At 37.3% G+C, this 61,249-nt stretch overlaps 3 protein-coding genes and 3 pseudogenes across 5 annotated transcripts in view; 1 reads left to right on the plus strand and 5 right to left on the minus strand.

The window, feature by feature from the left end:
- LOC119985847 (protein transport protein Sec61 subunit alpha-like) overlaps positions 1-2,346 on the minus strand; it is a 5,185-nt gene extending 2,839 nt beyond the window's left edge. Inside the window, exons 1-4 of the mRNA XM_038830284.1 lie at positions 2,193-2,346; positions 1,239-1,608; positions 537-764; positions 14-368 (exon numbers count right to left, since the gene is read on the minus strand). Coding sequence (XP_038686212.1) covers positions 14-368; positions 537-764; positions 1,239-1,582 — 927 coding nt within the window. The 5' untranslated portion in view covers positions 1,583-1,608; positions 2,193-2,346. The remainder of the gene's footprint in view (positions 1-13; positions 369-536; positions 765-1,238; positions 1,609-2,192) is intronic.
- Positions 2,347-8,893: 6,547 nt separating this feature from the next.
- LOC119985473 lies at positions 8,894-17,154 on the minus strand (annotated as a pseudogene).
- Positions 17,155-20,825: 3,671 nt separating this feature from the next.
- Positions 20,826-25,096, minus strand: LOC119985474 (annotated as a pseudogene).
- Positions 25,097-29,113: 4,017 nt separating this feature from the next.
- LOC119985475 lies at positions 29,114-33,382 on the minus strand (annotated as a pseudogene).
- A 6,388-nt stretch (positions 33,383-39,770) lies between these two features.
- Positions 39,771-43,465, plus strand: LOC119985071 (cell division control protein 48 homolog C-like). Of its 3 annotated transcripts, none has more exons than XR_005465041.1 (4): positions 39,771-40,029; positions 42,029-42,260; positions 42,616-42,770; positions 42,847-43,465. XR_005465041.1 is itself a non-coding variant. In XM_038829240.1 (3 exons), the coding sequence occupies exons 1-3, from the start codon at positions 39,936-39,938 to the stop codon at positions 42,647-42,649; spliced, it is 360 nt and encodes a 119-aa protein (XP_038685168.1). In that variant the 5' UTR covers positions 39,771-39,935; the 3' UTR covers positions 42,650-43,465. The 3 variants fall into 3 exon arrangements, 1 of the variants encoding a protein (XP_038685168.1); XR_005465040.1 differs by having other exon boundaries at positions 42,852-43,465; XM_038829240.1 differs by having other exon boundaries at positions 42,616-43,465.
- Positions 43,466-43,704: 239 nt separating this feature from the next.
- LOC119985070 lies at positions 43,705-45,430 on the minus strand. Its single transcript, XM_038829238.1, has one exon. It carries the CDS (start codon positions 45,398-45,400, stop codon positions 43,871-43,873), a length of 1,530 nt encoding a protein of 509 aa, XP_038685166.1. The 5' UTR covers positions 45,401-45,430; the 3' UTR covers positions 43,705-43,870.
- Positions 45,431-61,249: the final 15,819 nt, after the last annotated feature.

Here is a 61,249-nt window from a genome sequence, read left to right on the forward strand (position 1 = left end):
GACATTCTAGTACCTGAGAGATGAAGTAAAGGTTGGAGACAAGTGCAGACTGCAAAATGATGGGCATGTTAGAAGTGTAGAACAGCTTGATTGGATAAGAACCCTGCTGCCCACGAGCATTTTTTGACCTTACAGGCAGAACCACACGAAACCCTTGGAAGTAGATAACAATTAGGAAAATCAAGACTGTAGCAAGCAGATTTGTCACATTCGGTAGATTCTGACGATAAAAGGCCTCTCGTAAGGCACGAACCTTGTCTGTTCGAGTTATCAATAGATGGAATAAAGCAATAACAGCACCTTCAAATTCAGCTCCTCGGCCACTGTTTATGGTGGTTGGGCTGAATGCTTTCCAGATAATGTTTTCACTGCAAATTAAAAAAGGGCCAAAACTATTAGATATCGGATCCGGTAATAGAATCCAAGAAAACACAATGGGCTCATTATGATATTTATTTTTTATTAAAAAAATTCAGTAATCGATTTCGAGGAAAATGATCAATAGTGGATTGTGAGAAAATAACTATTTAACTCACCAGATATTGGTGGCTATAAAAAGGGAAATTCCAGAGCCAAGGCCATATCCTTTCTGAAGAAGCTCGTCCAAACAAATCACAATTATACCAGCAAAGCATAGCTGAATGATAATAATAATGGCATTCCCAACACCAAGTTGGCCAACACTGCCATACATTCCCGAAAGAACATATGCAACAGCTTCGCCAATAGCTATAAGAATACCCAACAGCTTTTGTGCACCATTCCTGAAAGAAAAAGAAATCCACGTGGAAAATTTTAAATACAGGAAGCACAAGCATGTGCTACTTGAACAAATAACGAGCAAAAGCTCAAATGAGATTATGAACCTAATTCATAACCAAAATACACAACGCAAACAGATAGTTTAACACAACAATGATACATTAATTAAGAAAAAGAAAAAGAAAATAAAACCAAACAAGTAAAATAATAAAAAACTTGGATACTTCATATGTGAATGACTGTAAATGTCAAGTTATAACTCAAGAACTCTTGCAGCTCTCTCTGTAAAGAGTTTACCAAAAACAATAAAAGAAGAATTTGAAGAAAGCACAAAAAATGTCCTTTGGTACTGAAATATCAACTCATGTCTATATGCTTCAATAAAAAGCCAACAGAAATGGTTCAAAAAAGGTAAAAGAAGCATCCAACATCTAATTAGGAAACCCATAAAAACATATGGTCCAAATACTACTTACAGCAGGGCACGATCTTCGCGTACATTATTGTCCACTTCAATGATCTTTGACCCAGCAAGAAGTTGCATTACCAACCCAGATGTCACAATTGGTGTGATTCCAAGCTCCATGACAGTTCCTCTGTTTGAAGCTAGAATAACACGCATCCAATAGAATGGATCGGCCCCAGTTGTAGAGTGTATGCCATACAGTGGCAGTTGACTGCATACCAAGAAAATGAAAAGAGAGATCACAGTGTAAATGACCTTCTCCCTAAATGGAACCTTCCTGTCAGCACTCTGAACTTCTGGTAGAAATGCCAGAAAGGGCCTAACGAGATGAAGCACTCTAAATCCACCTCCCATTTTATTTCCTCCAAACTAAATCTAACCTGCACCATCAGTGATTATCCAATGAAATCATCAAACTTAATTGTGCAAAAAAGCCATCCAATAATAAAAGATTTGCATTGCTTTTATGGCTAAATATGTCGCAATAGAAGCCAAAGTCATGTGATTTATGCAGCTTGTAAAAAGCTGAAAAAATTAACAAATTAACAGAAAAACATTCAGCTTTGCCCGAAATCCATATTTAAGAAAAGGAAAGGAAAACAATTCATTACTAATCCCGATTGCTGATTGATCAGCATCAAGAAAACAAACATTCAAACACACAACAGGAAAACAAGAATGGGATTTCCGTCAAACACTTGTGTGCATGTGTCAATGTTTCTACGTCTGTGCATCCACTTCATACACAAAATTTCACTATAAGAGGTAGATCTGACGCCAATCCATCTAAGAACTCAAAAACTTCTGTTTCACCACCAAAAATTAGAAAGAGAAATTAATTCTCAGATCTACAATTATAAACCATAACAACAATCCACAAACTAATCCGATACACTAAACGATCAAAACTAAAATTTCACAATCTCGCTAACAACATCAGATCTTCAAATCAAGAGCTACTAACCTGCCCAAATCGAGGAAAACGGACGTCAAGGAAAATGGATCTCAAGGAAATTTCTCTCTCGCGATGCTTTTATTATAAGGTGCTGTGGCGTTAGAGTCGACGATGTCTGACCAATAAAAAGTTGACAGATAGGATTGGGTGATTGACGTGGCTTAAGAGTTGACCAGATGTGTATTTTGTGGGTTTGGAGTTTGGACGGCAAGTTTGACCGGATTCATATTTTGTTTGTACAGAGATTTTTTGCATTTGGGGCCAATTTTTTGGGATTGGAATTAGTATATGTTGGTGCCACAGATTTAGAATTTAGTGTGAGGGAGACAACATCCGTTTTAATTGATTATATTAATAAAATTCGCAATCAATTTTCGACTAATTCAAAGTTTAGAGTTTAGTTCTAATACACTCCCTATCCCCTGCTTTGAAGAATACATCAACAAATTCATCTCTAACAGTTTCACTATCCTTACTTCATGATCTATTTGAATCTCTATATGCGATTTTACTCCTCGGGGTGAGGGAGTCAAAGACCGGTCCTTATGCATGCTAAATTACATTTCACACCCTTATTAAAGTGAAAACGCCAGCTTAGTAAGGAGGAAAGGAATGCAACGCTCATTTGCGACATCTTGACACTCTTCTTCCCTAAAGCTTCTTCACCGATGAGCTTCTTCTCCAAAGTTTCATTTGTGACATTACAAATTATTTAATTTGAAGGTATTTTGTAGAAAATAAAATCTACAGTTCAAATTTCGATCTTCATTATTTGTTTGATTTTGACCTTTGTTTGTTTCGAAATTTTGAGCTTTGTTTGTTTCATTTGAGCTTTGCTTATCTCAATTTTCGATCTTCAAATTTCGATTTTCATTAAAATATTTCTTATCTATCAACGGATGTTTTGCTATTATGGGTGAAATGAATGTTGGAGAATGGTTAAAATTGTGGATTAAATTGAGTGATGTGTTGTCCACAGATGCTACATAGTATGATCGTGTTAAACCTGTATATCATGATTGTCTGCAAATAACTAATAACTTGTGTTGTCCGTTCCATGGTTGGGTTTATGTTCACAAATATGATTAGTATTCTCTGGTCACTTTTTTTTTGGTGAAAATATGATTAGCCTTCAACATTTTTCTCTTTGCTTGGAAGGTACATCAATATGGAATCTCAAATTAATGATGAAAGCATGGACAAGCTAAAAATACGAAAGACAAAAAAAAATTATATTGTAGTGGAAGACCTCATTATAATCGCGACATGGGAGCATACTAGTGAGGATGTGGTGATTATAACTGACTAAGCAAAAGAATAGTATTGGACTAGAGTGTGGAGAGAGTACTTGTCGAATATAAACAGCTATCCATATCGACCAGAGAAATCAAGGTTAATCACTACAACAAATTTGTTTCATAGTCTCATTTGTTGTGCTCTTTGCAAGTTGAATATATTCATCCACCATATCGTCAGAAACTCCATAACACAACATTCTGAGTGCTACAGTGACTTTCTATAATGAAGATAAGTCCTCTATGCGTGCAACATTTTGAGATCGCACAAAGTATTAATCATAAGACACAACAACATCATGAATGCAGAGGAATAATTTATGACTTATGCGAAATCATCTTTCAAAATAGCTTGTGAGGAAGTATCGGGGTTGGAGAGAAGTAATCACGCACCATGTGATCGAAGTAAACACGATTGAGAACAGAACCTCGATGTGTCTTCGCTTTGCCTTTTCTCTCTGAACTTTTTCCTTCAACGGTTAAACAATTTTCATGCATAACCTCTTGTTCAGCAAAGTAAAGTAAGAGATGTTGATGTCTTCTTTGAAAAAATTGTAACATTGTAATATTAGAAGTAGAAGAAGAATGTTAGATGGAATGAAGGATGGATGAAATTTATGGAACACAACATCATATTGGTCGGGTTTGGCAGCACGGTTATAGGGCCACGTTTGTGTTACGATTGGACGTAACGGGCCTAATCTGTTTGTTGCAGCCCATCACGCATTTCGGCCAGCCCACGTTCATTGGATGACGTTCCAACCCACGTGAATTTCTCGTTCCAGCCCATAATACACACACAAGTACACGTTTCTTCATCTCTGTCATCACGATCTTGCTGAATCCATCCACAACTGAGCTCATCTCCCACCTCACGACATCCACGGTGACTCCGCTGCATATACACTCAGCTACAACGACGAGATTCGCGACGAGCTCAACTCAAATCAGGTATGTGCTCGATTTGGCCATTCAATTTCTTTTTCGTTGTTGTTGTTCGCGATGTGAGGGTTAGGGATTTCTGCCAAACCATGTCTGCCTTTAGGGTTTATGTTTTGCTAGATTCTCACTTCTCTTATAATGTATGAGCTAGATCGACACTTCTCTTATTGCTCGTTTCTCAATATGTCCAGTTGATATATTTCTTGTTACCCCTGTACTAGATCCATCCATTGTTTGTTGTCCCTCTTCCTAGCTCTAAAGATGAAGACTGAAAACCCCATGCTACAAAAGCTATAAATTCGAAATGTACATGTCCCTGGCATATATTCTACCTCTGCTAATCCCCTGTTGTTTGCACTGTCCAATGACAAAGATTCTGCAGTTCTACTATCTATTAGTGTTAAAATTCTCTAAGGCATTTCACACAACAGAGGATTATAGGTAGGTAGTAGGGTATAAGATTTATTGCTTTAACATGTTCTATAAGATTTATTCCAAATGTTCTACTGTCTATATGTAAGTTGGATTCAAAAAACTTTCATATGTGCTATGAGATTTATTACTTTAACATGTATATTCAGTTCTTTTCATTAACTTAATTAATCTGATTCATCTACAGTTAGTATGTATTGCCTTAATTTTCATGTTGTCTTGAGAATATTATACACATTTTCTGAATATTGGATTATTGTTGATGATTAAGTAAACAAATGTAAGGCGTCAGTGTTTGCATTGTCTTCACAGCATGTGCATGATGTTTGGTTTATCTTTAATAATAATATTTGGTTTAGCAAATTGAGTTTGCATTTGTGTGGTGATTAGTATAATTTGTGTGGCAATAGAATTAGGGTGTATATTTTCATTTATTATACGGCTGTCTGCCTTAGCATATATATTTGTGGATAAGTTATAAACATCGCCCTTGTAATGTAGTATGAGTAATACAACCACACCTCCTGCACCATCAACCCAAGCTGCAGACAAGGCCAATTGGGACTCTTCCCAAACCAAATTGTTTGTTGATCTTTGTGTCGAACAAGTAAATGAAGGACGTAGGCCTGGTTCACACTTCACCAAAGAAGGTTGGCAGAAGATAGTTATTGGCTTTTTTGAGAAAACAGGGAAGCGATATGATCAACCACAATTTAAAAATAAATGAGACAATCTGAAGAAGGATTACAAATTATGGAAGAAACTGCGTATTCATGACATAGGGACTGGATGGAACAGTGTTCGTAACACTATTCTTGCTGACAATGACTGGTGGGAGAGAAGAATTCAGGTAAATCTGTTGAGAATTTAAGAAATTTTTTTGAATAAACAATTATTCTATGTTGAGAATTGTTTATGTTTTAAATTTTGGACTTCTTTAGATCAGTAGATGTTGACAATTATTTTCCATTTCAATAATTGTAGTTGTTATGTTTATTGTGATTGAATTTCAATTGTTAAATGCTTGGACTTACTTATAATGGTATTGGCAATCTTGTTACATAATCTTAATATCGATTTGTCTAGTTTTTAACGATAAGTTAATTCCATTTGCTTTGACAGGATATGGATATATATTCCAATGTAACTGAGCAGTTTATTATTGAAGAACTAGCGACTATTATGGGGGTGGCACTTGTTGCGGCCGGTGAGGCTATGTTTTATAATCAACGTACACCTTGTTGGACTTCATGGTACATAGGCCATATGTACATGACGGACTTGCTATGTGGTAATAGAAAAAAATGTTTGTTTGTGTTGAGGATGGATAGAAGGGTGTTCAGGGACTTGTGCAGTGAATTGAGCACGAGGTATGGCCTCGCACGATCTCGTGAACTAAGTGTAAATGAGATAGTCGGGATGTTTGTTTACACAGTAGGAAATGGTGTCGGCAATTGTACTGTGCAGGATAGATTCCAGCATTCTGGGGAAACAATCCATCACCAGTTTCATAATGTATTGAGTAGTTTGATTTGGATGTCAGACGATATTATCAGACCAAGGGATCCAACATATTCGACAGTCTCGAAGTACATAGAAGAAGACGATAAATATTTTCCATACTTTAGGGATTGCATCGGGGCAATTGATGGTACGCATATTCATGCGTCAATCCCGAATGATGATAGGACAAAATTCATTGGGCGAAAAGGCGTGACCACGCAGAATGTGATGGCGGCATGTGACTTCGATATGTTATTCACGTATTTGTGTGCGGGTTGGGAGGGATCGGCACATGATTCTCAAATTTTTAGTGCAGTTCTCTCTAATGCAAACTCAAAGTTTCCCCACCCTCCCCTGGTAACGCATATGAACATATTTAATTCAAATTTATTATAAACTAGTATTTTAATTCAAATTTCGTTAGTAAGTAACATTAATTTTCCAATATGTTACAGGAAAATATTACTTGGTTGATTCAGGATATCCGAATCAAAGTGGATATCTAGCACCGTATAGGGGACAGAGATACCATTTAGAGGTATTCTGAAATGGTACTGATGTATCGACACCACGGGAAGCCTTCAATCATGCACACTCATCTCTCCGTTCGGTTATTGAGCACACATTTGGTGTGCTAAAAAATAAGTGGCACATTTTTTCAACAATGCCCCCTTACTCATTTCGCACTCAAGTGAAGATCGTGGTCGCCTGCGCAGTTTTACATAATTTCATACGATTGCGCGCATTAGATGACCCGGACTTCACTGCATATAGTGATGATGACCACACTATTCATGTCTCAGGTATGGAAGCCAGTACCAGCGGAGTTGGAGTGAGCACTTCGTAGGACCAACCATTCATTGGTGAGAACCTAGAGATGACAGCTCTCCGCGATATGATTGCGGTTGAAGTGTTTGCATCGTACTAGACTACTTTTTTATTTTTTTAATTTACCAACGTCATCAAATGATGTAAACTACTTTATTTTAAACTATTATGCAATGTAAACATTTTGTTAATTTTTATTAATATTATTAATTTATATTAATATTATTAATTATTTTTATACTTAAAATGCGAAATTGCTGTTGACAGCACCGCATCACAGTTTTAAAAGTGATGCGCCAAACAACTTTTTACGTTCTAACACACCACACAGCACCACAGTTTTATAACTCACAGCACCGTACCACACCTCACAACAGTTGACAGCACTCCCAAACAAGCCCATTATATAGATATAATAGATGATGTTGCCTAGGGCTGTGCACGGTCCGGTTAACCGGACCGTGGAGGCCAAACCGTCACCAATCCGAAAATTACGGATTTGTATTTTCTGAAACCAAAACCAATCCAAAACCATCAAAACCCGTTACTACGGTTAACCGACTAACCGGTTCGGTTTCGGTCCGGTTATGGTTTTTCGTAAAATATCTATTTTGTAAGCAAATCTTAAAGGATTGATAAAAATGTTTCAAAAAAAATCTCAAGGAATGATATATATTATATTAATATTTCATAGTTAATCACTTAATGTCTTAATCTAATGGTACATAACATTAGTAATTATATATTATATCTCAATGGTCCATATTTAAAGACATTATAGTATTAAATATTATATATTATATATACCGATCCGGTCCGGTTAACCGGTGGTTACAAAAATTCCAAACCATATCCGGACCGACTTAACTCGGTTGGTTTCGGTTTTTGAAACCGTTTGACCAAACTCGGTCAACTAACCGATCCAAACCGGACCAACCGGTCCGGTTACCGGTTTTAATCCGGTTTTCGGTTTCATTTGCACAACCCTAATGTTGCCTTTTGAATTTGAAAATAATGACCGTTGCACTTTTATTGATTTCAAACTGCAATTATTTTGAAATTAAAATAATAGTTATATTTTCAAACTAGGGCCCGCCCCAAGTGCCTAGAGGCATACAAATTGATGTTGCGGAGGAGTCTAGTCATTGTTAAGTTATGAAAGACATAGAGTGTGCTTGGAAATAGTTTACTTTTTTAATTTCTAAAAAGGATTTTGGGAAAAAAAATGCTCATTTTGTGCTCAAGCCCATTGTTGTGGATCAAGCTCACTCTAAAAGAGCCTTTTGTTGTTGACCAAGCCCATTCTAAAATACCAAGTCAAAAAAATCCTGATTCAAAATAGGGACAATGTCAAACCGGTACACACTCTCAATTTTGGACATCTAGATCGAACAAAAAAACACATGGACATAAAAATACCTATAAAATGATCATTTACCTTTTTACCCACAATATCTTTATTTCTTTATTTCTTCTTCACCTATCTCTTTCTTCATTTTCTCTCTCTTCTCGTTCTCTTTCTCTTTCTTCGTCTTCTTCTTCTCTTTCTTCTCTCTCTCTATAGATCTATTTTTTTTACAATTTAAAGGTTAAAAACTTTGCATCTATTGTTTCTATTCTTCTTTATTTTTATTCAGGTTTAGATGTTGGGTATATGATTTTCGTTCAAGATTTTCTTGAGCATGTACTGGATATGAAATAATTAATCTGTCAAGTTCTGCAAAATCATTCAGACATGTTCATGTTACTATTTCGACAGTAACATAATAAACAAAACCCTTGTCTTATTTCTTACTAGAGTGAATGACCTTTAAAAAATACTTGATTTATAGTACATGGTTGTGCATCACAACGCCAATATATTAAAAGGATAATGTAAGTAAACATTAGTCTAATATTAATTTTTTTCAACAATAACATGAAGAAACAGTAACATAGAAACAGTAATATGAAAGAAAAAGTCTCAAATTCAGACGATTTTAGCGACAATTTGACATCACCACCACTGTTAGACCCTCTCATTGAGACGCACAATGCCCAGCCAGATTCTGTCCAAAACAGCCACTGAAAAGGGAGACCTAAAGTTGACCCGTTTTGCTCATGTAATGGGCGGACGACGATCTGGTGTGGGGGAGACGGTGATGCGCGGGGAGAGAGAGGAAAGATGAGGAAAGTTTATTTTATTTCCAAAAGTGCCACTAGTCTTTGACTTATTTACAATTATGCCACCGATCTCTGACCCGAAATTTTACAAAACTTCATTTTGTTGTTTTGGTTTTTTGCTTTTTCGAAATAAAAGGTAGTTTTCATCATTTTCAAAACATGTTACTAGAAACATGTGTCAAACAAATTTTCACAATCTTTTTTGTTTTCAAAAACAGAAAATTGTTTTCAAAATTCCAATCAAACACACTCATAGTATCCCATTGGAAGTGTCGCAACCGGGGTCACGACGCGGACCGGCGTGGGAGGATGAAAAATGTTTAGAGTCGCCACCAATTGATTTAAGGTGCAATTGGACACCGAAAAGACCTGCGAACCAGAGAAAAGGGTACGGGGATCGATTGAGTGTGGGGAAGGTGTTAGGCACCCCACAACTCCCGTTTGAAAACGGTTACCCGGATTAATCTAATGGCTATCTTATGGAAACTTGCTCTTTGCAAGGTGTAATTGTTAAAGTTTGAATTATTACTTTCAACACACTTATCAACTTATGATAGTGTTTGAAAAAGAAAGCTTGGAATATTACTATCAATTTATGATAGTTTTTATTTGAAAATAGGTTTAAAATAACACTATCCACTTATGATAGTTTTGGGAAAAGATTTGTAAGAATACTATCAACTTATGATAGCATTAAAAAAAAATTGTAATATTACTATCAACTTATGATAGTTTTTTTATTTGGAGACACACTACCAACTTTTGATAGATTTAATTTTAAAACACCAACTTATGGTGTTAACGATAAAATGTCCTACCAACTTTTGGTAGGTTTAATTTTGAACACCAACTTATGGTGTTAATGATAAAATGTCCTACCAACTTTTGGTAGGTTTAATTTTGAACACCAACTTATGGTGTTAATGATAAAATGTCCTACCAACTTTTGGTAGGTTTAATTTTAGATACCAACTTATGGTTTATTTAATAAAATGCCCTACCAACTTTTAGTAGGTTTAATTTTAAATACCAACTTATGGCATAAATGATAAAATGACCTACCAACTTTTGGTAGGTTTAATTTTAAATACCAACTTATGGCATAAATGATAAAATGACATACCAACTTTTGGTAGGTTTAATTTTAAATACCAACTTATGGTATAAATGATTATTTGGAAAAGTGTCATCTATCAATTTAACCTATTATTGCCAACTTATGGCAAATTCATAAATGAAATCAAATAAGGTTCATAATTCAAATAAAGGAAATCAACTTATGATTTCTTTAATTGAAATGACCTATATTCAATTTTAATCCTATATATTCATAATCCACACTTGTACAAATAATCCAAATAATAAATGTCGAAATTATACAAATCGACATGAATAAGATAAATTACACAATATGGGGGGCCAAATATACACAAATTGTAATAAACCAAACAAAATCTTGAAATTGCTCAAGCCTCCATCAACTCGTCCAAATAATATCCAAGCCCGAGCCTCGTCCAACAAAACAAACATAAAGAGAGGGAAAAATAGAATACGCAAATGTAAATCAAGATTTAAATCGAATCAAGACCACATTATGAGATTCACACGTATCCAAACCAAGAAAATCAAATCCAAATATGGTCTCTCCCGCTTTTTCCAACAAGAAATAGAAGAAAAAAAATGCAAAGAGAAAGGGCTCAACATATTAGTATCGAAAACACTCCCAAGCATCACATATGTCCAAGGTGAATGCAAGAAACACCATGTCTATTCTTAGTCAACATCCGAGGATGCTAAAAATGAATCAAACATTGAAATCAAGTGTAAATAGAGCAATACTTGAGTGAAAGATATGAGGGGTATGAAGCTTCTACCAAAAAATTCAAAGAATCGGCTTTCCCCTTCTCTCCTTCTCTCCTTCTCTTCTTCTCTTCTTCCTCTCCCCTCTCTTCCTCTCTTCCTCTCTTCTTTTTTTGTTTTTCTTCACCAAAAGCCAAAGCCTCTCCTTTTTTTCTTCCTCTCTCTCACGCCTCCTCTCTTCCTCTTTTTTTTTTGTTTTGTTTCCTCTCTCTCCCCCCTCTTCCTCTCTTCCTCTCTTCCTCTCTTCTTATTCTTTTTCTTTCTCTTTTCCTTCCCCTTTTCACTTCCCTTTTTTTTTACCCTACTTTCGGCCACTTTATCTTTTCCTTTTTTTTTTCACTTCCTTTTTTTTTACCCTACTTTCGGCCACTTTATCTTTTCCTTCTTTTTTCACTTCCTTTTTTTTTACCCTACTTTCGGCCACTTTATCTTTTCCTTCTTTTTTATATATTTTTTATATATTTTTTATATATTTTTTATATGATATATATATTTTTTTAATATATTTGTTTTTATTATTATTATTTTTGTATTTTGTATTTTTTTGGCCGGACGAAAACCGGGTACTACAGCTGCCCCCCTTTGTATGTCTTTTATGAAATAAAAGGCAAACAAAGGCGTAGTCAACCGCGTTTCGTACGGGCCTGAAATGCGCGGGATCATTGTGGCCATTCCCGGCTTGGCCAAAAAGTTTGTGCAAGAAAATAAAGGGGCACGGGATCACAAGGCCATTCCCGGCTTGGCCAATGTTGGTGCAAGAAAATAAGGGGCACGGGATCACAAGGCCATTCCCGGCTTGGCCAATGTTGGTGCAAGAAAATAAGGGGCACGGGATCACAAGGCCATTCCCGGCTTGGCCAATGTTCGTGCAAGAAAATAAAGGGGCACGGGATCACTGTGGCCATTCCCGGCTTGGCCAATGTTCGTGCAAGAAAATAAAGGGCACGGGATCACAAGGCCATTCCCGGCTTGGCCAACTGTTTGTGCAGAAAAATAAAGGGGCACGGGATCACACGGCCATTCCCGGCTTGGCCAACTGTTTGTGCAAGAAAATAAAGGGGCACGGGATCACAAGGCCATTCCCGGCTTGGCCAACTGTTTGTGCAAGAAAATAAAGGGGCACGGGATCACAAGGCCATTCCCGGCTTGGCCAACTGTTTGTGCAAGAAAATAAAGGGCACGGGATCACATGGCCATTCCCGGCTTGGCCAACAATAAATGAAGTGCATGGGATCACTATGGCCATTCCCAGCTTGGCCAACAAAAAGAAAGTGCATGAGATCACTACAGCCATTCCCGGCTTGGCCAAATGTTTTTTTTTTAATCTTTGATTTTTTTATTTTTTTTTGGTGAAAAGGTGCTCCGGATCACGGTAGCCATTCCCGGCTTGGCTGAAAATTTTTAATTTTTGATTTTTTTTTATTATTGTGAAAAAGGTGCTCGGGATCATTGTAGCCATTCCCGGCTTGGCTGAAAATTTTTTATTTATGCAGTGATGATGCATGCACTGACCTATTTTGCTCAATTATGAATGTCTCATGAATGAATGGATGCATGTTTTCTCATGGTTTTGCCATCCTCCAACAAGCGCACAATTACGAATTGCTAAACCAAATTTGTTTCTCTGTCAGGGTTGACTTTCTGACTCACTGAGCTTTCAATGTATCTTCTCTAATCTGATTAGTGAAGGCCTTTTTCCGTTCTGGACCCCAGCTCTTGAGTTATCTCTTTTCCTTTTCCAATGTGCATTCCCATAATCAATTCATTTTCCCTGAAATTTGCATGTTCGTACGCATCTGAATTCAAAGCTACCCATTTATCAAAATTTCCTTATTCAAATCTTTTTTTTTTTTTTTTGCACGGCTTAGGAATGTGAGCTTCTCTTTCCTGCTAACACCTGCTTCAGCTTCAGGCTTTTCACTCAGATCCTTTCCAGCTTAGGATGCCAAAATCCATCAACTTCCTATCAAAAGTATTGTCCTGATGCACTCATTATATTTCCTGTCAAAACTTTGTCAGTGATAAATTCAAAAGTACAGCCATGCTTGTCAATTATTGAAAGCAAATGATAATAATTTTTTTTTTTGGAGTATGAAATGAGAATTGAATTGGGATATGGGAAAGGAGACAACAAGCAACAAAATTGAAGAAATGAATTTCCTCACAATTTGATTTTTGGAGTATCAAATGAGATTTGAATTGGGATATGTAAAAGGAGACTACAAGCAACAAAATTGAAGAAATGAATTTCCTCACAATTTTTATTGAAAAGGATGGGTGGTAATAAAATATTTTAGAATGAAATATGTACAAGAAAGTAGAGAAATCAAAGGCAGAAAGGACAAACCGAGCTTCTTCAAGATGAAATATGTGATAATTCAAAGATTGTACCAAAATTGCCCCAATTTTGGTGTGCACCCAATTAACAATAATCAAATCTGCTTGTATAAGGCTATCTCTGAACCTTCCATTTCTGCCAACAAACTTCTTCTTCTATGTAACAGACTAACACCTTAGCAAGGTAAAATATCTGATGGTATCAAAAGCACCCCAAAATCTGCCCCAGTTTTGGGTACATGTCCAATTAACAATAATCAAATCTGCTTGTATAAGGCTATCTCTGAACCTTCCATTTCTGCCAACAAACTTCTTCTTCTATGTAACAGACTAACACCTTAGCAAGGTAAAATATCTGATGGTATCAAAAGCACCCCAAAATCTGCCCCAGTTTTGGGTACATGTCCAATTAACTGATCTCCAACCCTTCAATTACGAAATTAATTTTGCACTCCCACCTATGTCAATGTGAGACAAGTTAACAGCCAACTCAGGCACCACTCATCAATTCAACAAACTCGTAATCCAACCATCCTTCTTCAAACAATCTGAAATTTGAACTTGCAGCCCAAATTGAAACGCCTGTGAGGTTTTTTTCACTTTAGCAGATTTTTTTTTTTTTGCCCCTATTTTTGCCTAGAGCGCCCTTGCGGGTTTTCACTCTAACGGGTTTTTTTTTTCTTCCTACCAATAAAACTTAACAACTTCCTTGAAATTGTCCCGAATGTGCATTTTGAGGGGTTCAACTTCAACTAGTGTCTTCTCAACCTTTTGAACAAACTTTTCCAAGTTAATCATGTGATCTTCATCCTCACTTGGCTTGGCAATTATGTTATCCCCATGCACTTCAATCTCTTTATGCATCATATCATGAAACAGAATGACCTTGGTTTGCTGATAAGTATCTCCCGCATTTTTAGACCAAATGGCATGACTTCATAGCAAAAGGTACCACATAAAGTAATGACAGTAATTTCCTCTTTATCTTCTAGAGCCATCGTGATCTGATTACAATCATCCTTTTTCAGTACCGGTGCAATATTTCTATATCATTCGGGGTATTTTACTACAGCAAGACATCCGACATCAAATTGCTTCTTTATTTCATCTCTAATCTTCCAAGTTTGCACCAATTCAAATTTCCAACCCCAAATTAACAACCTCATCCATTTAAATTATCTTTTCTTTTTGATTAAACTTGTTTCAACATTTCTGACTATATCTCAGATTCATCCTCAATGTTCAAGTCAAACTCGAAATTGTTAATGGGTGCCCCAAAATCTGGTTCATTCGGTTCATCTTTCCATTATCATCAATTTCAATCCTGTCAAAATGGAATTTGCAAGATTTGGAATTTGCAAGTGATGGACAAATAAAGGCAAATAAATGTGGGATGATGAATGTAACAAAGGCATCAAAAACACGGGAATTGGGCAAATAAATGTGGGAATGATGAGTGTAACAGAGCATCAAAAACATGAGAACTGGAAGCATTGAACATGCAAAAGCTGTACTAGAGAAATTTATCAAAGTAAAGTAAAGACATGCTCATTATTAAAACCCAATCAATGGCCGTGAACCGGACCACAGATGGTAGTGCAGATGGATTTTACTCTTGAAGGCTGCTGACAGAATCTGGCAATTCCAAATTGGTCCAGTTACTGAGTTTAAAACATAACTCCCCAAAATTTCTAGTGTTTGGACTTCCGTACCATATCCATGACTGCGGCCAACATGTGCTCCAGCCTTTGCTGTCCCTCTTCTAGTGTTTGTAGCCCCATCTCTAGTCGGGCTATCGCTGCATGCATGCGATCTGATTGTGGAGATGCTGCAATTGCTGATGAGGAATCACCAGGTGGTGATGCTGAGTGACCTTCTTAGGTCTGCTTCTTTCCAGCCGAAGTTGTTTTCAAATGACTGATGCTCTGACGCCATGTCCTTCTTTCCATCATGGTGACCTGATATCCCAAAGATGCTTGAGGCCGAGGAGGTCGAATGCTTTTGAACAAAAGCAACCTTGTGATAAGCCGTGGGAAAAATAACTTCCCCGCCTTTGTTGGCTTCTTCTCGACAAAATCCTTGGCTTTGAAGATCGTGGCCAGATAGATCTTCCCAATATCAAACCACTGCCCTTTATACATAGTAATAATCATACTGTTGGACAGGAATTTTATTCTAGGGTATAAAGAACATTGTCTATTCCATCTGCAACAGATCCAAGTTGTACTGTGATCTCAGTGATTGCTTCGTGCAATTTATCTGGGTCATGAGTACTTGCTTGTCTGCCCCATGACATATATCGAACACCTTGTATGGCATGCTTTGAAACCATAAGTTGCCTTTTGTAGTCTTGAACTTTGTCGGTTGCTTTTTTAAGTCTCATTTTGGTTTCCCTCAAAGCTTCTTGTAGAGATTCGATGGTTTTCTGGGGATTGTCCTCGTATACGTCTTCCCTTATAGGGGAGAGGTTGAATCTGGGATCATTTTCACCTTCCTCTTCTTTAGAAGTAGAACCTTCATCAGTTCTAGACCTTTTTGCAAGTGGAGAGTTAGGAGTATCCATCCTTGAAGATCTCTTGAGGAAGATGAACAAAGTGTTGGACCAAGACTTAGCGTCTAGGTCAACATTGTGTTTTTGATGATTGTGTATGATTGTGAAGATGGAGACGGAGATGAAGATGGCTCAGAGAGAAAACACGCTTTTGCCAGAAATGATTGAGATGGAGATGAAGACGAAGATGGCTCTGCATATGCGAAGACATTCGCAGTGCCTGTCACATCAGTATTTACTTTACTGTCACCTTCCACTGTTATTTTCCCGCTTGAGGACGAATTTTTTTTCCTGCTTCTCTTTTCAACCAGATAATAATAAAAAACAAAACTGTCACACTCAACTGTTCATTTCCCCGCTTGAGGACGACTCTTTTCTCTTTTTTTTTCCTTTTTTTTTCAACTAGATAAAAATAAAATAGAATAATAATAAATAAAAAACTTTCACACTCCCCGAGAAATTACGAATATTTGCACAGTGAGGCAGGGTGCATAACAGACGATCAGGATTTAATCCAAGCAGGACCTTTTACGCTGTCTGATAAGAGATTCCAACGGTGGTGGAGAACATGGCTCTGATGGTGATGGTGGTAATAAACATAGATCACAAGTCTTCGGAAGCTTTCTCTTGTTGTTGATGCATCTCTCTTGGTTTCCGTCTCTGGTCATGTAACCTTTCAAGCGCTTCACATCGAACAACTTCACTGACTTTACAATAAATCCTCTACTCCTTCTTCCAAGCATCTGTCGATTCGAGTCACTACGTTCTCAGATGACCTGATTTCCACCGGAATCTCTCTCAAGGCAGACGATTCCTTGATTTTCTTTAGCAACTCATCTCCTGTCATTCCAGGCATACAGTAATTGGTGATAATTAGATCCACTTTCAAACTATCAAACCCAACAGGACAATTATTCTCCTCGTCTAATCCCAGAAACTGAAGTATTCTTATTCCACTGTCCACTGCAGTTACTTTACAGGAAGTAATCTTGAGCAACCTTTCAATGACTGGTCTATTAACAAGGTTGTCATCGACAGCCAAAACGTAAACCTCCTCAGAATCAGACATAAAATGATCCATTCCCACTTGATCAACAAGAAAATTAAGAGTCAATTTCCTCACAAACTGCCCCATTATATTTTTTTTGTTGTTCATTTTCATTGTTTTAGCAATTCACAACTGTAATCTTATACTATAAGGATGGCAAAGACATGAGTGAATTGGTGTTTTTTTTTTGTTTTTTTTTTTCATGCATGACTATGAACTTATTTAGTTTGACAAAATGCAATGACTGTGCCTACGTGAATGCATGAGAGAAGAAACCAATAATGGAAATTACAATTAAAAATGTGTAAGACAAAACATCGACCACAAATGAGTAAATCACACAAAAATAGAATATGCCATTACACTGGGTAACCTAAATTTCTGGAGGTTTTGGGCATGGATCTAGGGCTTTATAAAGTGCTTGGGTAAGTTTATCTAACTATTCTGCGAGGTCCCAGATCATGTTGCTTTTAAAATCCCAACTATTGGGACAAAAGCTCCTCCCTTAACTTTTAAGAGAAGTCGATCCGGTGAGGATATCTTCCACTACCCATGCGGAGACGGAATCTCACGAGAATAGTGGTCAACCCTCTCTAATACTAAAGGTAGAGCCCAGCTGGTAGGCTACAGTGAGTGTAAATGTATGAGATGACAAATACTTTACCACAACAAAATAAATCAACATCTCTGACATATAAAGGAAACAAACAATTAATCATACAAGAAGAAGTAACGTAGTCAATCAATTTAATCATATGGGCTTGACCCTCTTAGGTTTAAAAAACCTGGTGTCCCCAGCAGAGTCGCCAGTTGTCGCAACCGGGGTCACGACGCGGACCGGCGTGGGAGGATGAAAAATGTTTAGAGTCGCCACCAATTGATTTAAGGTGCAATTGGACACCGAAAAGACCTGCGAACCAGAGAAAAGGGTACGGGGATCGATTGAGTGTGGGGAAGGTGTTAGGCACCCCACAACTCCCGTTTGAAAACGGTTACCCGGATTAATCTAATGGCTATCTTATGGAAACTTGCTCTTTGCAAGGTGTAATTGTTAAAGTTTGAATTATTACTTTCAACACACTTATCAACTTATGATAGTGTTTGAAAAAGAAAGCTTGGAATATTACTATCAATTTATGATAGTTTTTATTTGAAAATAGGTTTAAAATAACACTATCCACTTATGATAGTTTTGGGAAAAGATTTGTAAGAATACTATCAACTTATGATAGCATTAAAAAAAAATTGTAATATTACTATCAACTTATGATAGTTTTTTTATTTGGAGACACACTACCAACTTTTGATAGATTTAATTTTAAAACACCAACTTATGGTGTTAACGATAAAATGTCCTACCAACTTTTGGTAGGTTTAATTTTGAACACCAACTTATGGTGTTAATGATAAAATGTCCTACCAACTTTTGGTAGGTTTAATTTTGAACACCAACTTATGGTGTTAATGATAAAATGTCCTACCAACTTTTGGTAGGTTTAATTTTAGATACCAACTTATGGTTTATTTAATAAAATGCCCTACCAACTTTTAGTAGGTTTAATTTTAAATACCAACTTATGGCATAAATGATAAAATGACCTACCAACTTTTGGTAGGTTTAATTTTAAATACCAACTTATGGCATAAATGATAAAATGACATACCAACTTTTGGTAGGTTTAATTTTAAATACCAACTTATGGTATAAATGATTATTTGGAAAAGTGTCATCTATCAATTTAACCTATTATTGCCAACTTATGGCAAATTCATAAATGAAATCAAATAAGGTTCATAATTCAAATAAAGGAAATCAACTTATGATTTCTTTAATTGAAATGACCTATATTCAATTTTAAGCCTATATATTCATAATCCACACTTGTACAAATAATCCAAATAATAAATGTCGAAATTATACAAATCGACATGAATAAGATAAATTACACAATATGGGGGGCCAAATATACACAAATTGTAATAAACCAAACAAAATCTTGAAATTGCTCAAGCCTCCATCAACTCGTCCAAATAATATCCAAGCCCGAGCCTCGTCCAACAAAACAAACATAAAGAGAGGGAAAAATAGAATACGCAAATGTAAATCAAGATTTAAATCGAATCAAGACCACATTATGAGATTCACACGTATCCAAACCAAGAAAATCAAATCCAAATATGGTCTCTCCCGCTTTTTCCAACAAGAAATAGAAGAAAAAAAATGCAAAGAGAAAGGGCTCAACATATTAGTATCGAAAACACTCCCAAGCATCACATATGTCCAAGGTGAATGCAAGAAACACCATGTCTATTCTTAGTCAACATCCGAGGATGCTAAAAATGAATCAAACATTGAAATCAAGTGTAAATAGAGCAATACTTGAGTGAAAGATATGAGGGGTATGAAGCTTCTACCAAAAAATCCAAAGAATCGGTTTTCCCCTTCTCTCCTTCTCTCCTTCTCTTCTTCTCTTCTTCCTCTCCCCTCTCTTCCTCTCTTCCTCTCTTCTTTTTTTGTTTTTCTTCACCAAAAGCCAAAGCCTCTCCTTTTTTTCTTCCTCTCTCTCACGCCTCCTCTCTTCCTCTTTTTTTTTTGTTTTGTTTCCTCTCTCTCCCCCCTCTTCCTCTCTTCCTCTCTTCCTCTCTTCCTCTCTTCTTATTCTTTTTCTTTCTCTTTTCCTTCCCCTTTTCACTTCCCTTTTTTTTTACCCTACTTTCGGCCACTTTATCTTTTCCTTCTTTTTTTCACTTCCTTTTTTTTTACCCTACTTTCGGCCACTTTATCTTTTCCTTCTTTTTTCACTTCCTTTTTTTTTTACCCTACTTTCGGCCACTTTATCTTTTCCTTCTTTTTTATATTTTTTTTATATATTTTTTATATATTTTTTATATGATATATATATTTTTTTAATATATTTGTTTTTATTATTATTATTTTTGTATTTTGTATTTTTTTGGCCGGACGAAAACCGGGTACTACAGCTGCCCCCCTTTGTATGTCTTTTATGAAATAAAAGGCAAACAAAGGCGTAGTCAACCGCGTTTCGTACGGGCCTGAAATGCGCGGGATCATTGTGGCCATTCCCGGCTTGGCCAAAAAGTTTGTGCAAGAAAATAAAGGGGCACGGGATCACAAGGCCATTCCCGGCTTGGCCAACTGTTTGTGCAAGAAAATAAAGGGCACGGGATCACATGGCCATTCCCGGCTTGGCCAACAATAAATGAAGTGCATGGGATCACTATGGCCATTCCCAGCTTGGCCAACAAAAAGAAAGTGCATGAGATCACTACAGCCATTCCCGGCTTGGCCAAATGTTTTTTTTTTAATCTTTGATTTTTTTATTTTTTTTTGGTGAAAAGGTGCTCCGGATCACGGTAGCCATTCCCGGCTTGGCTGAAAATTTTTAATTTTTGATTTTTTTTTATTATTGTGAAAAAGGTGCTCGGGATCATTGTAGCCATTCCCGGCTTGGCTGAAAATTTTTTATTTATGCAGTGATGATGCATGCACTGACCTATTTTGCTCAATTATGAATGTCTCATGAATGAATGGATGCATGTTTTCTCATGGTTTTGCCATCCTCCAACAAGCGCACAATTACGAATTGCTAAACCAAATTTGTTTCTCTGTCAGGGTTGACTTTCTGACTCACTGAGCTTTCAATGTATCTTCTCTAATCTGATTAGTGAAGGCCTTTTTCCGTTCTGGACCCCAGCTCTTGAGTTATCTCTTTTCCTTTTCCAATGTGCATTCCCATAATCAATTCATTTTCCCTGAAATTTGCATGTTCGTACGCATCTGAATTCAAAGCTACCCATTTATCAAAATTTCCTTATTCAAATCTTTTTTTTTTTTTTTGCACGGCTTAGGAATGTGAGCTTCTCTTTCCTGCTAACACCTGCTTCAGCTTCAGGCTTTTCACTCAGATCCTTTCCAGCTTAGGATGCCAAAATCCATCAACTTCCTATCAAAAGTATTGTCCTGATGCACTCATTATATTTCCTGTCAAAACTTTGTCAGTGATAAATTCAAAAGTACAGCCATGCTTGTCAATTATTGAAAGCAAATGATAATAATTTTTTTTTTTGGAGTATGAAATGAGAATTGAATTGGGATATGGGAAAGGAGACAACAAGCAACAAAATTGAAGAAATGAATTTCCTCACAATTTGATTTTTGGAGTATCAAATGAGATTTGAATTGGGATATGTAAAAGGAGACTACAAGCAACAAAATTGAAGAAATGAATTTCCTCACAATTTTTATTGAAAAGGATGGGTGGTAATAAAATATTTTAGAATGAAATATGTACAAGAAAGTAGAGAAATCAAAGGCAGAAAGGACAAACCGAGCTTCTTCAAGATGAAATATGTGATAATTCAAAGATTGTACCAAAATTGCCCCAATTTTGGTGTGCACCCAATTAACAATAATCAAATCTGCTTGTATAAGGCTATCTCTGAACCTTCCATTTCTGCCAACAAACTTCTTCTTCTATGTAACAGACTAACACCTTAGCAAGGTAAAATATCTGATGGTATCAAAAGCACCCCAAAATCTGCCCCAGTTTTGGGTACATGTCCAATTAACAATAATCAAATCTGCTTGTATAAGGCTATCTCTGAACCTTCCATTTCTGCCAACAAACTTCTTCTTCTATGTAACAGACTAACACCTTAGCAAGGTAAAATATCTGATGGTATCAAAAGCACCCCAAAATCTGCCCCAGTTTTGGGTACATGTCCAATTAACTGATCTCCAACCCTTCAATTACGAAATTAATTTTGCACTCCCACCTATGTCAATGTGAGACAAGTTAACAGCCAACTCAGGCACCACTCATCAATTCAACAAACTCGTAATCCAACCATCCTTCTTCAAACAATCTGAAATTTGAACTTGCAGCCCAAATTGAAACGCCTGTGAGGTTTTTTTCACTTTAGCAGATTTTTTTTTTTTTTTTGCCCCTATTTTTGCCTAGAGCGCCCTTGCGGGTTTTCACTCTAACGGGTTTTTTTTTTCTTCCTACCAATAAAACTTAACAACTTCCTTGAAATTGTCCCGAATGTGCATTTTGAGGGGTTCAACTTCAACTAGTGTCTTCTCAACCTTTTGAACAAACTTTTCCAAGTTAATCATGTGATCTTCATCCTCACTTGGCTTGGCAATTATGTTATCCCCATGCACTTCAATCTCTTTATGCATCATATCATGAAACAGAATGACCTTGGTTTGCTGATAAGTATCTCCCGCATTTTTAGACCAAATGGCATGACTTCATAGCAAAAGGTACCACATAAAGTAATGACAGTAATTTCCTCTTTATCTTCTAGAGCCATCGTGATCTGATTACAATCATCCTTTTTCAGTACCGGTGCAATATTTCTATATCATTCGGGGTATTTTACTACAGCAAGACATCCGACATCAAATTGCTTCTTTATTTCATCTCTAATCTTCCAAGTTTGCACCAATTCAAATTTCCAACCCCAAATTAACAACCTCATCCATTTAAATTATCTTTTCTTTTTGATTAAACTTGTTTCAACATTTCTGACTATATCTCAGATTCATCCTCAATGTTCAAGTCAAACTCGAAATTGTTAATGGGTGCCCCAAAATCTGGTTCATTCGGTTCATCTTTCCATTATCATCAATTTCAATCCTGTCAAAATGGAATTTGCAAGATTTGGAATTTGCAAGTGATGGACAAATAAAGGCAAATAAATGTGGGATGATGAATGTAACAAAGGCATCAAAAACACGGGAATTGGGCAAATAAATGTGGGAATGATGAGTGTAACAGAGCATCAAAAACATGAGAACTGGAAGCATTGAACATGCAAAAGCTGTACTAGAGAAATTTATCAAAGTAAAGTAAAGACATGCTCATTATTAAAACCCAATCAATGGCCGTGAACCGGACCACAGATGGTAGTGCAGATGGATTTTACTCTTGAAGGCTGCTGACAGAATCTGGCAATTCCAAATTGGTCCAGTTACTGAGTTTAAAACATAACTCCCCAAAATTTCTAGTGTTTGGACTTCCGTACCATATCCATGACTGCGGCCAACATGTGCTCCAGCCTTTGCTGTCCCTCTTCTAGTGTTTGTAGCCCCATCTCTAGTCGGGCTATCGCTGCATGCATGCGATCTGATTGTGGAGATGCTGCAATTGCTGATGAGGAATCACCAGGTGGTGATGCTGAGTGACCTTCTTAGGTCTGCTTCTTTCCAGCCGAAGTTGTTTTCAAATGACTGATGCTCTGACGCCATGTCCTTCTTTCCATCATGGTGACCTGATATCCCAAAGATGCTTGAGGCCGAGGAGGTCGAATGCTTTTGAACAAAAGCAACCTTGTGATAAGCCGTGGGAAAAATAACTTCCCCGCCTTTGTTGGCTTCTTCTCGACAAAATCCTTGGCTTTGAAGATCGTGGCCAGATAGATCTTCCCAATATCAAACCACTGCCCTTTATACATAGTAATAATCATACTGTTGGACAGGAATTTTATTCTAGGGTATAAAGAACATTGTCTATTCCATCTGCAACAGATCCAAGTTGTACTGTGATCTCAGTGATTGCTTCGTGCAATTTATCTGGGTCATGAGTACTTGCTTGTCTGCCCCATGACATATATCGAACACCTTGTATGGCATGCTTTGAAACCATAAGTTGTCTTTTGTAGTCTTGAACTTTGTCGGTTGCTTTTTTAAGTCTCATTTTGGTTTCCCTCAAAGCTTCTTGTAGAGATTCGATGGTTTTCTGGGGATTGTCCTCGTATACGTCTTCCCTTATAGGGGAGAGGTTGAATCTGGGATCATTTTCACCTTCCTCTTCTTTAGAAGTAGAACCTTCATCAGTTCTAGACCTTTTTGCAAGTGGAGAGTTAGGAGTATCCATCCTTGAAGATCTCTTGAGGAAGATGAACAAAGTGTTGGACCAAGACTTAGCGTCTAGGTCAACATTGTGTTTTTGATGATTGTGTATGATTGTGAAGATGGAGACGGAGATGAAGATGGCTCAGAGAGAAAACACGCTTTTGCCAGAAATGATTGAGATGGAGATGAAGACGAAGATGGCTCTGCATATGCGAAGACATTCGCAGTGCCTGTCACATCAGTATTTACTTTATTGTCACCTTCCACTGTTATTTTCCCGCTTGAGGACGAATTTTTTTTCCTGCTTCTCTTTTCAACCAGATAATAATAAAAAACAAAACTGTCACACTCAACTGTTCATTTCCCCGCTTGAGGACGACTCTTTTCTCTTTTTTTTTTCCTTTTTTTTTCAACTAGATAAAAATAAAATAGAATAATAATAAATAAAAAACTTTCACACTCCCCGAGAAATTACGAATATTTGCACAGTGAGGCAGGGTGCATAACAGACGATCAGGATTTAATCCAAGCAGGACCTTTTACGCTGTCTGATAAGAGATTCCAACGGTGGTGGAGAACATGGCTCTGATGGTGATGGTGGTAATAAACATAGATCACAAGTCTTCGGAAGCTTTCTCTTGTTGTTGATGCATCTCTCTTGGTTTCCGTCTCTGGTCATGTAACCTTTCAAGCGCTTCACATCGAACAACTTCACTGACTTTACAATAAATCCTCTACTCCTTCTTCCAAGCATCTGTCGATTCGAGTCACTACGTTCTCAGATGACCTGATTTCCACCGGAATCTCTCTCAAGGCAGACGATTCCTTGATTTTCTTTAGCAACTCATCTCCTGTCATTCCAGGCATACAGTAATTGGTGATAATTAGATCCACTTTCAAACTATCAAACCCAACAGGACAATTATTCTCCTCGTCTAATCCCAGAAACTGAAGTATTCTTATTCCACTGTCCACTGCAGTTACTTTACAGGAAGTAATCTTGAGCAACCTTTCAATGACTGGTCTATTAACAAGGTTGTCATCGACAGCCAAAACGTAAACCTCCTCAGAATCAGACATAAAATGATCCATTCCCACTTGATCAACAAGAAAATTAAGAGTCAATTTCCTCACAAACTGCCCCATTATATTTTTTTTGTTGTTCATTTTCATTGTTTTAGCAATTCACAACTGTAATCTTATACTATAAGGATGGCAAAGACATGAGTGAATTGGTGTTTTTTTTTTGTTTTTTTTTTTCATGCATGACTATGAACTTATTTAGTTTGACAAAATGCAATGACTGTGCCTACGTGAATGCATGAGAGAAGAAACCAATAATGGAAATTACAATTAAAAATGTGTAAGACAAAACATCGACCACAAATGAGTAAATCACACAAAAATAGAATATGCCATTACACTGGGTAACCTAAATTTCTGGAGGTTTTGGGCATGGATCTAGGGCTTTATAAAGTGCTTGGGTAAGTTTATCTAACTATTCTGCGAGGTCCCAGATCATGTTGCTTTTAAAATCCCAACTATTGGGACAAAAGCTCCTCCCTTAACTTTTAAGAGAAGTCGATCCGGTGAGGATATCTTCCACTACCCATGCGGAGACGGAATCTCACGAGAATAGTGGTCAACCCTCTCTAATACTAAAGGTAGAGCCCAGCTGGTAGGCTACAGTGAGTGTAAATGTATGAGATGACAAATACTTTACCACAACAAAATAAATCAACATCTCTGACATATAAAGGAAACAAACAATTAATCATACAAGAAGAAGTAACGTAGTCAATCAATTTAATCATATGGGCTTGACCCTCTTAGGTTTAAAAAACCTGGTGTCCCCAGCAGAGTCGCCAGTTGTCGCAACCGGGGTCACGACGCGGACCGGCGTGGGAGGATGAAAAATGTTTAGAGTCGCCACCAATTGATTTAAGGTGCAATTGGACACCGAAAAGACCTGCGAACCAGAGAAAAGGGTACGGGGATCGATTGAGTGTGGGGAAGGTGTTAGGCACCCCACAACTCCCGTTTGAAAACGGTTACCCGGATTAATCTAATGGCTATCTTATGGAAACTTGCTCTTTGCAAGGTGTAATTGTTAAAGTTTGAATTATTACTTTCAACACACTTATCAACTTATGATAGTGTTTGAAAAAGAAAGCTTGGAATATTACTATCAATTTATGATAGTTTTTATTTGAAAATAGGTTTAAAATAACACTATCCACTTATGATAGTTTTGGGAAAAGATTTGTAAGAATACTATCAACTTATGATAGCATTAAAAAAAAATTGTAATATTACTATCAACTTATGATAGTTTTTTTATTTGGAGACACACTACCAACTTTTGATAGATTTAATTTTAAAACACCAACTTATGGTGTTAACGATAAAATGTCCTACCAACTTTTGGTAGGTTTAATTTTGAACACCAACTTATGGTGTTAATGATAAAATGTCCTACCAACTTTTGGTAGGTTTAATTTTAGATACCAACTTATGGTTTATTTAATAAAATGCCCTACCAACTTTTAGTAGGTTTAATTTTAAATACCAACTTATGGCATAAATGATAAAATGACCTACCAACTTTTGGTAGGTTTAATTTTAAATACCAACTTATGGCATAAATGATAAAATGACATACCAACTTTTGGTAGGTTTAATTTTAAATACCAACTTATGGTATAAATGATTATTTGGAAAAGTGTCATCTATCAATTTAACCTATTATTGCCAACTTATGGCAAATTCATAAATGAAATCAAATAAGGTTCATAATTCAAATAAAGGAAATCAACTTATGATTTCTTTAATTGAAATGACCTATATTCAATTTTAAGCCTATATATTCATAATCCACACTTGTACAAATAATCCAAATAATAAATGTCGAAATTATACAAATCGACATGAATAAGATAAATTACACAATATGGGGGGCCAAATATACACAAATTGTAATAAACCAAACAAAATCTTGAAATTGCTCAAGCCTCCATCAACTCGTCCAAATAATATCCAAGCCCGAGCCTCGTCCAACAAAACAAACATAAAGAGAGGGAAAAATAGAATACGCAAATGTAAATCAAGATTTAAATCGAATCAAGACCACATTATGAGATTCACACGTATCCAAACCAAGAAAATCAAATCCAAATATGGTCTCTCCCGCTTTTTCCAACAAGAAATAGAAGAAAAAAAATGCAAAGAGAAAGGGCTCAACATATTAGTATCGAAAACACTCCCAAGCATCACATATGTCCAAGGTGAATGCAAGAAACACCATGTCTATTCTTAGTCAACATCCGAGGATGCTAAAAATGAATCAAACATTGAAATCAAGTGTAAATAGAGCAATACTTGAGTGAAAGATATGAGGGGTATGAAGCTTCTACCAAAAAATCCAAAGAATCGGTTTTCCCCTTCTCTCCTTCTCTCCTTCTCTTCTTCTCTTCTTCCTCTCCCCTCTCTTCCTCTCTTCCTCTCTTCTTTTTTTGTTTTTCTTCACCAAAAGCCAAAGCCTCTCCTTTTTTTCTTCCTCTCTCTCACGCCTCCTCTCTTCCTCTTTTTTTTTTGTTTTGTTTCCTCTCTCTCCCCCCTCTTCCTCTCTTCCTGTCTTCCTCTCTTCCTCTCTTCTTATTCTTTTTCTTTCTCTTTTCCTTCCCCTTTTCACTTCCCTTTTTTTTTTACCCTACTTTCGGCCACTTTATCTTTTCCTTCTTTTTTTCACTTCCTTTTTTTTTACCCTACTTTCGGCCACTTTATCTTTTCCTTCTTTTTTCACTTCCTTTTTTTTTACCCTACTTTCGGCCACTTTATCTTTTCCTTCTTTTTTATATTTTTTTTATATATTTTTTATATATTTTTTATATGATATATATATTTTTTTAATATATTTGTTTTTATTATTATTATTTTTGTATTTTGTATTTTTTTGGCCGGACGAAAACCGGGTACTACAGCTGCCCCCCTTTGTATGTCTTTTATGAAATAAAAGGCAAACAAAGGCGTAGTCAACCGCGTTTCGTACGGGCCTGAAATGCGCGGGATCATTGTGGCCATTCCCGGCTTGGCCAAAAAGTTTGTGCAAGAAAATAAAGGGGCACGGGATCACAAGGCCATTCCCGGCTTGGCCAATGTTGGTGCAAGAAAATAAGGGGCACGGGATCACAAGGCCATTCCCGGCTTGGCCAATGTTGGTGCAAGAAAATAAGGGGCACGGGATCACAAGGCCATTCCCGGCTTGGCCAATGTTCGTGCAAGAAAATAAAGGGGCACGGGATCACTGTGGCCATTCCCGGCTTGGCCAATGTTCGTGCAAGAAAATAAAGGGCACGGGATCACAAGGCCATTCCCGGCTTGGCCAACTGTTTGTGCAGAAAAATAAAGGGGCACGGGATCACACGGCCATTCCCGGCTTGGCCAACTGTTTGTGCAAGAAAATAAAGGGGCACGGGATCACAAGGCCATTCCCGGCTTGGCCAACTGTTTGTGCAAGAAAATAAAGGGGCACGGGATCACAAGGCCATTCCCGGCTTGGCCAACTGTTTGTGCAAGAAAATAAAGGGCACGGGATCACATGGCCATTCCCGGCTTGGCCAACAATAAATGAAGTGCATGGGATCACTATGGCCATTCCCAGCTTGGCCAACAAAAAGAAAGTGCATGAGATCACTACAGCCATTCCCGGCTTGGCCAAATGTTTTTTTTTTAATCTTTGATTTTTTTATTTTTTTTTGGTGAAAAGGTGCTCCGGATCACGGTAGCCATTCCCGGCTTGGCTGAAAATTTTTAATTTTTGATTTTTTTTTATTATTGTGAAAAAGGTGCTCGGGATCATTGTAGCCATTCCCGGCTTGGCTGAAAATTTTTTATTTATGCAGTGATGATGCATGCACTGACCTATTTTGCTCAATTATGAATGTCTCATGAATGAATGGATGCATGTTTTCTCATGGTTTTGCCATCCTCCAACAAGCGCACAATTACGAATTGCTAAACCAAATTTGTTTCTCTGTCAGGGTTGACTTTCTGACTCACTGAGCTTTCAATGTATCTTCTCTAATCTGATTAGTGAAGGCCTTTTTCCGTTCTGGACCCCAGCTCTTGAGTTATCTCTTTTCCTTTTCCAATGTGCATTCCCATAATCAATTCATTTTCCCTGAAATTTGCATGTTCGTACGCATCTGAATTCAAAGCTACCCATTTATCAAAATTTCCTTATTCAAATCTTTTTTTTTTTTTTTTGCACGGCTTAGGAATGTGAGCTTCTCTTTCCTGCTAACACCTGCTTCAGCTTCAGGCTTTTCACTCAGATCCTTTCCAGCTTAGGATGCCAAAATCCATCAACTTCCTATCAAAAGTATTGTCCTGATGCACTCATTATATTTCCTGTCAAAACTTTGTCAGTGATAAATTCAAAAGTACAGCCATGCTTGTCAATTATTGAAAGCAAATGATAATAATTTTTTTTTTTGGAGTATGAAATGAGAATTGAATTGGGATATGGGAAAGGAGACAACAAGCAACAAAATTGAAGAAATGAATTTCCTCACAATTTGATTTTTGGAGTATCAAATGAGATTTGAATTGGGATATGTAAAAGGAGACTACAAGCAACAAAATTGAAGAAATGAATTTCCTCACAATTTTTATTGAAAAGGATGGGTGGTAATAAAATATTTTAGAATGAAATATGTACAAGAAAGTAGAGAAATCAAAGGCAGAAAGGACAAACCGAGCTTCTTCAAGATGAAATATGTGATAATTCAAAGATTGTACCAAAATTGCCCCAATTTTGGTGTGCACCCAATTAACAATAATCAAATCTGCTTGTATAAGGCTATCTCTGAACCTTCCATTTCTGCCAACAAACTTCTTCTTCTATGTAACAGACTAACACCTTAGCAAGGTAAAATATCTGATGGTATCAAAAGCACCCCAAAATCTGCCCCAGTTTTGGGTACATGTCCAATTAACAATAATCAAATCTGCTTGTATAAGGCTATCTCTGAACCTTCCATTTCTGCCAACAAACTTCTTCTTCTATGTAACAGACTAACACCTTAGCAAGGTAAAATATCTGATGGTATCAAAAGCACCCCAAAATCTGCCCCAGTTTTGGGTACATGTCCAATTAACTGATCTCCAACCCTTCAATTACGAAATTAATTTTGCACTCCCACCTATGTCAATGTGAGACAAGTTAACAGCCAACTCAGGCACCACTCATCAATTCAACAAACTCGTAATCCAACCATCCTTCTTCAAACAATCTGAAATTTGAACTTGCAGCCCAAATTGAAACGCCTGTGAGGTTTTTTTCACTTTAGCAGATTTTTTTTTTTTTGCCCCTATTTTTGCCTAGAGCGCCCTTGCGGGTTTTCACTCTAACGGGTTTTTTTTTTCTTCCTACCAATAAAACTTAACAACTTCCTTGAAATTGTCCCGAATGTGCATTTTGAGGGGTTCAACTTCAACTAGTGTCTTCTCAACCTTTTGAACAAACTTTTCCAAGTTAATCATGTGATCTTCATCCTCACTTGGCTTGGCAATTATGTTATCCCCATGCACTTCAATCTCTTTATGCATCATATCATGAAACAGAATGACCTTGGTTTGCTGATAAGTATCTCCCGCATTTTTAGACCAAATGGCATGACTTCATAGCAAAAGGTACCACATAAAGTAATGACAGTAATTTCCTCTTTATCTTCTAGAGCCATCGTGATCTGATTACAATCATCCTTTTTCAGTACCGGTGCAATATTTCTATATCATTCGGGGTATTTTACTACAGCAAGACATCCGACATCAAATTGCTTCTTTATTTCATCTCTAATCTTCCAAGTTTGCACCAATTCAAATTTCCAACCCCAAATTAACAACCTCATCCATTTAAATTATCTTTTCTTTTTGATTAAACTTGTTTCAACATTTCTGACTATATCTCAGATTCATCCTCAATGTTCAAGTCAAACTCGAAATTGTTAATGGGTGCCCCAAAATCTGGTTCATTCGGTTCATCTTTCCATTATCATCAATTTCAATCCTGTCAAAATGGAATTTGCAAGATTTGGAATTTGCAAGTGATGGACAAATAAAGGCAAATAAATGTGGGATGATGAATGTAACAAAGGCATCAAAAACACGGGAATTGGGCAAATAAATGTGGGAATGATGAGTGTAACAGAGCATCAAAAACATGAGAACTGGAAGCATTGAACATGCAAAAGCTGTACTAGAGAAATTTATCAAAGTAAAGTAAAGACATGCTCATTATTAAAACCCAATCAATGGCCGTGAACCGGACCACAGATGGTAGTGCAGATGGATTTTACTCTTGAAGGCTGCTGACAGAATCTGGCAATTCCAAATTGGTCCAGTTACTGAGTTTAAAACATAACTCCCCAAAATTTCTAGTGTTTGGACTTCCGTACCATATCCATGACTGCGGCCAACATGTGCTCCAGCCTTTGCTGTCCCTCTTCTAGTGTTTGTAGCCCCATCTCTAGTCGGGCTATCGCTGCATGCATGCGATCTGATTGTGGAGATGCTGCAATTGCTGATGAGGAATCACCAGGTGGTGATGCTGAGTGACCTTCTTAGGTCTGCTTCTTTCCAGCCGAAGTTGTTTTCAAATGACTGATGCTCTGACGCCATGTCCTTCTTTCCATCATGGTGACCTGATATCCCAAAGATGCTTGAGGCCGAGGAGGTCGAATGCTTTTGAACAAAAGCAACCTTGTGATAAGCCGTGGGAAAAATAACTTCCCCGCCTTTGTTGGCTTCTTCTCGACAAAATCCTTGGCTTTGAAGATCGTGGCCAGATAGATCTTCCCAATATCAAACCACTGCCCTTTATACATAGTAATAATCATACTGTTGGACAGGAATTTTATTCTAGGGTATAAAGAACATTGTCTATTCCATCTGCAACAGATCCAAGTTGTACTGTGATCTCAGTGATTGCTTCGTGCAATTTATCTGGGTCATGAGTACTTGCTTGTCTGCCCCATGACATATATCGAACACCTTGTATGGCATGCTTTGAAACCATAAGTTGTCTTTTGTAGTCTTGAACTTTGTCGGTTGCTTTTTTAAGTCTCATTTTGGTTTCCCTCAAAGCTTCTTGTAGAGATTCGATGGTTTTCTGGGGATTGTCCTCGTATACGTCTTCCCTTATAGGGGAGAGGTTGAATCTGGGATCATTTTCACCTTCCTCTTCTTTAGAAGTAGAACCTTCATCAGTTCTAGACCTTTTTGCAAGTGGAGAGTTAGGAGTATCCATCCTTGAAGATCTCTTGAGGAAGATGAACAAAGTGTTGGACCAAGACTTAGCGTCTAGGTCAACATTGTGTTTTTGATGATTGTGTATGATTGTGAAGATGGAGACGGAGATGAAGATGGCTCAGAGAGAAAACACGCTTTTGCCAGAAATGATTGAGATGGAGATGAAGACGAAGATGGCTCTGCATATGCGAAGACATTCGCAGTGCCTGTCACATCAGTATTTACTTTATTGTCACCTTCCACTGTTATTTTCCCGCTTGAGGACGAATTTTTTTTCCTGCTTCTCTTTTCAACCAGATAATAATAAAAAACAAAACTGTCACACTCAACTGTTCATTTCCCCGCTTGAGGACGACTCTTTTCTCTTTTTTTTTTCCTTTTTTTTTCAACTAGATAAAAATAAAATAGAATAATAATAAATAAAAAACTTTCACACTCCCCGAGAAATTACGAATATTTGCACAGTGAGGCAGGGTGCATAACAGACGATCAGGATTTAATCCAAGCAGGACCTTTTACGCTGTCTGATAAGAGATTCCAACGGTGGTGGAGAACATGGCTCTGATGGTGATGGTGGTAATAAACATAGATCACAAGTCTTCGGAAGCTTTCTCTTGTTGTTGATGCATCTCTCTTGGTTTCCGTCTCTGGTCATGTAACCTTTCAAGCGCTTCACATCGAACAACTTCACTGACTTTACAATAAATCCTCTACTCCTTCTTCCAAGCATCTGTCGATTCGAGTCACTACGTTCTCAGATGACCTGATTTCCACCGGAATCTCTCTCAAGGCAGACGATTCCTTGATTTTCTTTAGCAACTCATCTCCTGTCATTCCAGGCATACAGTAATTGGTGATAATTAGATCCACTTTCAAACTATCAAACCCAACAGGACAATTATTCTCCTCGTCTAATCCCAGAAACTGAAGTATTCTTATTCCACTGTCCACTGCAGTTACTTTACAGGAAGTAATCTTGAGCAACCTTTCAATGACTGGTCTATTAACAAGGTTGTCATCGACAGCCAAAACGTAAACCTCCTCAGAATCAGACATAAAATGATCCATTCCCACTTGATCAACAAGAAAATTAAGAGTCAATTTCCTCACAAACTGCCCCATTATATTTTTTTTGTTGTTCATTTTCATTGTTTTAGCAATTCACAACTGTAATCTTATACTATAAGGATGGCAAAGACATGAGTGAATTGGTGTTTTTTTTTTGTTTTTTTTTTTTCATGCATGACTATGAACTTATTTAGTTTGACAAAATGCAATGACTGTGCCTACGTGAATGCATGAGAGAAGAAACCAATAATGGAAATTACAATTAAAAATGTGTAAGACAAAACATCGACCACAAATGAGTAAATCACACAAAAATAGAATATGCCATTACACTGGGTAACCTAAATTTCTGGAGGTTTTGGGCATGGATCTAGGGCTTTATAAAGTGCTTGGGTAAGTTTATCTAACTATTCTGCGAGGTCCCAGATCATGTTGCTTTTAAAATCCCAACTATTGGGACAAAAGCTCCTCCCTTAACTTTTAAGAGAAGTCGATCCGGTGAGGATATCTTCCACTACCCATGCGGAGACGGAATCTCACGAGAATAGTGGTCAACCCTCTCTAATACTAAAGGTAGAGCCCAGCTGGTAGGCTACAGTGAGTGTAAATGTATGAGATGACAAATACTTTACCACAACAAAATAAATCAACATCTCTGACATATAAAGGAAACAAACAATTAATCATACAAGAAGAAGTAACGTAGTCAATCAATTTAATCATATGGGCTTGACCCTCTTAGGTTTAAAAAACCTGGTGTCCCCAGCAGAGTCGCCAGTTGTCGCAACCGGGGTCACGACGCGGACCGGCGTGGGAGGATGAAAAATGTTTAGAGTCGCCACCAATTGATTTAAGGTGCAATTGGACACCGAAAAGACCTGCGAACCAGAGAAAAGGGTACGGGGATCGATTGAGTGTGGGGAAGGTGTTAGGCACCCCACAACTCCCGTTTGAAAACGGTTACCCGGATTAATCTAATGGCTATCTTATGGAAACTTGCTCTTTGCAAGGTGTAATTGTTAAAGTTTGAATTATTACTTTCAACACACTTATCAACTTATGATAGTGTTTGAAAAAGAAAGCTTGGAATATTACTATCAATTTATGATAGTTTTTATTTGAAAATAGGTTTAAAATAACACTATCCACTTATGATAGTTTTGGGAAAAGATTTGTAAGAATACTATCAACTTATGATAGCATTAAAAAAAAATTGTAATATTACTATCAACTTATGATAGTTTTTTTATTTGGAGACACACTACCAACTTTTGATAGATTTAATTTTAAAACACCAACTTATGGTGTTAACGATAAAATGTCCTACCAACTTTTGGTAGGTTTAATTTTGAACACCAACTTATGGTGTTAATGATAAAATGTCCTACCAACTTTTGGTAGGTTTAATTTTGAACACCAACTTATGGTGTTAATGATAAAATGTCCTACCAACTTTTGGTAGGTTTAATTTTAGATACCAACTTATGGTTTATTTAATAAAATGCCCTACCAACTTTTAGTAGGTTTAATTTTAAATACCAACTTATGGCATAAATGATAAAATGACCTACCAACTTTTGGTAGGTTTAATTTTAAATACCAACTTATGGCATAAATGATAAAATGACATACCAACTTTTGGTAGGTTTAATTTTAAATACCAACTTATGGTATAAATGATTATTTGGAAAAGTGTCATCTATCAATTTAACCTATTATTGCCAACTTATGACAAATTCATAAATGAAATCAAATAAGGTTCATAATTCAAATAAAGGAAATCAACTTATGATTTCTTTAATTGAAATGACCTATATTCAATTTTAAGCCTATATATTCATAATCCACACTTGTACAAATAATCCAAATAATAAATGTCGAAATTATACAAATCGACATGAATAAGATAAATTACACAATATGGGGGGCCAAATATACACAAATTGTAATAAACCAAACAAAATCTTGAAATTGCTCAAGCCTCCATCAACTCGTCCAAATAATATCCAAGCCCGAGCCTCGTCCAACAAAACAAACATAAAGAGAGGGAAAAATAGAATACGCAAATGTAAATCAAGATTTAAATCGAATCAAGACCACATTATGAGATTCACACGTATCCAAACCAAGAAAATCAAATCCAAATATGGTCTCTCCCGCTTTTTCCAACAAGAAATAGAAGAAAAAAAATGCAAAGAGAAAGGGCTCAACATATTAGTATCGAAAACACTCCCAAGCATCACATATGTCCAAGGTGAATGCAAGAAACACCATGTCTATTCTTAGTCAACATCCGAGGATGCTAAAAATGAATCAAACATTGAAATCAAGTGTAAATAGAGCAATACTTGAGTGAAAGATATGAGGGGTATGAAGCTTCTACCAAAAAATCCAAAGAATCGGTTTTCCCCTTCTCTCCTTCTCTCCTTCTCTTCTTCTCTTCTTCCTCTCCCCTCTCTTCCTCTCTTCCTCTCTTCTTTTTTTGTTTTTCTTCACCAAAAGCCAAAGCCTCTCCTTTTTTTCTTCCTCTCTCTCACGCCTCCTCTCTTCCTCTTTTTTTTTTGTTTTGTTTCCTCTCTCTCCCCCCAAACCAAAGTCTCTTCTCCCCTCTTCTTATTCTTTTTCTTTCTCTTTTCCTTCCCCTTTTCACTTCCCTTTTTTTTTTACCCTACTTTCGGCCACTTTATCTTTTCCTTCTTTTTTTCACTTCCTTTTTTTTTACCCTACTTTCGGCCACTTTATCTTTTCCTTCTTTTTTCACTTCCTTTTTTTTTTACCCTACTTTCGGCCACTTTATCTTTTCCTTCTTTTTTATATTTTTTTTATATATTTTTTATATATTTTTTATATGATATATATATTTTTTTAATATATTTGTTTTTATTATTATTATTTTTGTATTTTGATTACACAATATGGGGGGCCAAATATACACAAATTGTAATAAACCAAACAAAATCTTGAAATTGCTCAAGCCTCCATCAACTCGTCCAAATAATATCCAAGCCCGAGCCTCGTCCAACAAAACAAACATAAAGAGAGGGAAAAATAGAATACGCAAATGTAAATCAAGATTTAAATCGAATCAAGACCACATTATGAGATTCACACGTATCCAAACCAAGAAAATCAAATCCAAATATGGTCTCTCCCGCTTTTTCCAACAAGAAATAGAAGAAAAAAAATGCAAAGAGAAAGGGCTCAACATATTAGTATCGAAAACACTCCCAAGCATCACATATGTCCAAGGTGAATGCAAGAAACACCATGTCTATTCTTAGTCAACATCCGAGGATGCTAAAAATGAATCAAACATTGAAATCAAGTGTAAATAGAGCAATACTTGAGTGAAAGATATGAGGGGTATGAAGCTTCTACCAAAAAATCCAAAGAATCGGTTTTCCCCTTCTCTCCTTCTCTCCTTCTCTTCTTCTCTTCTTCCTCTCCCCTCTCTTCCTCTCTTCCTCTCTTCTTTTTTTGTTTTTCTTCACCAAAAGCCAAAGCCTCTCCTTTTTTTCTTCCTCTCTCTCACGCCTCCTCTCTTCCTCTTTTTTTTTTGTTTTGTTTCCTCTCTCTCCCCCCTCTTCCTCTCTTCCTCTCTTCCTCTCTTCTTATTCTTTTTCTTTCTCTTTTCCTTCCCCTTTTCACTTCCCTTTTTTTTTACCCTACTTTCGGCCACTTTATCTTTTCCTTCTTTTTTTCACTTCCTTTTTTTTTACCCTACTTTCGGCCACTTTATCTTTTCCTTCTTTTTTCACTTCCTTTTTTTTTTACCCTACTTTCGGCCACTTTATCTTTTCCTTCTTTTTTATATTTTTTTTATATATTTTTTATATATTTTTTATATGATATATATATTTTTTTAATATATTTGTTTTTATTATTATTATTTTTGTATTTTGTATTTTTTTGGCCGGACGAAAACCGGGTACTACAGGAAGAATTTTGCAGTACCGAACAAGAAGAATTGGTGCTTATTGGTGATGAATTTTGCATTGGACGTGTTGAAGATGACTATACTTTGGTCGATGGTTCTGGGTGGATGGAGGCCTTTCTTGCAGATTCATGTTTGGTTGAAGTCCTTCATCTCTTTGGAGGTGCTATACATGAGGTGTTCTACAAGGGAACGCTAATCCTATATGTAATGTTTTCCTTTTAATGGAATTCTCAGGGTACTGTTGCCCTTTCAAAAAATATATTGATATATAATACAGTGAATATATATATATATATTCTAATTATCATAATTTTTTTTTATGTGGATCAAAAGTATGAACTAACTTCGTGGACACAAAATTTTCCTATGTGGACTAATAGATTGTTGTAATAAAACACAAAAAAAGTGGGGGCAACACATTTGCTGGGGACCCACCATAGATTCATCGCATCTATGGTTGAAATACAAGTACACAAAGTTGGTTCACACTTTTGATCCACATGGGAGAAATTCTGATTATATATATATATATGGTTCACATATAGGTGGTTGTATTTGGCGTTGAAAAGAGAGCAACACATTTAGATTGTACAATTCCAAAAGACATTTCATTTCCATTATTAGGGCTTGCTTGGATTGATGTTTTGGAGAGTTAAGCGGGGAGGGTTAAGGAGGGAAGATAACTTCACCTTACTTGGATTATAGGAGGGAGAGTTACGTGGGGTGAAGGAGGAAGAAAGTTTCCCCTCACTTAACTCTTCAACTCAACATTTTGTAACCACTTAATTTGAAGATTTGTGAGGTGAGAGAAAAATTTTGTTTAGCATTTCCTAAATCATCCCGTTAACTTACATCTCTTACCTCTTGACCGATACAAAAATGTGTGTGTACTTACATCAAGTGTAGGGTAGTTGACAAGTAATAAAATCTGGGAGTCTGGAGTCGAATCCACAAGGAAGCAACATTCAATTTTTGTGGATGAATGCAAATGACTAACTAAAGAGCTAAACACAAAGAATAACAAAGAAAATGCAATAAAAGTAAAAGGAGGCCGAATGACTCGACAAGCACGTGAACATGTATCTAAATTACAAACTAATTTGATAAAACAATTAATTAAAAGCTCCAACCTCTAATCCTTCCCGGTGGATTCTCATTTCTCATGCTCAAGGTATAATTGCAAACACGCACAACTATACACAATGCATTTTGCGATACCATTAACTATGCATATGCAAAGGAAATTAAGCATGAAAACTTCAATTACTACATGGAGACCATCGAGTCTCTTGGTCTACGATGAATGCAAATGGGTAAGCACATACTCTTATGGATTAATGTTCCCTCTTTGGTTTTGGTTTTGCTAGTACCCTAGTTTCACACTTCAAAGACCAATTAATCATAACTCTTCCATGCATATTCCATAAATTCCACAAAATCATCATCAATACACATAATCAATATTTATGTAATGGAAACTCAATCAATTGGGGCAATCATACATTGAGCATTAACAATTCCTAATCAAACATATTAAATTGAATCCCTAGACTATACAATCCAAAAACACAATAAACATGCTATTCTCATGCACCCAAATACGCAACTATTGCAAAATCGAATGAGAGAGATCAAAACTACGACTCTTTAGATATACCTCAAGCAATAAAAACTTTGCATCCGCCCTTCGAGATTAGAAACTAGAGAAGAGAACTACCCACTAATGATTATTGCAATAAACATCCAATTTATCGTCATCTAAATAAGTGGTTATACAAAATCAAGAGAAAAGCAACAAAAGAGGAAGATAAATCTAGAGTGAGAAAGTGCCTCTACACTACACTACTCCTAAGGGCATGAAAGAATCAATACAACAATTAGGGTTTTTAGCCTTTTTTTATCTGTAAAAATATCTATCTACGCTTACAAAATCATTTCCCATTGGTTATAATTTAGATTTGCCCAAAAAGACCTCAAAAGATATGTCTTGAAAGTGAAGGTCGCGACAATGTGTTCGGACAGCTGGTATTCGTTTGAAGGCCCTATTTAATTTTTCTAAATAAGTGTCTGGACACCTTGGGCAGACACCTTGGGAGGGAGGGTGTTTGAACACTTTGGTAGGTGTCCCGACACCTCACTGCAAAAATACTCAAAAAGTGCTCAAACTTACCCGAATTAGGTCCGATTACTACAAAACCAAAAAGAAACATTTACAAGTATAAAACTAAGTTAAAACACAATAAAATACATTAAATAAGTGTTAGAACAACCTAATTAAAAAATATTGAAACCTCAAAATAGAGGTCAAATCATCTCTCATTAACTCCTAATCACTCTTATCTTATATCAAATAAGGGTGACTGAAGGTACTTCCCTCACATTAGCTCCCCCTTACTAACTCTACAATACCGTTTAGCAACACACTCTCCTATGTTTTTTGTTGGTCCAATAGCAAACCATCGTGGTTGCTCAATATTAATAGGAGTGCCTTCTACCCTAAATTTATTATATGAAAGAAAGGAGATAGTGCGAGACGTCCTTCCGTCTGATCTTAGCCGCTTCAGTCTTACTCGATGAACTCAGAGATCGCAGACGATGAAGATGACAATGAAGGCCGCTTTTTATCGGGATCTTCAAGAATCAGATCAGCAATCCACCAAAAATGTTTTATTTCTGCATCTTCATCCAGGTTTGATCAACGACGTACTTTGAAGCCTATATTTTGGTTTACTTTCTATGTGCAAATTTTATACTGTGTAGGTATAAGAAGCTAGGGTTTTATTTCTGAATCTTCATCCAGATTTGATCAATGACATACTTTGAAGTCTATATTTTGGTTTAATTTTTATGTGCAAATTTTAGACTGTGTAGGTATAAGAAGCTAGGGTTTTATTTCTGTTTTTATAATTTGTTGGCCCTTACAATGATTGATTAATGCTTATGTGATTCTGGATGATTGATCTGGCTTTGCTAACTTGATTTATTTTTTTTTGAAGTTTTCATGTTGGTGAACTTTAAGATTAAAGGAAAATTGAGACCACCCAGTGAAAGAGCAACTCGATAACGTAATGTGGAGTTTCTTTTGGATATCTTCTATTGATTTTTTCTGAACTGATTGTAATAGTATGTAGAAATAAAATGAACCAGAAGGATAAATAGAAAGCCGAATTCGAGAATGGATATCCTTCCAAACAAGAAGTATTTACCAGTGGTGTTTTCTTTTTATAACCCTAACTAAAATAGCTTCAGCCTTATCTTCTTCCAAAAATAAGTGCCGTTGCTTGACTCTCCAACCGGAGTTTTCACCGTCTATGGCATTCAATGTAGGCTAACGACTATTAACGATCTTTTAAACTGGTTTAAAGTTTAAAGAGCCGCCCTCCACGTGTACATAACGTTGTGAACTTAGTCAAAACGTCACCGTCCCACAAACTGCCACAGTTGTATAACCCTATTGTGCATGAGCAAGCATAAAAATTATTCCCCTGGGAAATTGATTAAATACCTTTCTACAAAACAGCAACAGCCTTAAGTGTTTGGCAGCAAATGATTAATCATGTTTTTCTAATTTAATGACTTCAATATTTCCAAGTTTAGATGTGGCTGAAACACCAACATTAAAGATATACTCATTGGATCATTGGAGTATTGATTGCTTATAATTGCCATGTACTCATCAATGTGTCTTTTGACAGCGTTAGTGAGAATTATGTCCTAGATTTAGAGTGCAATAGCTCGTGAAAGGTTAGTAATTTGAGTGATTAGAGTACTGCTGTTCGAGCCACTAGATCATAACTGTGGGTACATTTTTGTTACAGAAGGTGAAAGAAAATATAAGAAGCACATAAGGAAGATCAATAATTAATAGTTCAGTTATCCTAATTTTTAGTGGAAAGTTTTTGCGAAATGTAAGAGTATCTTGTTATTGAGCGAAGCAATAGTTCTTTGGATATATTTGCTATAGGTTGTTTGCTTTAAGAAAACTGTTTGTTTGAGTGGATTCAAAATTTTTTTTGGGTGGCTATGTGAAATTGGTTTTGATTTAATTTTTCGAAGTTTTCAAATGGTTGAACTCTAAAAAAAGAGATTATGTGATTCATTGATGTCACACATCCAGTAGTTTCAGATCGACGCAAGTGAGAATGTTTTTATAGAAACATAATTTGAGTGAAAGGATAGTATTTTGAGTGATCAGTGGATTCGTTTTCTAGCAACTAGATCACATCTGCGAGTACATTGTTATAGAAGGGGAAAGTTTTTAGGAAAGCGAGAGTATATTGTTATTGAGTGTAGCTGAAGTTCCTTTGTAATTGTGCCGAAAGCATGGTTAAATAGAACTGTTGGAACATGCAATTTCTGTTATTGTTTTATTACTCGAGTATGGCTGTTGATGCCTTGGAAATTTTGCATCAAATAAACTGCTTATAAACCTTCTGTCCACCTCTGAAATCTTTTAACGTTTTTCTTTTATGTTGTTCTGGATAATGGTTTGTTCTTTTTAGTTATTAATATATAAGTGTTTTCTTCGAGGATAAATTGGGCTGTCAATTTTTACGATTTTTTTTTAATCATTCTATGTCTTTGGAATTTGGATATTGCATTGACCAGAATCTTGGATTTTTAATTTCAATATTACCTGTTCAAATAATGTTTTTTGTAATTCATTTACCCTGTGATGTATATTTTAGGTGCCTCTGAACAAAATATTCGAGAACTGTTCTCAAAAGCTTATAGGAATGCCCCGTTAATTGTCTTCATTGATGAGATTGCTGCAATCGCTGCTAAGGGATATAATCTACAGAGGGAGATGGAGAGACAGATAGTGTCTCAATTGTTGACTTGCATGGATGAATCGCATAGGCGTGGCTATGTTCTTGTAATTGGGGCTACCAATATGCCTGATGCTGTTATATTTAAAAAGTAATTGAAACATAAATTCTGTTATAATAATGCATTAAACTAGACTGTGAGACTGTTTGGTTTGCAAGCTATGTGCTTTCATTCTTTGTTCTCATTTCCAAAATATTGTTTTCACTTTTACTTTGTTAGTCTGCGGAAAATGTATTTTGATATGGTAAAGATAAGACCTTGTCATTTTCTTCCTAGAAAACAGAGTACCTATTTTCTAAAAATAATTTAGAAAACAGAGCATTTTTAACATTTTGACAGCATGGGTCAAAATTTTGAATTCTTGCAGGGGACCACATAAAAGATAACCTTTTATTTTTAAACCAGTGAGTGTTATACAGGCTTATGATTCTTTGTGATGTTGCAGGCAAGCACTACCCTTGGAACATGGCAGAAACTGATAACTCGATCGATAAGTGAGAGGAGACGAGGGTTCAGTGGAGGCTTATACAGGCTCGCAACTATGGCTTCATGGTTGATGAACAAAAGACGAGGATTCAGTGCAACTACTGTGGAAAGGAAGTGAGTAGCTTCAATTTTCTCCAGAGCCATGTAGGAAGAGTGAGAGAAAGGCTTCACTTGTTTTTGCTTCTGGTAGTGCAGGTAACTGAACTAAAGCGACATCGTGGTTGCAAACTGAAGCCAGTAGATGCTTTGGAAGATTCATTTACGAAACTGGAGTCGACTTTGATGTTGTCAATTCTCCTAGCTTTAGGAGAATGAGAATTATCAGTACTTCCTTCAAAGTAGGCCAGGTGGAGTATTACATGCCGAATCTCCAAGAACTGAGAGGATCAATCCTTGAGGATGAGTTCGAAGATATGAAGAATCACTTCAACAACATAAAGGATTCTGGGGCAGACACAAGATGCAGCATACTTGTCGATGATTGGGTCAATGATAAGGGTCAACACCTTGTTAATTCGGCGGCTTTTCGAACCGACAGATTCAACCTGGAGTTTAATACGAAGCAAACGTCTTTGTTTTGGGCATCGTACTGCATTGGCCTCGCGTTGGAAAGGATCTTGATGACAATGAAGGCCACATATTCATGGGACTGTCAGGAATCAGATGAGCAATTCACCAAAAGCTTAGTTGTGCATATGTATAGACCAGTTTTGCTCAATGACATACTTTGATGTCTATATTTTGATTTAATTTGTGTATAAATTTAAGACTCTCTAAGGTATAAGAAGCTAGGGTTTTATTTCTCCTCATTTATTATTATTATTTTTTTGTTAATTTTTTGGTCCTTAAGAAGATTGTTTCATGCTTGTGTTATTCTTGATGATTGCTATGGTTTTGGTTTTGGTGGTTTGATTGATTTTGCAAATGGTTGAACTCTTAAAAAAAGAGATTATGTGATTCATTGATGTCATACAGCCAGTAGTTTCAGATCTACGCAAGTGAGAATTATAATGTAAGGTATAAGAAGTTTGGAAGTGGGCGACAATGATAAAGTGGCCTATAGCATCAGTTGTACTAGTACTAATCAGGTATATGTATTTAAGATAATGTGCACAATCAAAATAAACGCAAAAGCAAATGTGCACAATCCAAAAAATGAACGTAAAAGCTGCATTCACCCTTAAGACACTCTGGAGGCACGCATCTCCGTTATGCTAACACAAACGATAATATGCACAATCGAAATGAAGGCAAAAGCTGCATCCACTCTTAGGACACTGGAGGCACGCATCTCTGCAATCCTCATCACACACCATACATGGAAGACACCCCCAACCTGTTCTTTTGACAATGCTAAGAGTCATTTGGCGAGGTTGAACGGTGAAGTCATCTCCCAAAACACGTTCAAGATGAGCATGGAAATCACATTTTCCACAACAAAACCAGATGCTATATACCATTTCCTGGCATATACCACAAACGTTTCCTTGATGATTACAGTCGGCTAAGACGAGAGGATGTTTATGTAACTTGAGATCACTAAATGTTTTTGGAATCCACGAAAGTGATTGACATTCACTACATAAATTAATGTTGTGCTCAAAATCAGATCCCCGGAGGGTGAAAAAACGACGTGACATGTTGTATAATCGTCCTGGAAGGAGATATGGATACTTACCAAGAGCACAATCAGGGTGACCAGCATAGTCACATTTAGCACAATAGTAGTACCCATGCTTTGGATCTCTCTCTTTTTCACAAATATCACAATAATAGGCATCAGAACCATCGTCATTTGTATGATAAGTAAGCACAAGTGGATGTTCATGATCCCAATATCTAGCAGTAGACGGTAGTGTAGCACATCTATAATCTATGTCAAATGGACACTCATTGCATTGAAATAGATATTCATCTGGGAAACTGCAAGAGTAGCAATATCTATTATAACTGGGTCTACGAGTGAAAGAGAGTCTGTGATCATGACCAAGATGTCTAATTTTTAGCGGGATTGATGCACATCGAACATCAGCATAGAAGTTTTTGCATTCTTCACAAGCATATACGAAGCCATGGCAATACGTATAACAGAGAGAACATTCGAAAGTCCAATTGTCATCAGGCCCACTCGGAAGAAGGGTTAAGGGGTGGTCATGAAAAACAGGTCTTATTTGGTTTGGCAAGTCAATACAGGTCTTGTGGAGAAAAAAGCCACACTCCACGCACCTGTAAAATGGATGTGAGATAGGTCGGATGCAGCAATCACAACATTTATCCTCCATTTCAACACCACGACTTAATTTGTGCTCATGACTGAAGTGCTTAATCTGTAGGGGGAATTCATCTTCCGTCAGCTCAATCTCCCTGACCAAATCAACAATTGCTTCCTGAGCATTCACGACTGAGTTATTTGTTGAAATCTGATTTTCAAACGCGCAGCCCACGTGGGTAACAAACTGGCAGTCCACACAAGAATAACCTCCAAAATCCTTGTCAAACTTGGTACGGCAAATTCGACAATTTAGTTGGTCAACAGGAGGAATGTCTTCATCTTTAAGTAGAAAGAAGAAAGTATGGGTGAGAGGGTGATCATGATGAAGTATATTGATTGTGTGTGGGAGTGAGATGCAGTCGTCGTGAACAATGATCTGACAAATGGTGCATAGGAAAGATTCGCTTGACGACCCAAAATTTCCAATTCTGAGGCCACAAGCATCACAGGGAAAAGAATATTCTGACCTCATAAGGGGAATAAATTGATGTTTGTGATTTTCCGGTTCCTGTAAACACAAAGGTTGTCGTTGGAGAGCTCTCTTGGCGTCGAGGATGAATGTGCAATATTTGCAGTAGTAAACAAAGGCACCATAGGAAGCAAGGCACCATAGGAAACAGAGGTACTATTGTGTTCCCATGTGTCGTCCAGTTTGCAATTGGAGAGAAGAAAAAGAGGGTGTTTGCGGTGGACAACATGCTTAAACTCTCTTGGCAAATCGCTGAAGCAGCTCTTGTGAAGAAACATGCCGCATGTGGGACAAAAATAGCTTGGATGACTGTCTATTTCCCCACAGACGCAACAATTATAGCATCCATCCTCGTTTTTGTTAAGGGAAATCCAGCAATGGTGACGCCGTCCTCGAACAACGTTTGCACAAGACTTGTGAAGAGAGAAAGAGCAGTCTTTGCAATTGAAGTGAGCATCCTTCACTGGATCCAAACACCAACGACAAAGAATTTCTCCATCATTCTTCACCTCTTGACTGAATACCAACTTATGGGGGTGTGTAGAAAATAAAGATGCAGAGACAGAAAGCTTTTCATTCTTATTATTCATGAACTCATATTGCTTACATATATAAGCACTAGAATTATGCCATAGAATCAGCCGAAAATATTGACATAGAATCAATTGATCTAATCAGCCGAAATTATGGACATATCAGCCGAATTGTTGACATATCAGCCGAAATTATTGACATAGCCAACTAATCTAATCACACAATAATCAGCCGCAATTATTGACATAGAATCAACTAATCTAATCTAATCTAATCACACAATAATTTCGGATATTGACATAGCCGAAATTATTGACATAATCAACTAATCTAATCACACAATATCCTCCAATACTCCCCCTCAAGCTGGATCGAGTAGGTTGATCGAGCCAAGCTTGGAAAGTATTCGAGTAAACTGAGCCGAAGGTAGAGCCTTTGTGAATATGTCCGCAAGTTGATCTTGAGTCCGAGTGTATCTAGTAGCAATGGCTTGAGCTTGAACTTGTTCCCGAATGTAATGACAATCAACCTCGATATGTTTAGTTCGTTCATGAAAAACTGGATTAGAGGCTATGTGCATAGCCGCTTGATTATCACAACAAAGAGTCATAGGTTGAGAGGTAGAGATACCAAGGTCAATAAGCAACGCCTTTAACCACATAAGTTCAGAGGCAGCAGAAGCCATAGCTCGATATTCTGCTTCCGCACTTGAACGCGCAACAACAGCCTGTTTTTTACTTTTCCATGAAACCAGGTTCCCCCCGATAAACACACAATATCCAGTTGTGGATTTCCGATCAAGAGTATTACCTGCCCAATCAGCATCGGTATATCCAAGAATTTGAGAGTGACCGTTATTCTGCACCAGAATGCCGCGACCAACAGATCCCTTTAGGTAGCGAAGAATCCTTTTGACCATGATCATATGATCAATGGTAGGAGAATGCATAAACTGACTTACGAGGCTGACTGCATGACTAATATCCGGCCTTGTGATGGTAAGGTAGATGAGTTTGCCAACTAACTGTTGATAAGGTTGAGCAGAATCAAGAGGCTCACCATGCATAGAGAGCTGAAGCTTACTGTTTAGCGGTGTCTTGGCTGATTTGCAATCAACCATATTTGCTTCACGAAGTAAATCTAACACATATTTCCGTTGATTCAAGAAAAGCCCTTTGTGCGATGTGGCCATTTCTATTCCCAGGAAATATTTAAGAGCACCGAGATCCTTAATAGAAAATCTTTGATGAAGGATCTTTTTAAGGTTGTGAATAGCTGTATCATGAGTACCAGTAATAATGAGATCATCAACATAAATTAGAACAACCAACCTTTCATTGGATCTGGTGCGAACAAATAAAGAATGGTCTGCATTACTCCTTTTGAAACCAATTTCCTCAAGCACGGCACTCAACTTTGCATACCATGCACGAGGAGATTGCTTCAATCCGTAGATTGATTTATGCAACCTGCACACAAGACTAGAATTATTGCTTTGAGGATGTCCCGGTGGCAATTTCATATACACCTCTTCCTTGAGATCACCATGCAAAAATGCATTTTTAACGTCCATTTGAGACAAGGACCATCCATGATTCACAGCCACCGAAAGCAATGTACGAACTGTAGTCATCTTCGCAACGGGTGCGAAGGTCTCCTTATAATCTACTCCATAAGTTTGAGTGAAGCCTTGCGCAACTAAGCGAGCCTTATGCCTCTCAATTGATCCATCAGACTTGAATTTTATCTTGTATACCCATCGACTGCCAACTGCCTGTTTATCTGGTGGTATTGGAACAATACTCCAGGTGTGGTTTTCTTCTAGAGCCATAAGCTCTTCTTGCATTGCATGCTGCCACACGTCTTGTTTATTAGCCTCATGAAAACTTTGAGGTTCCATGTTGCTAGAAATACTGCTAAGATAGGCTGCATGTGAAGTGGACAATTTTTGATATCCAAGAACATCAGTGATTGGGTGTCTTACCGAGTAAACCATGTAGTCTTGTAGTTTGGATGGTGGATGTCGTGTACGAATGGAGTGATGTTGTTTGGGAAGAGCCACACTATCACCCAAAATTGATGCTGGTGGTGTCACTACTTCACTTGCAGTATCTTGTTGAGGTATGTCACCATTACTTGATTCACTAGACAAAGGTACCGAATCTGGAGTAGGAGCACCCTGATCATGTACTGACAATTCAGGTGTTGTGATAGGCAAAGGAAATTGATCTAGCTCCCCCTGATTGAATATATGCTTAGTTTGAGGGAAGAAAGAAGCATTTTCCTCAAACCTGACATCCCTAGTAACAAGGAGCCGTCTAGTAGTAGGATTGTAGCATTTATACCCCTTCTTGGTTGGTGAATAGCCTAGAAAGACACACTTGACAGCTCGGGGTTCTAGCTTGTCACGCTGGGAAGCTTGAATGTGTACATAGCAAGAACATCCGAACACTTTAAGATGCTCTAAAGCTGGTTTTTGACCTGTCAACAACTCATAAGGAGAGTTAAAGTGCAAAATGCGACTTGGTAGTCGATTAATGAGATAAGCTGCCGTGGACACCCCTTGAGACCAAAAAACTTTGGGAACACTCATTTGAAACATTAATGCTCGAGTTTTCTCTAATAAGTCACGGTTTTTTCTCTCGGCTATTCCATTTTGTTGTGGAGTACCAACACAACTAGTTTGATGAATAATGCCATGCATGCTCAAGTATTGTGACATAATGTGTGTCATAAATTCAGTGCCATTATCTGATCGTAGGACTTTGATTTTGGTTGAGAATTGAGTGAGAACAAGCTGATGAAAATCTTGAAATACATTGGCAACATCACTTTTTGATTTTAAAAGATACAGCCAAGTAAATCGAGAGTAGTCGTCAACAAAAGTAACAAAATATTTGTAGCCATCAAAAGATTCAAGAGTTGGACCCCAAACATCGGAATGCACTAAATCAAATATTTTATTGGAATGAGAATCAGAAGACGGAAATGATAGTCTAGTAGATTTTGACAGGTGACATACATCACAACTTATTGAAGATTTATGCAGATTTGGAAAAATCTTGGATAGAATGGGCTCTGAAGGATGAGCTAAGCGTTGATGCCATAACGATTAATTTGAAGATGAATAAGCGTTTACATGAAAACCCCGAGACGTGGGAACATCATTGGAAAGGTAATAAAGCCCTTGATAGAAAAACCCTTCACCAATCGTCTTCTTGGTGATAAGATCCTGAAAAACAACTTTGTGAGGAGAAAAAATAGCACAATAATTTAAGGCAGTTACAAGCTTTCCAACTGAAAGAAGTTGAAAGGGAAAAGAAGGGACGTAAAGAGCTGATGATGCCACATTTTTAGAGAGCAATTTTACTTTTCCTCGTCCAACCACAGTTGCATCGTTACCATTGGCTACAGATATTAGAGATGGAGGAAATAATGTTTCAAAGTCAAATAGATTGTTTGGACTATTAGTCACATGATCAGTAGCACCTGAATCTATAACCCAACAATTATGTACTTTACTAACAGTTAGAGCATTGGAAAAAGCATTCAAAATACCTGATATGTCTTTGGTAGAGACAGACTTATTCTCAGCCAAAAAACCCGCAAACTTTCCGAGCAAGGCATATGATTGTGATTTTTCAGGTTCATTCTTCTCTTGAGCACCTTGTTTAGCCTGAAGGTAAGATGCAAATTCATTTATAAGAGTAACAGGGCTAGATGTAAACCTTAACAATTCATCTGAAGTAGACGTAGTCACATGATTGGCCTTGTATCCTGATGATTGTGAACGTCTTGGAGTACCCTTATTATCTTTTGAAAATCTTGGTTTCAATTCAGGATGTAGAACCCAACATCTATCTTTTGTGTGGCCTGAATTGTTGCAATGAGTACACTTCAAGTCTGGTCGTCTTCCTTTGTACCCCTTCTCTTCAGTTTGCCTAACATGAGCGACATATGCCCGAGTTTCAGACAAATCAGATTTGATGTTGACATTCATAACTTTTCTACGAACTTCTTCCCGCTGAATGGTAGAACACACACTTGCGAGAGATGGTAACTCATGATTCATTAGAATACGACTGCGAAGATCTTCATATTCTGGTGCTAGATTGGCCAATAATTGAAAAATCTTATCCTCCTCAGCCCTTTTCAGCAAGGTTGCTGAATCTGTAGTATGTGGTCTGTACACTGCCAATTCATTCCACATGCTTTTTAGATTACCAAGAAATTGAACAAAAGATTTACCTTCTTGGTGAAGACAAGCTATGTCTCTTTGAAGTTGGAACACACGGGCAGCATTATTTTGGTTGCCATACATCTCTTTGATGGCTTCCCACATGTCTGCAGCAGAGTCGGCATAGCTGAAGATTTCAGCTAAATGTATTTCCATCGAATTCAATAGCCAAGATCGCACCATCTGATCTGTGGCAAGCCAAGTTTCATACTCGAGTGATTTATCATTCGGAACAACAGTATCCTTATTGATAAATCCAAGCTTGGATCTCCCTCCAAGGGCCAAAGAAACAGTTCTTGACCAAGGGAGGTAATTAAATTCATTTAAAAGACTCGAACTTAGACGAAGATTTGAATTGGTCTCAAAAGGATTAGAAACAACAACAGCAGATGATTCTGCTTTTGAAATAACAGGAATGATTTCTGCCATTTTTAGACAAAACAAATAGAAGCAGATTTATGAGGACGAACTTCCTCTGATACCATGTAGAAAATAAAGATGCAGAGACAGAAAGCTTTTCATTCTTATTATTCATGAACTCATATTGCTTACATATATAAGCACTAGAATTATGCCATAGAATCAGCCGAAAATATTGACATAGAATCAATTGATCTAATCAGCCGAAATTATGGACATATCAGCCGAATTGTTGACATATCAGCCGAAATTATTGACATAGCCAACTAATCTAATCACACAATAATCAGCCGCAATTATTGACATAGAATCAACTAATCTAATCTAATCTAATCACACAATAATTTCGGATATTGACATAGCCGAAATTATTGACATAATCAACTAATCTAATCACACAATATCCTCCAATAGGGTGAATTGAGAGCATAATAATATCCTCGCTTCCTCTTCCCTCTTCCCCAATTAAATCAAAAGAATCCCACTTAATTAACTCAGGAGAACCCATGATTTTTTTGGTAATTGTTGTGACTTGTGAGTACCAATACCAAAGCTTGGGATGGGAATGACCATCAATGAAAAACTGTAAATACAACAAATAAAGAATCAAGGAGGACCTAATACATCACTTTCGACAATGACATTTTCTAACTTCGTCCACATGGTTGATTCTTTACGCGTTTTGCTAATGTCATTTTCTATGGAACTTTCAACTCATTGTTATGACTTGTTAAATTGTCTCACATCAATTTGGGTAATCCCGATGGTTTATAAGTAAAAGACTCACACCCTCTCCTACATCAAAGGTCTTTTTCTTAAGCCTAAGTATTATTAATTGATACGACTTAGGAAGAACAAAGTCATACAAGTCATGTGTATTCACGAAAATCGAATAACCCAAAATGAACAATATAGTACATAGTGAGTGTGGTGAATTTTCCAACACTCGTGAATAATAATACTAGCATACTTAAAACAATAGAAAATTACAAAATCTATAAATTAGAAACATACACTTAAAATAAATTTTTAGACTCACCCTATTTTTCACTATTTTGAGTCTCATTTCGACGTGATTGTCAAAACTAATAGTCCTAGGGCTCATTATCTTTTTTCTTTGGAGAAATATGTCAAAACTTGAGAGTATTTTCTCTCTATCTGGTGAATTCCATAATTGTTCTAAGAGGGACATTCTTAAAAGTCTTATTTTATAAAGTCCATGTACTTTAAACTAATATTCCAAAAAGGATAAACTTTTATCCTAATTTTTTTAAATGACTAAAATAACCTCAGTTTAATTATTTAAATTTTAAAAATTAATCATAAAGTTTATAGAAATTCCTCTCAAACTTACGAAAGCTCATCTTTCACGACTATAGCTGCAGAGAATATTTTTCTTTCCAATTTTCTTCATGAAATTGATTTTCTAATATGAATCTTGCATCAATTTTGAATTTCTATAATGATTCACCTTGCGATCCTATTGATTTTGGATATTCTCGATGTTTGAATTTCTAGATCTAATCATACTCACCACGGGACTTGTAGTTTTCCTTCGATCTGTCATCACATCATTATTTTCGACAGTTTCTGTGGTGATTTTTTGTGTTTTTTTTGTTCTGATTTCGGTTGCAGACTACAGATGATATGTTATCTGTTTCGATTAATTTGATATCTGTCATAATGTTATCTGTCTTGCTAAATGTTCTATGTCTTGTTAAAATATTATCTGTCTTTAATGAAATGTTATCAGTTTGAAGTTCCAAAACAGATAACATATAAGAACATATCCGAAACAGATATATTATCTACAGATTCATATCCAATTTCAGAAGAAAAACAAAAAAGTGTTCGAAAAAGCAATAAAACCTCAAAGGTAATGCGCCTTGATCCATAGAGTTGATTGGTGGTGTTGATGGTCATCAAAGTTGGTCGTATTGACCGGATCTAGGTCTTTTTCAAATAGTGACCGTGATTTCAAGAAGCTTTTTTGGCGAATCAAGTGATAATCTATGGCCAATGATGATTGGGCTTTGATTGTGCTGACCTAGAGTTTTGTTTCGGTAGTTCGTTAGTCGAAAACGATGACAGGACGACTAATTTCTGGTGGTCGACGTGAAGGAAGAAGAAGAGAGAATAAGAGAGAGAAAAAAAAAAGGAGGAGGAAGAAGAATAACATCACACGTGTGACTCTAAGATGGATTTTAGAGATATCTTTAGGGATATTTTTGTCAACACAATACAAATATACTTTTTTCTAATGTTTTTTTCACTTTGTCATTCCTTGAACATATAACTATCATATTGTCATTTGCCCTAATTTCCCCATTTTAAACTAGCTGGGACAATTGATTAGAAGCTCTTAACTTAATTCAAGTAGAAATGTTGGGCAAAATGCCTTACCAAACTGACCCTTGTCTTTCGTTATTACATTGTCTAATTATATGTTATGACTGAATTTATTAGGGATACATAATGGTATTGTGAATTAAGTAAATCAAGTTGAGAAGCAGAGCAATTAATTAAAACTAAAACTACGATATATTTTTAAACTAGCTGGGACATTTGATTAGAAGCTCTTATCGTCAACAAAGGTTTTATTATTTAGGATTTTTCTTTTTCTATCAAAAAAGATAGTAAACTTCATTTACAATTAAAAAAACCTTACATATCATTGGACCGACGGCAATATTAGGTACCTCAACTCAACATTCATTTTTGTTCTTTTAAAAATAAACAGGGCAGTGCTGCAATTGAGCAATTGAGATGTGAATTTGACAGAACCTAATAGTTTAGTTTTCATAATACAATTGAGCAAAATGATTTGACCATGTCTTAATCATTAGATAAAATGCAGAGACATAAAAATTTTGACAAAAGATTCAATATTAACGCAACAACATTAAAACAACACATATTGAAATGACTCTCTTCATTCTACGTCAAATAAATTCCTCCAATGATCAACAAGATTTAAATGAAATTGGGAATGCTTTAGAATTTTAAATTTAGAATTGTTTAGTTTTTCATAAATTATTTTTAAATTTTAAATCATTGACCATTTAATTTGGCTGAATCATTTTTAATCTTGGAAATGGGCTTACTTTAATGGGTTAATTTAAATGAGTTTGAGAAATAGTTGCTCGGAATCACAGTACTATAGCATAGCAGTAATCAAATGAGTGTTTTGATTACTTATTTTTGTTACTTGGGTTGGAGATGCTTTAGTGAACCCTAATGAAACCAAAGTCCTCAATTTTATTTTAACTTTTTCCAGGTTAAGTTGTTTGTGAAGCCATGTAGGTACCGTAGATGGTATGGAATTAGTTGTCAGTTCAGCTTATCGACCATATTCTTTTTTAGTCAATTGGGGTAGAAGTAGTCACGCAGACGAAAACAATCGAGTAAGACTAATCAACATTAAACTTTAAAAAAAAACGACTCTTAGAGGTCAGACACATTGAAGGTGTTTGAAATACCCATGTGTGCTGGCAAATCGACCGTCTAAGCACTATCTTAATCTTCTTTAGGATCTTGAAAGGGCCATACTTCTTAGGCTTCAACTTCTTGTAGGTGCCTATGGGGAAACGTTTCTTGCGCAAGAGCTCCAAGACCAAATCACCCTCGGCAAACAATTTCACCCGTCTATGCTTGTCAGCAACATCTTTATACTTAGCATTGATCTCCTTCAATTTCTTCTTAACTGCAGCATGGATGGACTATGCTTCCTCTGCAAAACTACTAGCAGCGACACTCAATCTGGGATTACTTGGTAACCGTAATAAATCCACAGAATATCTAGTTACTTGTATTTATACCAAAGCAAAAAGAGTTTACTGGTAGTATTATGAACAACATTGTTCTATGCAAACTCTGCTTAGGCAAGGGCATGATCCCATTGTTTTGGTTTATCTTCACAGATACTGCGAATGAGATTTTTCAAAGTTTGATTCACTACTTTTATTTTCCCAACGGTATGAGAATGAGTTGTGCTACTGAAATTTCGAAAGGAATCAGATTGCTTCCACAAAGTAAGCAAAAAATGGCTAAGAACCATGAAATCATGATCTGATGTGATAGTTAGTGAGACTCCATGCATTCGAACAACCTCTTTGAAAAATAAATGGGCAATGTGAGACGCATCAAACTTCTTGCGGCAAGGCAGAAAATGCACCATCTTGAAAAATCTATCAATAAGAACAAAAACTGAATCCACTACCTGCGGTATTCTTGGTAATCCCAACACAAAATCCATGGACAGATCTTCTCATATGCCTTTTGGGACCAACATGGGCAGGTATCAACTAGTGTTCTGAGACAGGCCTTTCGTAGTTTGACAGATATAACACTTACGCACAAAGTTACTAGCATCCCGTTGTAACTGAGGCCAATAATATCTCCCTTCCAAGCTAGCCACGTGTTATCCTTGAAATTGTCACTAAGACCTCCACCATGAAAGTCCTTGATCAATTTCTCACCTAATGACATTTGGAAAATGCAAAGTCTATTAGCAAAGAATAAGTTACCCTCATGGATATAGAAATCTCCCATGGAGGCTTTCCTCATCTGACACTTTTCCCAGACATCCTTGAAGTTGTCATCATCTGCATATAAATCCTTGGACGGTTGAAACCTGATGAACTCATGAATTGCCTTGACTTTCTTTTCATCCACGCGAACTCACTCAGAATTGATTACATTGCCTAGAAATAGCATACTAATCGTCAAAAAACTACACTTATTTAAGTTCATAAAAAGTTTTTTCTCCTACGAAAGCCAAACATCACTTAAATGCTGCATATGCTCCTCTTCGGTCTTACTATATCAAGATATCATTGAAATATACAACCAAAAATTTTAACACAAAGGCTTTTATACTTGATTCATTATTCACATGGATGGGCAAGGAGCATTAGAAAGTCTAAAAGGCATGATCATTCATTTGTTCAAACCATCCGGAATCATGAAAGTAGTCTTCCACTCATCTCCTAGGCATATACGAATTTTGATCTCGATAATTGTTCAAGCATGTCATCCATCGCAGAATAAGAAAATGATACTTGACTGTGATCATGTTGATGGCACGACTATCCACACATATCCTCCAGCTGCCATCATTTTTAGGTACTAATAACGTTGGCACTCCATAAGGAAACACTTTCTCTAATAAATCCCTTCCAAAATAATTCTTAAACCTTCTCTCTCAAAATATCATTTTTCTTTGGGCTCATCCTATAACGTGGAAGATTTGTGAACTTGAAATTCAATGGTTTTAATAAAACAAAACAAAAGTGGATGACACACATTTGATGTGAGACCTGCCATATCTATGGTTGAAAAGCAAGTTCACAAAGTTGGTTCACACTTTTGATTCACATAGGAGAACTAGTAATCTTGCGTGACAATTTATTCTTGTCTCATCTCTATGGTTGACACGGATTTTACATTTGTCTTCTTGACGGACACCCCCTTTGGAACATACAAATCCAGTTTGACTGTTTCTATTTAAAAAAGTCTTTCTTGTCGAGAACCCAACTTGTTTTCCATAATGACACCAATGCTCTCAAGCCTCATCAACCGTATCAAATTCCATGTCCATGTAAAGAGCCCAATCTTTATCATTATCATTAGTCATATTCACAACCTGTATAAAGGACAATACAATTTAGATGATAAGTATATGTTCACAACCTATACAACCGATATGAAATCACAATAAAATTTTGATGAATGGAAGCTGAGACTGAGAATGAATGACAATAAGAGGTTGTTTGGTTTGAGTGTGTTCCATTTTCCTTTTCTGAAAATATTCGAAAATATAGAAATGGTGATTGGTTTATCATTTTCATTTTCATTTTTCAGAAAATGAATCCTCATTTTCTGAAAATTTAGAAAACGTCCAAAAGAAGTTTTCAAAAACTTAAAACGTGATGAATAGTATTACTCTGTCAATTTCCGTAAGTGACTGCGTATAACTGCTGCACTTTGGGGTTGATGAACTTGACAAAACACTTGACTCGGGATTTCTTTACCGTCTTCTTGGCTGAATCCTTCCTAATGACTTTCCCCGAATACTTCTTTATCCTTCGTTGCAACCAAACAATGGCCATATGCTTGTTTACGAGTGCCATCAGCAAAATTCTTGACAATGTGGCATAGTGACTCTGAAGAATAATCACTGCCTTACTTGCAATTTCTTCTTCTTTCTCTCCTGCTCCCCTCTATAGTTCTAAACTTCGGCAGTTGTTGATGACGATGGTGAGCAAAAATGAAACCCTTGGTCTTGTTGCGCTTATGTGCTTTTGTTGGGCTACATAGAAAAAGGCTTTTGTGCGGTTTTTTTATGCTTATGTGTTCACAACATTAAATTTACAATTTCACTTGTTAATGGGCTTTTGTTGGGTTTCATGGAGAATGGGCTTTTGATAGAAAATATTTTTTAGCAAACCAAACATGTTGTTTATTTTTAGAAAATAGAAACAGAAAATAGAAATGACTAATAAAAAATGAAAATCAAAAACTGATAATAGAAAACAAACCAAACGCACCCTAACATTCTCAATCTCATCAATTTCTTATAACAAAAGAAATAAAGACTTAACAATTTTCTGTTGAGAATGAGAATGAAAGACGTAATAAATTTTGAAAAAAAGATTCATTAAAACTATGAATTAAACCTAACAAAAGACATAAATCTTTTGAAAGCTGAGATTCTGAATAAAAAAAGCATAATCTATCAAATCTCCCCAATTCCCTACCCGTTCAGTTGTATCACAATGACGATTTTATGAACAAAAGAGTCATGAGAAGTATCTGAGATCGGTAGTCCCTGATGTCTTTCTCTCATTAGCTTTTCATGAGTGAGAGCGATTGAGTTTCAAACGGGAGAGAAAGGGAATAGGGAAGTGCGAACGTTGCAGAGTCCGAGGATTTTTACCCTAGCTTTTTTTTGATAGAGAGTTAAAATTATGATTTTATCTACGTCTCATCTCCGTTAGATCAAATTGAGGGTTGTGATCAAATTTAGGGAAATAGATTGCAGGAGCCCATCTCGGGAAGGCCCTTTGTCCTAAATGTATTATATATGTGTTAAAAAAAAAGTGGACATAAAGGAAAGAAACGGAGATACTGGGAGGTGTCCTTCCGTCTGATCTCAGCCGCTTTAGTCTTACACGATGAACTCACAGATCGCAGACGATGACAATGACGACAGAGGCCGCTGCTTTATGGGGATCTCCAAGAAACAGTTCAACAATCCACCAAAAATGTTTTATTTCTGAATCTTCGTTCAGGTTTGATCAATGACATACTTTGAAGTCTATATTTTGATTTAATTTTTATGTGCAAATTTTAGATTGGGTACGCATAAGAAGCTAGGGTTTTATTTCTGCTTTTATAATTTGTTGGCCCTTACGATGATTGTTTAATGCTTATGTGATTCTCGATGATTGATCTGGCTTTGTTAACTTGATTGATTTCTATTTTTTGAAGTTTTCAAGTGGTTGAACACTAAAATTGAAGGAAAAATGAGACAAGTCGGTGAAAGAACAGCTCGACAATCTAATGGAGTTTTTTGAATATCTTCTATTGAGTTTTTCTGAACTATTATAATAACAAGTAGAAATAAAATGAACCTGAAGGATAAATAGAAAGCCGAATTCGAGAATGGCTACCCTTCAAAACAAGAAGAAATTACCGGTGGTGTTTTCCTTTTATAACCCTAACTAAAATAGCTTCAGCTTATTCTATTCTCTTCTTCCAAAAATAAGTGCCGTTGCTTGACTCTCCAACTTAGGACGCTTCGGCCCATCAAGGCAGCTTCGTCCAACCTAGGACGCTTTGGCCAACTTAGGCCACTTCAGCCCATCAAGGCCGCTTCGTTCAACCTTTGACGCTTCGGCCAACTTAGGCCCATCAAGGCCACTTCGTCCAACCTAGGATGCTTTGGCCAACATAGGCCACCTTGGCCCATCAAGGCCGCTTCATCCAATTTAGGATGCTTCGACCAACTTAGGCCACTTCGAGCCACCTAGGCCTCTTCGGCTAACCTTGGCCGCTCAGCCTAAAGGGTCACTTCGGCCAAAATGGCTTGGAACAATTCTAAGTCCCAAAAAGGACCAAAGAGGTCCTACTTAGGCCACTTCGGCCCACCAAGGCCGCTTCGTTCAACCTAGGATGCTTCGGCCAACTTAGGCAACTTCGGCCCATCAAGGCCGCTTCGTCCAACCTAGGATGCTTCGGCCAACTTAGGCCACTTCGGCCCATCAAGGCCGCTTTGTCCAACCTAGGGCGCTTCGGCCAACTTAGGCCACTTCGGCCTATCAAGGCTGCTTCATCCAGCCTAGTACACTTTGGCCAACTTAGGCCACTTCGGCCCATCAAGGTCGCTTCATCCAAACTAGGACATGTTGGCCAACTTAGGCCACTTCGGCTCGAATGGTCACTTCGGCCAAAATGGCGTAGAAAAATTCTATGTCCCTAAAAGGACCAAAGAGGTCCTACTTAGGCCACTTCGTCCCACCAAGGCCGCTTTGTCCAACCTAGCACGCTTCGGCCAACTTAGACCACTTCGGCCTATCAAGGTCACTTCATCCAAATTGGGACACTTTGGCAAACTTAGGCCACTTCGGCCCACTTTGGTCGCTTCGGCCCGAAGGTTCGCTTCGGCCCGAAGGTTCGCTTCGGCCCGAAGGATCACTTCGGCCAAAATGGCTTAGAAAAATTCTATGTCCCAAAAAGGACCAAAGAGGTCCTACTTAGGCCACTTCGGCCCACCAAGGCCGCTTGGTTCAACCTTTGATGCTTCGGCCAACTTAGGCCACTTCGGCCCATCAAGGTCACTTCGGGCCAACCAAGGTTGTTTCAGCCTAAAAGGTCACAACCAAAATGGCTTAGAAAAGTTCTATGTCCCAAAGAGGACCAAAGAGGTCCCACTTAGGCCACTTCGGCCCGCCAAGGCCTCTTTGTCCAACCTAGGACGCTTCGGTCAACTTAGGCCACTTCGGCCCATCAAGGTCGCTTCATCTAAACTAGGACACTTTGGCCAACTTAGGCCACTTTGGCTCACTTAGGCCGCTTCTGCCCGAAGGGTCACTTCGGCCAAAATGGCTTAGAAAAATTTTATGTCCCAAAAAGGATCAAAGAGGTTCTACTTAGGCCACTTCGGCCCACCAAGGCCGCTTTGTTCAACCTTTGACGCGTCGGCCAATTTAGGCCACTTCGGCCCATTGAGGTCGTTCGTCCAACCTAGGACGCTTCGGCCATCTTAGGCCACTTTGGCCCATCAAGGCCGCTTCGTCCGACCAAGGACACTTTGACCAACTAAGGCCACTTCGGCCCACCTAGGCCGCTTCGGGAAACCTAGGCCGCTTCACCCTCAAGGGTCACTTAGGCCAACTTAGGCCACTTCGGCCCACTTAGGCCGCTTCGGCCTGAAGGGTCACTGCCGCTCAAATGGCTTAGAAAAATTTTATGTCCCAAAAAGGACCAAAGCGGTCCCACTTAGGCCACTTTAGCCTACCAAGGCCGCTTCGTCCAACCTAGGATGCTTCGGCCAACCTAGGCTACTTTGGCCCAAATAACTTAAAAAAATTTCTAACTCTCAATAAAAACACCACAAAAAAGGTCGCTTCGGCCGAAACAGGCATTTCAGCCAAACTAGGCCGCTTCGGCCCAGAGGATCACTTCAGTCCAAAGGATCACTTCAGCACAGATGGCTTCACAAATTTCTAGGTCACAAAAAGGTACTTTGGCTCATATAATCCACTTCGGCCAAGAAGGGCATTTCGACCAAGAAAGTCACTTCGGCTAAAATGGACACTTCAGCCCAATGACTTGTAAATTTTTTTTAAAAAGAATGAGAGAAAGACGCTTCGACCAAGGACTCCATCACTATCACGCCTGCTTCCACAGGTGGCTCATACACTGTTCACGCTTTAAACCCAGTTCCAATGAAACTACTTCCTACGAATTTTTCTTCTTGGAGACTTTAGATTACCTCCTTATTGCGGGCTTATGGCCTTATGGGCTATGTTGATGGTTCTAGGCCCCGCCCAACAAGTGATGATGAAGCATCGTCTGCCAGTTCTGGGTCGTCTTTTTCGACAACTCCAGCTGCAATTCCATTCTCTGTTTGGCAAAGTCAGGACCAGTTTATCTTGCATGCCATTGTTGCTTCCATTGATGGGACTGTTCTTCCTCTTGTTGGAGAAGTGTCCACTGGAAAAGCTATCTGGGACAGAGTTCATCAATTATATGCTAGCAGCTCTCGCTCGCGCATCCTTCAATTAAAATCTCAGCTGTCTAGATGCCAAAAAGGGAGTAAAACCATTTCTGAATACTTGCATGATGTCAAGTGTATTGCGGACGAACTGGGTCTCATTGATCATCTTGTGTCCTCGGATGATCTCACCCTTTATATACTTGACGGTTTGGGTGAAGAGTTCACTGGTATTGTGGGTGCTATTAGGACCCGAGAAAAAGCTTTTACTTTTGAAGAACTTAAGGATGTTCTTATTGCTCAAGATGGGTTCATTAATCGATTTGCCACTACTCAGTCTCAGAATGTTGCAACTGTAAATTATCATTAGCGCAAGCCTGGAAATTCCTCCTCTACAAACAGAGGAAATACATCTCAAAGCTGGCAAGGGAATAGACAACAT

The sequence above is a fragment of the Tripterygium wilfordii genome, chromosome 19, assembly GCF_013401445.1.
Source record: "Tripterygium wilfordii isolate XIE 37 chromosome 19, ASM1340144v1, whole genome shotgun sequence".
In the NCBI taxonomy this organism is placed as follows: Eukaryota; Viridiplantae; Streptophyta; class Magnoliopsida; order Celastrales; family Celastraceae; genus Tripterygium; species Tripterygium wilfordii.

Coding starts and splice junctions, on each gene's coding strand:
- LOC119985071 (XM_038829240.1), top strand. CDS start 39,936: ATGAAGATGACAATGAAGGCCGCTTTTTATCGGGATCTTCAAGAATCA. Junction 40,030..42,028: donor ATTTCTGCATCTTCATCCAG/GTTTGATCAACG, acceptor TGTATATTTTAG/GTGCCTCTGAACAAAATATT. Junction 42,261..42,615: donor GATGCTGTTATATTTAAAAA/GTAATTGAAACA, acceptor GTGATGTTGCAG/GCAAGCACTACCCTTGGAAC.
- LOC119985070 (XM_038829238.1), bottom strand. CDS start 45,400: ATGAGGTCAGAATATTCTTTTCCCTGTGATGCTTGTGGCCTCAGAATT.